Below are 72,089 nucleotides of genomic sequence, written 5' to 3'. Positions count from 1 at the left end.
AACGTCAGCGCGGCGCACGTGCGCGCCGTGCAGGAGAAGGCGCGTTTGGCAGTGATGTTTTTGGAGCAAGGCTTCGAAGCGCGGGAGCCGCGCCTCCTAGCGCTCACCAGTAGAGGGAACCAGCTAGAGTCCATCGCCTTTCGCAGTGAAGACACGTCGGGCCAGCAGGTGAGACCAACCAAACTTTTTCTACCATACTGAAAAATCAAAGCATGTGGCGGCCATTTTTATATTTTTCATACTCAATACCAAAACAATATAGTAGGGCTGGGAATCTTTGGGCACCACACGATTCGATTCAGAATTGTTCTCAATTCAAAACGATTCTCGACATCATGCTGAAAAATCAAAGCATGTGGGGGCCATTTTGATATTTTTCATATTCAATACCAAAACAATATAGTAGGGCTGTGAATCTTTGGGCACCACACGATTCAATTCAAAACTATTCTCGACCGCATACTGACAAGTCAAAGCATGCTTGGGGCCATTTTGATATTTTTCATATTCAATTCCAAAACAATATAGTAGGGCTGTGAATCTTTGAGCACCACACGATTCAATTCGATTCGATTCAAAACGATTCTCGACCGCATACTGACAAGTCAAAGCATGCTTGGGGCCATTTTGATATTTTTCATATTCAATTTCAAAACAATATAGTAGGGCTGTGAATCTTTCGGCACCAGACGATTCGATTAGATTCGATTCAAAACGATTCTCGACTGCATACTGAAAAATCAAAGCATGCTTGGGGCCATTTTGATATTTTTCATATTCAATTCCAAAACAATATAGTAGGGCTGTGAATCTTTGGGCACCACACGATTCGATTCGATTCAAAACGATTCTCGACCGCATACTGACAAGTCAAAGCATGCTTGGGGCCATTTTGATATTTTTCATATTCAATTCCAAAACAATATAGTAGGGCTGTGAATCTTTGGGCACCACGCGATTAAATTCGATTCGATTCAAAATGATTCTCGACCGTATACTGACAAGTCAAAGCATGCTTGGGGCCATTTTTATATTTTTCATATTCAATTCCAAAACAATATAGTAGGGCTGTGAATCTTTGAGCACCACACGATTCAATTCGATTCGATTCAAAACGATTCTCGACCGCATACTGACAAGTCAAAGCATGCTTGGGGCCATTTTGATATTTTTCATATTCAATTCCAAAACAATATAGTAGGGCTGTGAATCTTTGGGCACCACACGATTAAATTCGATTCGATTCAAAATTATTCTCGACCGCATACTGACAAGTCAAAGCATGCTTGGGGCCATTTTGATATTTTTCATATTCAATTCCAAAACAATATAGTAATGTTGTGAATATTTGGGCACCACACGATTCGATTCAATTCAAAACGATTCTCGACCGCATACTGACAAGTCAAAGCATGCTTGGGGCCATTTTGATATTTTTCATATTCAATTCCAAAACAATATAGTAGGGCTGTGAATCTTTGGGCACCACACGATTCGATTAGATTAAGAATCGTTCTCAATTCAAAACGATTATCGACCGCATACTGACAAGTCAAAGCATGCTTAGGGCCATTTTGATATTTTTCATATTCAATTCCAAAACAATATAGTAGGGCTGTGAATCTTTGAGCACCACACGATTCGATTAAATTCAAAACGATTCTCGACCGCATACTGACAAGTCAAAGCATGCTTGGGGCCATTTTGATATTTTTCATATTCAATTTCAAAACAATATAGTAGGGCTGTGAATCTTTCGGCACCAGACGATTCGATTAGATTCGATTCAAAACGATTCTCGACTGCATACTGAAAAATCAAAGCATGCTTGGGGCCATTTTGATATTTTTCATATTCAATTCCAAAACAATATAGTAGGGCTGTGAATCTTTGGGCACCACACGATTCGATTCGATTCAAAACGATTCTCGACCGCATACTGACAAGTCAAAGCATGCTTGGGGCCATTTTGATATTTTTCATATTCAATTCCAAAACAATATAGTAGGGCTGTGAATCTTTGGGCACCACGCGATTAAATTCGATTCGATTCAAAATGATTCTCGACCGTATACTGACAAGTCAAAGCATGCTTGGGGCCATTTTAATATTTTTCATATTCAATTCCAAAACAATATAGTAGGGCTGTGAATCTTTGAGCACCACACGATTCAATTCGATTAGATTCAAAACGATTCTCGACCGCATACTGACAAGTCAAGGCATGCTTGGGGCCATTTTGATATTTTTCATATTCAATTCCAAAACAATATAGTAGTGTTGTGAATATTTGGGCACCACACGATTCGATTAAATTCAAAACGATTCTCGACCGCATACTGACAAGTCAAAGCATGCTTGGGGCCGTTTTTATATTTTTCATATTCAATTCCAAAACAATATAGTAGGGCTGTGAATCTTTGGGCACCACACGATTCGATTAGATTAAGAATCGTTCTCAATTCAAAACGATTCTCGACCGCATACTGAAAAATCAAAGCATGCCAGGGCCATTTTGATATTTTTCATATTCAATTCCAAAACAATATAGTAGGGCTGTGAATCTTTGGGCACCACACGATTCGATTCGATTAAGAATCGTTCTCAATTCAAAACGATTCTCGACCGCATACTGAAAAATCAAAGCATGCTTGGGGCCATTTTGATATTTTTCATATTCAATTCAATTCAACCTACTCAGTGGCCTAGTGGTTAGAGTGTCCGCCCTGAGATGGGTAGGTTGTGAGTTCAAACCCCGGCCGGGTCATACCAAAGACTATAAAAATGGGACCCATTACCTCCCTGCTTGGCACTCAGCATCAAGGGTTGGAATTGTTGGTTAAATCACCAAAAAAGATTCCCGGGCGCGGCTACGCTGCTGCCTACTGCTCCCCTCACCTCCCAGGGGGTGATCAAGGGGATGGGTCAAATGCAGAGGACAAATTTCACCACACCTAGTGTGTGTGTGACAATCATTGGTACTTTAACTTTATTCCAAAACAATATAGTAGGGTTGTGAATCTTTGGGCACCACACGATTCGATTAGATTCGATTCAAAATGATTCTCGACCGCGTACTGACAAGTCAAAGCATGCTTGGGGCCATTTTGATATTTTTCATATTCAATTCCAAAACAATATAGTAGGGCTGTGAATGTTTGGGCACCACACGATTTGATTCGATTCAGAATCGCTTCTAGATCCAAAACGATTCTCGATTCAGAATCAATACTTTTTTAATAACATTAGTAGGGATGATGTTTGATAAGAAATTATCGAGTTCGAGTCTATTATCGAATCCTCTTATCGAACCGATTCCTTATCGATTCTCTTATGGAGTCCAGATAGGTTGTTGTATATGGAAAAAAACACACAATATTTGGTTTAACAAAAGCTCACTTTTATTATATAAGAAAACAATTTAATCTAAAAAATAAATAAATATTGACTGTTACCCCCCTAAAAAAAAAAAAAAAAAAAAAAAAAATATTGACTGTTGTTACCCAAAGTATATTAAGTGGGATTTTTCAGAAAAACAAATATATAAGGTAACACAAAAACAAGCTGTCTCTGTGATCACTATAGGTGTATAAATAATAATATAGTGTTAAATAAAATCAGTCCCTTGGGCACAAAACTGAAAATAATACAGCTCTCCAAAAAGTGCAATTCTGCTGCTATTTGACATAACAGTTTTTTATGATGCTTTGACATTTTTGCACTTTATTTCTTTATTGAAAGAACATTCTATGAAGAGAAAAGTTGTTTGCAAATGTGGTTACAATGCTAAAAAATGAAAAGTTAAAGCTAAAAAAGAAATACGCTTTATTGAGTTAACATTATTTCTTTATAGGGGGAAAGATGTTATGAGCTAGGGAATATAACAACTACACTACCCATCATGCAACGGGAGTGACGAGCATGCGCGGTAGCCCCGAAAAGTGTTGCTGCATGTCGTCACCCGTGAAAGTAAACGTCAAGAACTCAGCCAACACGCCTCGTCTGCATTATTTATAATTAGACAGACAACACATCTACAGTGTGATTTTGTTTTGTTTACAAGGAAAGAAAAACAAAAGTTAAAAAAGGGAGATATATGTTGTATATATATGTATGTGCTGCGGTTGCTTTAAGAACTTTGCGTCAGCTGCCGTAAAGGAGGTGCGTTGCTAGCGTGGTTGCTATGTTTCCGGTGGGTCGTAAAAGTGTTCTTCATGTGTTTGTACCCTGCTCAAATCTCTCAGTAAAGTTATACATTGGATTATACCTTTTGTTTTGAACTTTATTACACCTTGGAGCGCTTTTTCCGGTCCATTGTTTTTCCTGCTTTCCCTATCTGCGCCTAATGACTGAGCTACATGACTGATTTCTTGTGATGTCACACGGAGCATTTCTGGTCGGGACGGGATTCGTTCCGAGGGATTCGAATAAAGAACCAACTCTTTTCTTTACTATAGTGGTCTCGATAACGGGTACCGGTTCTCAAAAAGGGATTCGAGTCCGAGGACTCGGTTCTTTTCTTATCGAACAACCGGGAAAACCGGTTTCGAGTATCATCCCTAAACATTAGCTGCCAGTCCTACAATGAATTACATTTCCCCATAAAATAGATAAACAGCTCTGATACATTTCTGTATTACTTCTTTTGTTAAATACAATTCTACCCAAACATTTCATAAAGTCAAACACTATTTATTTATTTATTAATTTACAGACAGACATCATTTGGTTTTACATTTATTGTTTTGTTAATATCACGCCGGTTGGGAAGTTATTTACCTTGCATTTACAGTACAATGACAAACAATTGTAAATGATGATTATATATTTATTATGATTCCATTCTAATTACTGTCACTTTAAGATCATGATGTAGTCTGTCTGCATAAAGACAAATATGATTGCATATTGTTTGAATGTGTGGCACCTTGAAACAAGAAAATGTTGACAGTCACCACGTCTTCTTTCACTCTGTATTTGCGCAGTTTTTATGCGTTTTTCTTTTCTGTATAAAATGTAAAAATCGCAAATCGAATCGCAATTTTGGAGAGAAAAATTGCAATGAGGTTTTTCCCTTAAAATAGCGCAGCCCTATTTCTAAGTGGAATATTTGATTGGAGCTTTGAACTTGTCAATAATCCAATCAAATCATCCAATAACTTGGATTTTGATTTAAAAAAATATATTTTTATTTTTAATCGCACCAAAATTACTGGGGAACCAAAAGGGCCCCACTCATAAAAGTATTAAAAATATATATATTTTTTTTAACTTTCACTTTGGATAAACTTTATCCGTTGATTATAAGTTTTTTAAGTTTTTTAAATTTGTTTGTTTTAAGCCCTTTTTGTCCAAAAAAAACCCCTTACTTTTTTTATATTTCAAACACACTAAATATGCAACATTTTCCCTAAAAATACTTGAAAGATGAATATTTGATGTGAGCTAGGTCAACAATTCATAACATTGATTTTGATTCATTTTTTGAGCAATGACAGCTTTAACAACTTTTGTTTTTTAATAGACTAAATATGCAAAATTTGCCCCAAATTACTTCAAAGATGAGTATTTGATGGAGGCTTTGATAGGTCAATAAATCATAACACCTTGGATTTTAATTCATTATTATTATTGTTTTAATAGCACCAAAATTATTGGGGATACAAAAGGGCCCCACTCATAAAAGTATTAAAAGTATATAAAAAAAAATGTAACTTTCACTTTGGATAAACTTTATCCGTTGATTATAAGTTTTTATTATTTTTTTATTTGTTTGTTTTAAGCCCTTTTTGTCCAAAAAAACCCTTACTTTTTTTATATTGCAAACACACTAAATATGCAACATTTTCCTTAAAAATACTTGAAAGATGAATATTTGATGTGAGCTAGGTCAACAATTCATAACATTGATTTTGATTCATTATTATTATTTTTTGAGCAATGACAGTTTATTAAAAAAAAAAAAAACAGCCTGCATTTTTGTTCTATTAGTCAACATTGCAACTTTTTCTCCTTACATTTCTGTTTTTAATCGACTTTTTTAGGTTTGTTTTTTAAATAGTATTTTTAGAATGTGCCGTAAAAAAAAAGTATTTTTATAATAAACAATATTTTTTGAGCAATGACAGCTTTAACAACTTAGTTTTTATATGTATATAAATACACTAAATATGCAACATTTTCCCTAAAAAACTTCAAAGATGAATAATGGAGCTTTGAATACGTCGTTGGATTTTAATTCATTATTATTGTTATTATTATTATTTTTCATCGCACCAAAAATAATTGGGGATCCAAAAGGGCCCCGCTCATAAAAGTATTAAAGATAACTTTTTTTTTTTTTTTTAACTTTCACTATGGATAAACTTTTCACTGTTGATTATAAGCTTCTATCATTGTTTTGTTTGTTTGTTTTAAGCACTTTTTGTCCAAAAAAACCCTTAGTTTTTTTTATATTGCAAACACACTAAATATGCAACATTTTCCCTAAAAATGCTTGAAAGATGAATATTTGATGTGAGCTACGTCAACAAGTCATAACATTGATTTTGATTCATTATTATTTTTTGAGCAATGACAGTTTATTAAAAAAAAATAAAAAACAGCCTGCATTTTTGTTCTATTAGTCAACATTGCAACTTTTTCTCCTTACATTTCGGTTTTTAATCGACTTTTTTAGGTTTGTTTTTTAAATAGTATTTTTAGAATGTGCCGTAAAAAAATAAAGTATTTTTATAATAAACAATATTTTTTGAGCAATGACAGCTTTAACAACTTTGTTTTTATACGTATATAAATACACTAAATATGCAACATTTTCCCTAAAAAACTTCAAAGATGAATAATGGAGCTTTGAATACGTCGTTGGATTTTAATTCATTATTATTGTTATTATTATTATTTTTCATCGCACCAAAAATAATTGGGGATCCAAAAGGGCCCCACTCATAAAAGTATTAAAGATAACTTTTTTTTTTTTTTTTAACTTTCACTATGGATAAACTTTTCACTGTTGATTATAAGCTTCTATCATTGTTTTGTTTGTTTGTTTTAAGCACTTTTTGTCCAAAAAAACCCTTAGTTTTTTTTATATTGCAAACACACTAAATATGCAACATTTTCCCTAAAAATGCTTGAAAGATGAATATTTGATGTGAGCTACGTCAACAAGTCATAACATTGATTTTGATTCATTATTATTTTTTGAGCAATGACAGTTTATTAAAAAAAATAAAAAACAGCCTGCATTTTTGTTCTATTAGTCAACATTGCAACTTTTTCTCCTTACATTTCTGTTTTTAATCGACTTTCTTAGGTTAGTTTTTTAAATAGTATTTTTAGAATGTGCCGTAAAAAAAAAGATTTTTATAATATGCAATGTTTTTTGAGCAATGACAGCTTTAACAACTTAGTTTTTTATATGTATATAAATACACTAAATATGTAACATTTTCCCAAAAATATTTCAAAGATGAATATTTGATGGAGCCTTTAATAGGTCAATAAATCATAACAACCTGGATTTTAATTAATTATTTGTATTATTATTATTATTATTATTTTTAATCGCACCAAAATAATTGGGGATCCAAAAGGGCCCCACTTATAAAAGTATACAAATTTCCTTTTTTTTTTTAACTTTCACTTTGGATAAACTTTATCCGTTGATTATAAGTTTTTATTATTTTTTTATTTGTTTGTTTTAAGCCCATTTTGTCCAAAAAAAACATTACTTTTTTTATATGGCAAACACACTAAATATGCAACATTTTCCCTAAAAATACTTGAAAGATGAATATTTGATGTGAGCTACGTCAACAATTCATAACATTGATTTTGATTCATTATTATTATTTTTTGAGTATTGACAGTTTATTAAAAAAAATAAAAAACAGCCTGCATTTTTGTTCTATTAGTCAATATTGCAACTTTTTCTCCTTACATTTCTGTTATAAATCGACTTTCTTAGGTTAGTTTTTTAGATAGTATTTTTAGAATGTGCCGTAAAAAAAAGTATTTTTATAATAAACGATATTTTTTGAGCAATGACAGCTTTAACAACTTTGTTTTTATATGTATATAAATACACTAAATATGTAACATTTTCCCTAAAAAACTTCAAAGATGAATAATGGAGCTTTGAATACGTCGTTGGATTTTAATTCATTATTGTTATTATTATTATTTTTCATCGCACCAAAATAATTGGGGATCCAAAAGGGCCCCACTCATAAAAAAAAGTATTAAAAATAACTTCTTTTTTTTTTTTTTAACTTTCACTATGGATAAACTTTTCACTGTTGATTATAAGTTTCTATCATTGTTTTGTTTGTTTGTTTTAAGCACTTTTTGTCCTAAAAACCTTAGTTTTTTATATGGCAAACACACTAAATATGCAACATTTTCCCTAAAAATACTTGAAAGATGAATATTTGATGTGAGCTACGTCCACAATTCATAACATTGATTTTGATTCATTATTATTTTTTGAGCAATGACAGTTTAAAAAAAAAAAACAGCCCGCATTTTTGTGTTATTAGTCAACATTGCAACTTTTTCTCCTTACATTTCACCCAATTTAATTGACTTTCTTAGGTTTGTTTTTGTTCTTTTATTAGTATATTTAGAATGGGCTGTTAAAAAGAATGCTTTAATACTAGCCGGCCTGTGAGGTACTTTCCATGTGTGTCCATCGTTGTCAAGTCTCTCTCGTTGCCAGGGCAACAACGATGACGTCATCCTGTCCTGCTGCCTCCACTACTGCAAAGACAAGGCCAAGGACTTCACGCCGGACCAGAGAAGTACGTAACACGCCTCGGCTCGCTCTGTGCCCCACTCACACTCCACACCCTCCACCCAGATGGCACGGTGAGGCTGCAGAGGGAGGTGGTGCTCCTCACCGACGACCGCAACCTGCGCGTCAAGGCTTTGACCCGCAACGTCCCCGTCAGAGACATCCCCGCCTTCCTCAGCTGGGCCAAAGTGGGCTGAACGGCGCCGGGAAGGTCCGATCCGCGACTGCCGAAGCCCGCTTGCCACTCGACCAGGAAGGACGGAAACTGCAGGAAATGATGGGAAGTAGTGAGAGATGCTGGTTCCTCCTCCTCGTTATAGTGTGTGTGCGTGAGTGTGTGTGTGTGTGTGTGTGTGTGTGTGTGTGTGTGTGTGTGCTTTGCCCACAAGGGGCCGTGAGACTTGACAGTGAAAGGCCAGGAAGGAAGCGAAGGTGTTGATTTGACGTGTGACTGTCCTCTGCTCATGAGCGCCACCACCACCACCACCACCGCCGCCACACTTCTCACAGAGAGCCACACCACAAGGGGGCGCTGCCCGCGGTCTAGGTGTGGCCCAGGGCCAGCAGGTGTTTTCCCCGCCAACAGGAAGTGTGAAGAACCGGCTCGGCGACTTCGCCCTCAGGTTTGGTCGTCGGAACGCTTTTAGGAAGAAAAAAAAAACCCTTTGTTTTCACGCCTTTCAAGCGACTCCACCTCTTTTCCGCTAAAGCTCACGTTACATTCCAGACGTCTGCTCGTTACAGTGAAGCACCGCAGTGACTTTGTCGGTGAGGACATTTCCCCCGTTCTGCAAGTCTTTCACACAAATATTTCCTCACTCGCTTCTACTTCTTGATCCTTTTGTGTTGCTTCTGCTTCATGGCATGGAGACCATTAAACAGGAATGAGCTCCACCTGACTTGATGATGTCATTACAATGGGGAAAAAGTCACCTTTTACACAAATACGCGAAAAACCACAAAAGCAGTGAAGTTGTCACGTTGTGTAAACGGTAAATATAAAGAGAATACAACAAATAATGTTCACCTTATATTCAATTGAATAGACGGCAAAGACAAGATATTTCATGTTCACACTGAGAAACGTTGGTATTTTTTTTCAAATATTAGCTCATTTGGAATGTTTAAAAAAAAAGCTGGCACAAGTGGCAAAAAAAGAGTGAGAAAGTTGAGGAGTGCTCGTCAAAGACTTATTTGGAACATCCCACAGGTGAACGGGCTAATCGGGAACAGGTGGGTGCCATGATTGCAGCTTCCTTAAATGCACATTCACAAACAAGGACGGGGCGAGGGTCACCACTTTGTCAACAAATGCCTGAGCAAATTGTTTAAGAACAACATTTCTCAACCAGCTATTGCAAGGAATTTAGGCATTTCACCATCTACACTCCGTAATATCATCAAAAGGTTCAGAGAATCTGGAGAAATCACTGCAGGTAGGCCATGATATTACACACCTTGGATCCCTCAGGCGCTCCTGCATCAAAAAGCCACATCAGTGTGTGAAGGATATCACCACATGGGCTCAGGAACACTTCAGAAACGCACTGTCAGTAACTACAGTTGCTCGCTACATCTGTAAGTGCAAGTTAAAAGTCTACTATGCAAAGCCAAAGGCATTTATCAACAACACCCGAGCTCATCTAAGAGGGACTGATGCAAAGTGGAAAAGTGTTCTCCGGTCTGACAAGTCCACATTTCAAATAGATTTTGGAAACTGTGGACCAAAGAGGAAAAGAACCATCCGGATTGTTCTAGGGTGAAAGTGTAAAAGGCAGCATGCGTGATGGTATGGGGGTGTATTAGTGCCCAAGACATGGGTAACTTACACATCTGTGAAGGCACCATTAATGCTGAAAGGTACATACAGCTTTTGGAGCAACATATGTTGCCATCCAAGCAACGTTATCACGGACGCCCCTGCTTATTTCAACAAGACGATGCCGAGCCACGTGTTACAACAGCGTGGCTTCATAGTAAAAGAGTGCGGGTACTAGACTGGCCTGCCTGTAGTCCAGACCTGTCTCCCTTTGAAAACGTGTGAAGGCTAAAATATCAAAAGGGAGACTGTTGAACAACTTAAGCTGTACATCAGGCAAGAATGGGAAATAATTCCACTTCCAAAATGTGTCTCCTCAGTTCCCAAACCTTTACTGAGTGTTGTTAAAAGGAAAGGCCATGTAACACAGTGGTGAACATGCCCCATTTACACATGATATATATATATATATATATATATATATATATATATATATATATATATATATATATATATATATATATATATATATATATATATATATATACATATATATATATATATATATATATATATATCCATCCATCCATCCATCTTCTTCCACTTATCCGAGGTCGGGTCGCGGGGGCAGCAGCCTAAGCAGGGAAGCCCAGACTTCCCTCTCCCCAGCCACTCTCCCCAGCCACTTCGTCTAGCTCTTCCCGGGGGATCCCGAGGCGTTCCCAGGCCAGCCGGGAGACATAGTCTTCCCAACGTGTCCTGGGTCTTCCCCGTGGCCTCCTACCGGTCGGACGTGCCCTAAACACCTCCCTAGGGAGGTGTTCGGGTGGCATCCTGACCAGATGCCCGAACCACCTCATCTGGCTCCTCTCCATGTGGAGGAGCAGTGGCTTTACTTTGAGCTCCTCCCGGATGACAGAGCTTCTCACCCTATCTCTAAGGGAGAGACCCGCCACCCGGCGGAGGAAACTCATTTCGGCCGCTTGTACCCGTGATCTTGTCCTTTCGGTCATAACCCAAAGCTCATGACCATAGGTGAGGATGGGAACGTAGATCGACCGGTAAATTGAGGAGTATATATATATATATATATATATATATATATATATATATATATATATATATATATATATATATATATATATATATATATATATATACATACACTACCGTTCAAAAGTTTGGGGTCACCCAAACAATTTAGTGGAATAGCCTTCATTTCTAAGAACAAGAATAGACTGTGGAGTTTCAGATGAAAGTTCTCTTTTTCTGGCCATTTTGAGCGTTTAATTGACCCCACAAATGTGATGCTCCAGAAACTCAATCCTCTCAAAGGAAGGTCAGTTTTGTAGCTTCTGTAACGAGCTTAGATGTGTGAACATGATTGCACAAGGGTTTTCTAATCATCAATTAGCCTTCTGAGCCAATGAGCAAACACATTGTACCATTAGAACACTGGAGTGATAGTTGCTGGAAATGGGCCTCTATACACCTATGTAGATATTGCACCAAAAAGCAGACATTTGCAGCTAGAATAGTCATTTACCACATTAGCAATGTATAGAGTGTATTTCTTTCAAGTTAAGACTAGTTTAAAGTTATCTTCATTGAAAAGTACAGTGCTTTTCCTTCAAAAATAAGGACATTTTAATGTGACCCCAAACTTTTGAACGGTTTTTTTTATTTGTAGTTGTGTGTATTGTCAAAGTAGCTGTTGTAAATAATGGACATATTTAATGACGTCAACCATACAACGCAGTATGAGGAACCGTGCGCACGCGCATCCGGGAGCCGACTGCCGCGGCGCGGTGACAACAGGGCGAGCCGCTCAGCCAATGGGAGCGCGGCGGGCGCGGCGCCCAGCGCTGATTGGTCGGCGGCTGTGGCGGAATGTGTGGCGCTTGAAGCTTCCTCGTTCATGCAGATCAGGACGAAAACATCTGGAACATTCCATCATGACAACTCACCTTCGTGACGTAACAACGTGTTGACCACATTTAGCTTCCTTCCCATTGTGGTGACGTCACACCTCCTTATTGCTTAGTCACGAAAGCCCATTATATATATATATATATGTATATATATATATATATATGTATATATATATATATATATATATATATATATATATATATATATATATATATATATATATATATATATATATATATATGCCTTCTTCCTCCAATAGGCGCGGACATAAATGTTGAAATGTATGATTAAAGAGAGCAAGTTATTTATAGCAGAGGTCACGTTAATCAGGTGACGAGGAGGAGGGCGGGGGTGAATAATGTTGTCTCACACCTTCTCACTTTTAGCGAAAAGACAACAAGTTACCTTCGTCCATCATCTCTCTCCCTCTCTCTCCCCCACTTTGAGTCACATCTCGCCGCCTCGACTTGCGCGATACAGTCGCTCTCCGCCGGTCCAAGCGGAAGCGAGGCCGCCATTTTTATTTTTTTCCCCCAACCAGTCAAACTTTTTGCTGGCTAGCCGTCGGAAGCTAGCAAGGGGCGAGCGGGGACGGAAGCCCCCCGCAATGAGCGCCCTCGACCCCGCTCCACGTCCACCTCGCGTCGGCTTAAGGAGGACGTAGAGAGACGGCGGGAAGAAGGTTGCCGTGTTAGCATCGGCTAACGTGTTAGCATCGGCTAACGCGCTAGCCGAGCCGAATCCGACGCTTTGATTTCTCTGAACGGAGCCCCGCTTCTCCGGGAAACACCCCACCGGCACCACTTCTCAACCCTGCGTGGACTCGTCGCCCTCCCCCCCAGGTGAGTCGGTGGATAAAAGTGTTTGGTAAGCTAGTTAGCCGGGCATGCTAACACCGCTAAGCTAGTTAGCAGGGCATGCTAACTAGCGAAAGTTGCCGTGACAGCTTAAAATGTCCCCCCCGCCGGGCTGCTTTAATTATGGGAGTTTTGTACGTCCAAGTGTCTGTTTGTGCGTTACTTCAACAAAATACGTTAATAGTGTGAGGCTTAGCAGGCATGCTAACACCGCTAAGCTAGTTAGCAGGGCATGCTAACTAGCGAAAGTTGCCGTGACAGCTTAAAATGTCCCCTCTCTCCCCCCGCCGGGCTGCTTTAATTGTGGGGGTTTTGTACGTCCAAGTGTCTGTTTGTGCGTTACTTCAACAAAATACGTTAAAAGTGTTGAGGCGAGTCGTGGAAAAACGACGCGATTCCGGATTGTTGTGCTAACAGGCTAGGTTAGCCGGCTAATCCGCTTTAGAGAGCCACTCCCTCGGCTGTGCCCTGCAGGACAACATCGCTCGGCTTCCACGGGCTGCCGTGTTTTTCTTGTGGGTTTTTTTTTTTGCCAGCCGGTCGTGTCACGGTAGGTGTCATCGGTGAGGAGAGTCTCGTCATCATCATCATCATCATCATCATCCGTGCTTTGTTGTCTATCTGTGTGTGCGTGCTGTTGTTGCGTAATCGCGGCTGTCAGTCAGATAAATGCGTTCCTGGCTTTAATATAAATGTCATTTTTTTAAATGGAATTCACGCGTGTCGACGCACCCACGCGCGTCGAGACGACACTGCAGGCGGGCTCCCTTTGTCTGCAGCCCACCTGTCCGTGTTGTTGTTGTCGTGTACGCCAGTGTTTTTCAACCACTGTGCCGAGGCACACTGTGTGCCGTGGGAGATTATCTAATTTCTCCTATTTGGGTTGAATATATTTTTAATTATAGTGAGCAAATGATTTGTTGTTGTTGAGTGTCGGTGCTGTCTAGAGCTCGGCAGAGTAACCGTGTAATACTCTTCCATATCAGTAGGTGGCAGCCGGTAGATAATTGTTTTGTAGATGTCATAAACAGCGGGAGGCAGTGTGCAGGTAAAAAGGTGTCTGATGCTTGAACCAAAAATAAACAAAAGGTGAGTGCCCCTAAGAAAAGGCATTGAAGCTTAGGGAAGGCTATGCAGAACGAACCTAAAACTGAACAGGCTACAGAGTAAACAAAAACAGAATGCTGGACGACAGCAAAGACTTACTGTGGTGCAAAGACGGCGTCCACAATGTACATCCGAACATGACATGACAATCAACAATAGTAGATGCGGGAAATATCGCTCAAAAGAAGACACGAAACTGCTACAGGAAAATGCCAAAAAAAGAGAAAAGGCCACAAAAATAAGAGCGCAAGACAAGAACTAAAACACCACACACAGGAAAACCGCAAAAAATCTAAATAAGTCATGGCGAGATGTGACAGGTGGTGACAGTACACCTACTTTGAGACAAGAGCTATATTGATGCATGCTTGGTTATGCTTTAAAGGCCTACTGAAACCCACTACTACCGACCACGCAGTCTGATAGTTTATATATTAATGATGCGGGTTAACTTATAAAGTGCAATTTTAAATTTCCCGGGAAATATCCGGCTGGAAACGTCTCGGTACGATGACGTTTGCGCGTGACGTCACGGATTGTGCGGAAGTATCGGGACACCATTGTGTACCGATACAAACAGCTCTGTTTTCATCGCACAATTCCACAGTATTCTGGACATCTGTGTTGGTGAGTCTTTTGCAATTTGTTTGATGGACAATGAAGACCGCAAAGAAGTGTGTTGCTGGCTGCAGCCACACAACCAGGAGGACTTTGAGTTGTATGGACGGGAGGGGGGAGGTGTTTGTTATGCGGGATTAATTTGTGGCATACTAAATATAAGCCTACTTGTGTTGTGGCTAATAGAGTATATATATGTCTAGTGTTTATTTACTGTTGTAGTCATTCCCAGCTGAATATCAGGTCCCACCCGCCTCTCACAGCATCTTCCCTATCTGAATCGCTTCCACTGCCCTCTAATCCTTCACTTTCACTTTCCTCATCCACAAATCTTTCATCATCGCTGAAATTAATGGGGTAATCGTCATTTTCTCGGTCCGAATCGCTCACGCTGCTGGCGTCCATGATTGAAAACAATGTGCAGATGTGAGGAGCTCTTCAACCTGTGACGTCACGCTACTTCCGGTACAGGCAAGGCTTTTTTTTATCAGCGAGCAAAAGTTGCGAACTTTATCGTCGATGTTCTCTACTAAATCCTTTCAGCAAAAATATGGCAATATCGCGAAATGATCAAGTGTGACACATAGAATGGATCTGCTATCCCCGTTTAAATAATAACATCTCATTTCAGTAGGCAACAATTGCGACAACAACTTTTAACTGTCAACTGAGTTACGTTTTGTAATGATGTCTGCTGGTGGTGTGCCTCCGCATTTTTTAAACGCAAAAGATGTGCCTTGGCTCAAAAAAGGTTGAAAAACACGTCACTAGTGTGCTGTGACCTCTTCTTCTGCTTCGTCTCCTTCTTCTTCTGTTCCGATTGCCCCGCTTGACTTCGAGGTGCGACCGTTATTATTGTCCGGCCGGAAACGGCGCCCAGTGAAGGATGGTGTAGCAATATTGTTGTCCAGCCGGAAATGGCGCCCAGTGAAGGGATAGGGATGATGTTCGTTGAGAAATGATCGTTGTCGATGCCATTAACGAGTCCTCTTATCGAACCGTTTCCTTATCGAATCTCTTATGGAATCCAGAAAGGTGTGCACTGAGTTCCAAAAGCCATATAGATGTTATGTGACTGGGCCGGCACGCTGTTTATATGGAGGAAAAGCGGACGTGACTGAGGACGACATGCGGCCGTTAAAGGGTGAAGGTTTCAGGTGAGAGAGGGCACTAAAGGCACGCCCCCCAATATTGTTGTCCGGGTGGAAATCGGGAGAAATTTGTGAGAATGGTTGCCCCGGGAGATTTTCGGGAGGGGCACTGAAATTCGTGACTCTCCCGGTTGGCAAGTATGCTTTAGATACAGTTTGGTGTGCCGTGGGAGATGATCTAGTTTCACCCTATTTGGGTTAAAAATATATTTTTTGCAAACCAGTAATTATAGTCTGCAAATGATGTGTTGTTGTTGAGTTTCTGTGCTGTCTGGAGATCGCCAGACTTACCACGTTATACTCTTCCATATCAGTAGGTGGCAGCAGGTAGCTAATTGCTTTGTAGATGTCGGAAACAGGTGCAGGTAAAAAAGTAACTAATGCTTAAACCAAAAGTAAACAAAAGGTGAGTGCCCCTAAGAAAAGGCATTGAAGCCTAGGGAAGGCGATGCAGAACGAAACTAAAACTGAACTGGCTTACAAAGCAAACAAAAACAGAACGCTGGACGACAGCAAAGACTTACTGTGGAGCAAAGACAATGTACATCCAAACATGACGTGACAATCAACAATTCCCCCACAACGAAGGATTAAAAACAACTGAAATATTCTTGATGGCTAAAACAAAGGGGAATATCGCTCAAAGGAAGACATGAAAGTGCTACAGGAAAATACCAGAAAAAGAGAAAAAGCCCCCAAAATAAGAGCGCAAGACAAGAAGTAAAACACTACACACAGGAAAACAGCAATAAACTCCGAATAAGTCAGGGTGTGATGTGACAGGTGGTGACAGTACACCTACTTTGAGACAAGAGCTATAGTGATGCATGCTTGGTTATGCTTTAAAGTCATATCCAACAACTTTTTACTGTCAACTGAGTTTTGTTTTTTAATGATGTCTGCTGGTGGTGTGCCTCCGCATTTTTTCAACGCAAAAAATGTGCCTTGCCTCAAAAAAGGTTGAAAAACACTGGTCAAAGCAGTGTTTCCCATAAACTGCCAAGATACCTGTGGCGGTGGGGGCGTGGCTATGGGCGTGGTCACCATGGCATCATCGAGTAATTTGCATAATTTACTACAATGATTTGATTTTCTCTAAAAAGGCTCAAAAAGTGTATACTTACTAATTAACAATAACAGTTTTGTTTTAAACGTCCATCCATCCATTTTACAATATAATTACAACACTTTATGTACATATTTATATACAGATTTGAACAATAAGTTATTCACTGAAATATATTTATTAATTGTGGTTCTTCCAAAAAATATATATTATAAAATATAAAAGCTAAAATGTCTCAAAGCTCTGCCCCTTTAATTAGTGCATACTAAATAATGTAACTTTAGCCTACTACTACAACCATATTATTTACCAGCAACATAAAGTGAAACAGAGGCAGAGGTGTCCTGCCACAGTCAGTAACAAATAAACAGAAAACAGTAGTGGTGGTAGATAGACACAGAGCTTCATCAAACATCTGATCCACTGAACAAAGAGCTCCAAAAATCTTGAACTTTAGACTGCCATCAGTTTTTTCCCCTACACTTAACCATGTGTTTCCTACTGCCTGCAGACTTTGCACCCTTTGTTATATACACATGTTGTGTTTCTAATATAAATACATTTAATAAAGTCAAATACAAATAAGGCAACAAGAGAAGTATCCTACACTTCTCTTTTGTAAAGTAAATCTGAACAGCCTATATGGCAGGGGTGGGAAATTAATTTTTACTGGGGGCCGCATAAGCAACCCGAGCACTGCTGGAGGGCCACACCGACAATATTTCAATTAAATTTTGCTTAAATTATTTTTGATATACCGTAAGATAAAAAATAATAATATTGTCATTTAACCTAACTTATCTTTATTCAAAAGCAGATGGCTTTATTTTTAACACTTTCTTACACAACGCTTCCTGATGTGTAATACCATGCAAAAATTTAAATTTCTGTCACTTTATCCTGCATCCTCTTTGTTGTGAACGTAGCACGCCTGCAAGGTGATTGGCGAAGAAGGAGGAAGCGTTGCTGTTGCGGAAATGAGGAGTGAGGATAGCTGTGCGTGTGGAAAGAATGAAATAAGTTGAGCTGTGTTAGTATAGGTTGCTCAATAAAAGTTTAAAAAGAGCTTCAGACTTGGTGTGCACTTCTTCTGGATGCTACAATTGATGTCAGAAGTGGGATGAAATGCCTCCCAGTTCGCCTTGCCATCAAACCTGGGAGTCTTCATTGAGGGCGGAATTCCCCCATGGCACCTGTAGACACTGCCCCTCTCTCTGTCTCTCTGTCTCTCTCTCTCTCTCTCTGCTGCGAGCTCCTCACGTGGCACGTACCTCTCGATGACGTAGCAGGCTGCGCACACAATTAAGCAGCGCAGTATGCGCAAAGTTTTACTTCTGACACCAATTGTAGCGTCCAGAAGAAGTGCACAGCAAGTCTGAAGCTCTTTTTAAACTTTTATTGAGCAAGCTATACTAACACAGCTCAACTTATCTCGTTCCTTCAACACGCACATATCCTCACTCCTCATTTACGCAACTCAAGACAACATCAACTTCAGCAGGTCGTTACACTATATTCTTCAAACACAGCAACATGTGTACTACAAATTAAGCACATGGCTTTACCTTTACTTGGCAGTCCATAACCGGGCATCACTTGTCGCTGTGCGCCTTCCCTCACAGGACATACACGCCCATAAATGACACTTTTCAAAATAAAAGCAGCACAGTTGTATTTCACGCACGACATAGATGTTTTTTTAAATTTATTTTTTAATTTGTGATTGCCGCTGCGCGCACGAGCATACGTCCACACGGAAGTCATACAAATAACGCTTTTCAAAACAAAAGCAGCACCGTTGTATTGCACACTCGAGATAGATACTTTTTAAAATTTATTTTGTAATTTATGATTGGCCTCACGCGGGCCGGACAGGGACGTATAAAGGGCCGGATGCGGCCCGCGGGCCGCAGAATGCCCAGGTCTGCTATATGGGCATCTACATCAACTATATGATTTGCCTGAGAAGCTGGAGAGGACGAAAAAAAAAAAAAAAAATTATTTTTTATTTTATTTTTTTTTAATTTAAAATTTTTTTTTTTAAATTATTTTTTTTTGTGGCGGACGTAATTCTTTCGTGGCGGGCCGCCACAAATAAATGAATGTGTGGGAAACACTGCAAAGTATTTGGCTGGCCATCCATCCAAATGATGAGAACCAGGTGTCCTAATCAATAAATGTAAATAAATCAATCACAGGTGTATACAATCAAGCACTTAGGCATGGAGACTGTTTCTACAAACATTTGTGAAAGGATGGGCCGCTCTGTGATTTCCAGCGCGGAACTGTCACAGGATGCCACCTGTGCCACGAATCCAGCCGTGAAATTTCTGATGGACGAGTCTGGGTTTGGAGGTTGCCAGGAGAAACAGTACGTTTCGGACGGCATTTTGGTGGAGGAGGAATTATGGTGTGGGGTTGTTGTCACTGCCGGACTCTAGAAAGAGGTTCCGCAGCTTCTTCCCTCAGGCCATAAGACTCTTGAATGCATCATAATAACCCTCTCAATTCCCCACCCCCAAAACGGATTAAGTGGCTGGAATATAAAGACAATATAACATACATCCATAAACGTGGATGCATATGCAAAAGTGCAATATATTACTTATATCTGCTCTTTTATCCTGCACTACAACCAGATAATGCAACAACATTTCGTTCTTATCTGTACTGAAAAGGAAGTCTAAGTCTTTTCCAGGAGTTGGGCTTGGCCCCTTAGTTCCAGTGAAAGGATACTTTGAATGCTCCAGGATACCAAAACACTTTGGACAATTCCATGCTCCCAACCATGTGGGAACAGTTTGGAGCGGCCCCCCTCCCTCTTCCAACATGACTGTGCACATAAAGACATGGGTGACATAGTCTGCTGTGGATGAACTTGACTGGCCTGCACAGAGTCCTGACCTGAACCCGATAGAACACCTTTTTGGATGAATTAGAACGGAGACCGAGAGCCAGGCCTTCTCGTGTGTGACCTCACCAATGCGCTTTTGGAAGAATGGTGGGAAATTCCTACCTTGTGGACAGCCTTCCCAGAAGAGTTGAGGCTGTAATAGGTCATTTTGAACTCCTATGGGTTAGGAATGGGATGGCACTTCCAAGTTCATATGTGAGTCAAGGCAGGTGGCCAAATACTTTTGGCAATATAGTGTTGCATGAGGCAGTGGGGTAGTTACGTTATGAATAGTTGGATATGTGCACGGCTGGTGGGGGGGGTCTTTTGTGGATTACTGAGGCGCTTTGTGTCGGAATGTTTGTGTTACTCAACGACTGTTGAAAATCCTCTCCACGCACATTCAACCACCACGTCTGAGCTCAGACATTTTCCTCACCTAGGAAGTCATTTGAGGTGGAAAAAGCCTGTTTCCGGGTCATCAAAATGTACAAATAAGGGTATAAGTCTAAATTTTAACGCCCTTGAGTGGACGGGTATTGAAACCGAGCCAAATCTACCGAGCACCGAATCCCTGCATGCCATGTTACTGTACCTCAGGGGTAGTGTTGTCCCGGTACCAATATTTTCGACGGCTTTTTGATACTTTTCTAAATAAAGGGGACCACAAAAAATGTCATTATTGGCTTTATTGTAACAACAAATGTTAGGGTACATGAAACATATGTTTATTATTGTAATTTAGTCCTTAAATAAACTAGTGAACATACTAGACAACTTGTCTTTTAGTAGTAAGTAAACAAACAAAGACTCCTAATTAGTCTGTAACATATTGTGTCATTTATACACCTATTATTTTGTCTACATTATGAGGGACAAACTGTAAAAATTGATTATTAATCCACTTGTTCATTTACCACCAGGTGTGAATGAATGATGGGTTCTACATGTAAAGCGACTTTGGGTACTTAGAAATGTGCTATATAAATCCCAGGTATTATTATTATTATTATTATTACTGTTAATATCTGCTTATTTTCTGTTTTAACTAGAGATGTCCGATAATATCGGTCTGCCGATATTATCGGCCGATAAATGCGTTAAAATGTAATATCGGAAATTATCGTATCGGTTTTTTTATTATCAGTATCGTTTTGTTTTTTTTGTTTTGTTTTGTTTTTATTAAATCCACATAAAAAACACAAGATACACTTACAATTAGTGCACCAACCCAAAAAACCTCCCTCCCTCATTCACACAAAAGGGTTGTTTCTTTCTGTTATTAATATTCTGGTTCCTACATTATATATCAATATATATCAATACAGTCTGCAAGGGATACAGTCCGTAAGCACACATGATTGTGCGTGCTGCTGCTCCACTAATAGTACTAACCTTTAACAGTTAATTGTACAAATTTTCATTAATTACTAGTTTCTATGTAACTGTTTTTATATTGTTTTACTTTCTTTTTTAATTCAAGAAAATGTTTTTAATGTATTTATCTTATTTTATTTTATTCATTTTTTTAAAAAGTACCTTATCTTCACCATACCTGGTTGTCCAAATTAGGCATAATAATGTGTTAATTCCACGACTGTATATATCGGTTGATATCGGTATCGGTTGATATCGGTATCGGTAATTAAAGAGTTGGACAATATCGGCATATCGGATATCGGCAAAAAGCCATTATCGGACATCCCTAGTTTTAACATGTTCTATCTACACTTCTGTTCAAATGTAATAATCACGTATTCTTCTCTTCTTTGATACTTTACATTAGTTTTGGATGATACCACACATTTAGGTGTCGATCCGATACCAAGTAGTTCCAGGATCATACATTGGTCATAATTTGAATTTCCCGAGTTTATAAACATGATACGAAAAAAAGATTTTGATGTAATCATAGTAGTATCGACTAGATACGCTCCTGTACTTGGTATCATTAAAGTGGATGTTAGGTGTAGATCCACCCATTGTGATGCCGGTGAGCTACGGTGTGTAGTGAAGCATGTTTAGCTATTCCTCGTCCTCCAGTGGTACTTGTAAGAAACTTACTTTAATTGTCACCATGGAGGCGAGGATTAGTGATACATACGCATACAGAAAAATCGAAAACTAGGCAACGTTTTGTATTTTTTAATTTTTTTTACATTTAAATGTAAATCTAAAACGAGCTGTCATGATCCCACATGACAGTTTCTATTAGTTTCTTGTATTTTGTGCTTTTGGGCTTCTTCCCTGCACTTTCCTGCCGTCCCTGCATCCCGGGGTCCATACATAAACATACAATGTCATTTAATAAATTCTTCTAATCGTTATTCTTTATCAATATTGTTACCATTGGCTCGGCTCGATTTTTTTCTCAGTTTTTGTTTTCTAATAAAAAATGTATTTATATTTTTGTAGAAGGAGTGACAAACGAGCGTGCCACACTTTGGACACCCTTACTCTAGGTAATGTTGCCCTTTTCAATGCCAATAAAGAAATCGACTCTAAAAAAACGCTTAAACGTCAGTTAATTAAGGCTCCACTTTTTCAAAAATGCGCTCGCCAGATACTAATTTACATTGGCTTTGCTTTGGACATGCTACGGATTAGCATTAGCGATTTTACATGGCGATTTCCACATGTCCAACGTTGTAAACGGCAGCTAAGTTGCACGTTAAAAGCAATAACCTGGTGCGTAATACGTACTATACTTACAGTATTAAGACTTTTTAGGGCGCAGCAAAAGGCTAGAATCAACACAACATAATAAATATGCAATTAAAAATGAGATTCTATCATCAAAACCTTTTTTTTTTGTCAAAACACACAAAAGTACTGGATTGGTACTGTTCACTACCAGTATCGATTCCCAGGTATTGGGAATTGGTACCGCGGCGGTTCAAGTTTTCTAATAAAAAATGTGTTTATTTTTTTGTAGAAGGAATGACAAAGGAGCGTGCCACACTTTGGACACCCTTACTCTAGGTAATGTTGCCCTTTTCAATGCCAACAAAGAAATCGACTTTAAAAAAACGCTTAAATGTGAGTTAATTAAGGCTCCACTTTTTCAAAAATGCGCTCGCCAGATGCTAATTTACATCGGCTTTGCTTTGGACATTCTACGGATTAGCATTAGCGATTTTACATGGCGATTTCCACATGTCCAACGTTGTAAACGGCAGCTAAGTTGGACGTTAAAAGCAATAACCTGGTGCGTAATACGTACTATACTTACAGTATTAAGACTTTTTAGGGCGCAGCAAAAGGCTAGAATCAACACAACATAATAAATATGCAATTAAAAATGAGATTCTATCATCAAAACCTTTTTTTTTGTCAAAACACACAAAAGTACTGGATTGGTACTGTTCACTACCAGTATCGATTCCCAGGTATTGGGAATTGGTACCGCGGCGGTTCAAGTTTTCTAATAAAAAATGTGTTTATTTTTTTGTAGAAGGAATGACAAAGGAGCGTGCCACACTTTGGACACCCTTACTCTAGGTAATGTTGCCCTTTTCAATGCCAACAAAGAAATCGACTTTAAAAAAACGCTTAAATGTGAGTTAATTAAGGCTCCACTTTTTCAAAAATGCGCTCGCCAGATGCTAATTTACATCGGCTTTGCTTTGGACATTCTACGGATTAGCATTAGCGATTTTACATGGCGATTTCCACATGTCCAACGTTGTAAACGGCAGCTAAGTTGGACGTTAAAAGCAATAACCTGGTGCGTAATACGTACTATACTTAGAGTATTAAGACTTTTTAGGGCGCAGCAAAAGGCTAGAATCAACACAACATAATAAATATGCAATAAAAAATGAGATTTTATCATCAAAACATTTTTTTGTCAGTACACACTAAAGTACCGGATTGGTACTGTTGACTACCAGTATCAATTCCCAGGTACCAGGAATTGGTACCGCGGCGGTTCAAGTTTTCTAATAAAAAATGTGTTTATTTTTTTGTAGAAGGAATGACAAACGAGCGTGCCACACTTTGGACACCCTTACTCTAGGTAATGTTGCCCTTTTCAATGCCAACAAAGAAATTGACTCTAAAAAACGCTTAATTGTGAGTTCATTAAGGCTTCACTTTTTCAAAAATGCGCTCGCTCGACGCTAATTTACATTGGCTTTGCTTTGGATGTGCTACGGATTAGCATTAGCGATTTTACATGGCGATTTCAACAGGTCAAAAATTGTAACCGACAACTACGATCAGTGTTTCCCATAAACTGCCAAGATACCTGTGGCGGTGGGGGCGTGGCTATGGGCGTGGTCACCATGACATCATCAAGTAATTTGCATAATTTACTTCAATGATATGATTTTCTCTAAAAAGGCTCAAAAAATGTATACTTACTAATTAATAATAACAGTTTTGTTTTGAACGTCCATCCATCCATCCATTTTACAATATAATTACAACACTATGTACATATTTATACACAGATTTGAACAATAAGTTATTCACTGAAATATATTTATTAATTGTGGTTCTTACAAAAAATATATCTTATAAAATATAAAAGCTAAAATGTCTCTTAAAGCTCTGCCCCTTTAATTAGTGCATACTAAATAGTTTATCTTTAGCCTATTACTACAACCATATTATTTACCAGCAACATAAAGTGAAACAGAGGCAGAGGTGTCCTGCCACAGTCAGTAACAAATAAACAGAAAACAGTAGTGGTCAAATACAAATAAGGCAACAAGAGAAGTATCCTACACTTCTCTTTTGTAAAGTAAATCTGAACAGCCTATATGGGCATCTACATCAACTATATGATTTGGCTGAGAAGCTGGACAGGACAAAAAAAAAATATATATATATATTTTTATTTGTGGCGGACGTAATTCTTTCGTGGCGGGCCGCCACAAATAAATGAATGTGTGGGAAACACTGACGATGCACGTTACAAGCGATAACCTGGTGTCGTAATACGTACTATACTTACAGTATTAAGACTTTTTAGGGCGCAGCAAAAGGCTAGAATCAACACAACATAATAAATATGCACAGAAAAATTTGATTTTATCATCAAAACATTTTTTCTTTGTCAATACACACTAAAGTACCGGATTGGTACTGTCGACTACCGGTATCGATTCCCAGGTATTGGGAATTGGTACCGCGGCGGTTGAAAAGTGAGCGGTACCCATCGCTACAAGCAAGTGTAAAAAGAAGTGTTGATGGTGTCAAATGCTAACTTTGCTCACAAAGGAGTTAGCGTGTTGTGACGCTGGTGTTTGGCAGAAAAAATGTGCTGATTCAATTTGTTTGGACTCCGAAATTATTTTTCCCATTTATTGAGAAAATGAAGGATAATAATTGTTCCTTTTTTAAATGCTATGTACTTTACAATAATTAGTTTCTCAGCTCTTATTTTGTGCTTTTCTTAGACAGCAAACTCACGAGTGACTCGACAGCACCTCTGCTGGTCGCGGCCAAGAAGTGCACGCCCTTTAACCTCGTTGCCGTGGTTACACGTGTTGTCATCGCCCAGAAGACGAGCGCTTCAAATCCTCTTAGTCTTCATCCTTACAGCCTCCGTGATGTCACCAGGTGACTCCTCCTCCTCTTCTCGGAGGCGGTGGACCACGTGTGAATTTGTTGTCATGACAACATCATTCTTGTACTAATGCTGATCTCGAAAAATGTGCCAAAATACCTAAGTGAGCGTCTAACCAAAGTCAACCCGTACAGATATTTATTTTTTTCAAAAAATACTACTTAAAAATAAAATAAAAATAAAAAACAGAAACGGGTGAAATGTACAGATAAAAAGTTGCAATGTTGACTTTGATAACTATATTTTGTTTAAAGTTGTCAAACAAATTATATACATTATTTTTTCACGGCACATTCTAAAAATACTATTTAAAAAAAACAACAAAAAAACATATTAATCTTTGAAGTATTTTTGGTGAAAATGTGTTTGCAATATAAAAAAACAATTTATTTTTTTTGAACAAAAAGGGCTTAAAACAAACAAATTATAAAAACTTATAATCAACAGATAAAAGTTTATCCAAAGTGAAAGTAAAAAAAAAGTTATTTTTAATACTTTTATGAGTAAGGCCCTTTTGGATCCCCAATAATTTTGGTGCGATTAAAACATTTAAAAAAATAAAAAAATAATGAATTAAAATCCAATGACCTTATTAAAGGCTCCTTCAAATATTACTCTTTGAAGTATTTTGGGGAAAATGTTGCATATTTAGTGTATTTATATACATATAAAAACAAAGTTGTTAAAGCTGTCATTGCTCAAAAAATATTGTTTATTATAAAAATGACAAATTATTTATTCTAAAAATACTATTTAAAAAACAAAGCTAAGAAAGTCAATTAAAAACAGAAACAGGTGACATGTAAGGAGAAAAAGTTGCAATATTGACTTTGATAACAAATAATAATGAATCAAAATCAATGTAATGAATTGTTGACCTAGCTCACATCAAATATTCATCTTTCACGTATTTTTAGAGGAAAATGTTGCATATTTAGTGTGTTTGCAATATAAAAAAACCAAATGTTTTTTTGGACGAAAAGGGCTTAAAACAAACAAACAAAACAATTATAAAAACTTATAATCAACGGATAAAGTTTATCCAAAGTGAAAGTTAAAAAAAATAAGTTATTTTTAATACTTTCATGAGCAAGGCCCTTGTGGATCCCCAATAATTTTGGTGCGATTAAAACGTTTAAAAAATAATAATAATAATAATGAATTAAAATCCAATGACCTATTAAAGGCTACATCAAATATTCATCTTTCAAGTATTTTTGGGAAAATGTAGCATATTTAGTGTATTTATATACATATAAAAACAAAGTCGTTAAAGCTGTCATTGCTCAAAAAATATTGTTTATTATAAAAATTATATAAATTATTTATTCTAAAAATACTATTTAAAAAACAAAGGTAAGAAAATCGATTAAAAACAGAAACAGGTGACATGTAAGGAGAAAAAGTTGCAATATTGACTTTGATAACAAATAATGAATTAAAATCAATGTTATGAATTGTTGACGTAGCTCACATCAAATATTCATCTTTCAAGTATTTTTAGAGGAAAATGTTGCATATTTAGTGTGTTTGCAATATAAAAAAAACAAATGTTTTTTTGGACAAAAAGGGCTTAAAACAAACAAACAAAAAAATTATAAAAACTTATAATCAACGGATAAAGTTTATCCAAATTGAAAGTTAAAAAAAAGAAGTTATTTTTAATACTTTTATGAGTAAGGCCCTTTTGCATCCCAAGTAATTTTGGTGCAATTAAAAATATATTTTTTTTAACTACCGGTAATAATGAATAAAAATCCAATGACCTATTAAAGGCTACATCAAATATTCATCTTTCAAGTATTTTTGGGAAAATGTTGCATATTTAGTGTATTTATATACATATAAAAACAAAGTTGTTAAAGCTGTCATTGCTCAAAAAATATTGTTTATTATAAAAATGATAAAAACAATTTTTTTTACGGCACATTCTAAAAATCCTATTCAAAAAACAAAGCTAAGAAAGTCGATTGAAAACAGAAACGGGTGAAATGTAAGGAGAAAAAGTTGCAATATTGACTTTGATAACACAAAAGTGCCATGAAGGATGTTTTTTCTTCTAAACTGTCATTGATCAAAAAATAATAATGAATCAAAATCAATGTTATGAATTGTTGACCTAGCTCACATCAAATATTCATCTTTCAAGTATTTTTAGGGAAAATGTTGCATATTTAGTGTGTTTGCAATATAAAAAAAATTAAGGGTTTTTTTGGACAAAAAGGGCTTAAAACAAACAAAAAATAATAAAAACTTATAATCAACAGATAAAGTTTATCCAAAGACTTAAGAGTTGAAATAAATTAAAAAAAAAGGTATTTTTAATACCTTTGAGTAAGGCCCTTTTGGTGTGATTAAAAAAAGAACAATAATGAATTAAAATCCAAGTTGTTATGATTTATTGACCTATTAAAGGCACCATCAAAAAATATGCATCTTTGAAGTTTTTTGGGGAAAATGTTGCATATTTAGTGTATTTAAAAACATATAAAAACAAAGTTGTTAAAGCTGTCATTGCTCAAAAAATATTGTTTATTATAAAAAATGATATAAATTATTTTTTTTACGGCGCTTTCTAAAAATGCTATTTTAAAAAACAAACCTAAGAAAGTCGATTAAAAACAGAAACGGATGAAATGTAAAGATAAATAGTTGCAATGTTGACTTTGATAACTGTTTGTTTTTTAAAGCTGTCATAAAAATTATGTATTGTTTTTTTATGGCACATTCTAAAAATGCTATTTAAAAAAAAAAAATTAATCTTTGAAATATTTTGGGGGAAAATGTTGCATATTTGGTGTGTTTGCAATATAAAAAGAAACATGTTTTTTGGACAAAAAGGGCTTAAAACAAACAAACAAACAAACAAAAATATAAAAACTTATAATCAACAGATAAAGTTGATCCAAAGTGAAAGTAAACATTTTTTCAAATTTTTAATACTTTTATGAGTAAGGCCCTTTCAGATCCCCAATAATTTTGGTGCGATTAAAACTTTTTTTTTTTTTTAAATAATAATAAGGAATTAAAATCCAATGACCTATTAAAGGCTCCATCAAATATTCATTTTAGAAGTATTTTGGGGAAAATGTTGCATATTTAGTGTATTTATATACATATAAAAACAAAGTTGTTAAAGCTGTCTTTGCTCAAAAAATATTGTTTATTATAAAAAAATGATATCAATTATTTTAAAAATTATTCTAAAAATACTATTTAAAAAAACAAAGCTAAGAAAGTCGATTAAAAACAGAAACGGGTGAAATGTAAGGAGAAAAAGTTGCAATATTGACTTAAAAAAATAATAATGAATCAAAATCGATGTTATGAATTGTTGACGTAGCTTACATCAAATATTCATCTTACAAATATTTTTTGGGGAAAATGTTGCATATTTATTGTGTTTGCAATATAAAAAAAATAAAGGGTTTTTTCGGACAAAAAGGGCTTAAAACAAACAAAATAGATATTTTGACATTGAATAGTTGAATGATTGTGAAACATAAACAACATGACTCCCGCCTGACTTGTTTTCACTCTTTTTCACAAACTTCAAATCACACGTTGAGCTACTTGACCAAATAGAAGAATATAATAAAATAGAATAGAATGGACTTTATTGTGATTATATTTGCATATAACGAGATTTAGGACTCCAATTTCAAGGTGCGGTAGTGGAAACAAAATATGGAATAGAAATAAATCACATAAGTAATAAAGTTAAAAAACAAGAATGGAAATAAACAGACGACTATCCAATAACAACAATACGAATTCCTGTACAATATACACAAAAACTGTACAATATACAGAACAAAACAAGAGTACTTGAGTAATAAAGTAATGACAATCAGTGTGGGACGTATTGCACAGTGGGGTATTGGTATTGTATAGGGGTGAATTCTTTATTAGGGGTGAATATGTGCTAGCTGACACTGTTAGCATGATGCTGAGTATCGATGCCGCTTCATCACACGCGGTCGCCTCGCTGCAGTCGACAGAAAATCAATGCTGTAACCATCAGGGCGACGCATGTAGCATGACGTGGACTGAACTGTCACTATTATGTTAGATCCACTATGGACTGGACTCTCACACTATTATGTTAGATCCACTATGGACTGGACTCTCACAATATTATGTTAGATCCACTATGGACTGGACTCTCACACTATTATGTTAGATCCACTATGGACTGGACTCTCACTATTATGTTAGATCCACTATGGACTGGACTCTCACAATATTATGTTAGATCCACTGGGGACTGGACTCTCACAGTATTATGTTAGATCCACTGTGGACTGGACTCTCACAATATTATGTTAGATCCACTATGGACTGGACTCTCACACTATTATGTTAGATCCACTATAAACTGGACTCTCACACTATTATGTTAGATCCACTATGGACTGGACTCTCACACTATTATGTTAGATCCACTATAAACTGGACTCTCACACTATTATGTTAGATCCACTATGGACTGTAATCTCACACTATTATGTTAGATCCACTATGGACTGGACTCTCACTATTATGTTAGATCCACTATGGACTGGACTCTCACACTATTATGTTAGATCCACTATGGACTGGACTCTCACACTATTATGTTAGATCCACTATGGACTGGACTCTCACTATTATGTTAGATCCACTATGGACTGGACTCTCACACTATCATGTTAGATCCACTATGGACTGGACTCTCACACTATTATGTTAGATCCACTATAGACCGGGCTCTCACACTATTATGTTAGATCCACTATGGACTGGACTCTCACAGTATTATGTTAGATCCACTATGGACTGGACTCTCACACTATTATGTTAGATCCACTATGGACTGGACTCTCACAATATTATGTTAGATCCACTATGGACTGGACTCTCACACTATTATGTTAGATCCACTATGGACTGGACTCTCACACTATTATGTTAGATCCACTATGGACTGGACTCTCACTATTATGTTAGATCCACTATGGACTGGACTCTCACACTATCATGTTATATCCACTATGGACTGGACTCTCACACTATTATGTTAGATCCACTATAGACCGGGCTCTCACACTATTATGTTAGATCCACTATGGACTGGACTCTCACAGTATTATGTTAGATCCACTATGGACTGGACTCTCACTATTATGTTAGATCCACTATGGACTGGACTCTCACACTATCATGTTATATCCACTATGGACTGGACTCTCACACTATTATGTTAGATCCACTATGGACTGGACTCTCACAGTATTATGTTAGATCCACTATGGACTGGACTCTCACACTATTATGTTAGATCCACTATGGACTGGACTCTCACTATTATGTTAGATCCACTATGGACTGGACTCTCACACTATTATGTTAGATCCACTATGGACTGGACTCTCACAATATTATGTTAGATCCACTATGGACTGGACTCTCACACTATTATGTTAGATCCACTATGGACTGGACTCTCACACTATTATGTTAGATCCACTATGGACTGGACTCTCACTATTATGTTAGATCCACTATGGACTGGACTCTCACACTATCATGTTATATCCACTATGGACTGGACTCTCACACTATTATGTTAGATCCACTATAGACCGGGCTCTCACACTATTATGTTAGATCCACTATGGACTGGACTCCCACAGTATTATGTTAGATCCACTATGGACTGGACTCTCACACTATTATGTTAGATCCACTATGGACTGGACTCTCACTATTATGTTAGATCCACTATGGACTGGACTCTCACACTATTATGTTAGATCCACTATGGACTGGACTCTCACACTATTATGTTAGATCCACTATGGACTGGACTCTCACAATATTATGTTAGATCCACTATGGACTGGACTCTCACAATATTATGTTAGATCCACTATGGACTGGACTCTCACACTATTATGTTAGATCCACTATGGACTGGACTCTCACTATTATGTTAGATCCACTATGGACTGGACTCTCACACTATTATGTTAGATCCACTATGGACTGGACTCTCACTATTATGTTAGATCCACTATAGACCGGACTCTCACACTATTATGTTAGATCCACTATGGACTGGACTCTCACACTATTATGTTAGATCCACTATGGACTGGACTCTCACACTATTATGTTAGATCCACTATGGACTGGACTCTCACACTATTATGTTAGATCCACTATGGACTGGACTCTCACACTATTATGTTAGATCCACTATGGACTGGACTCTCACTATTATGTTAGATCCACTATGGACTGGACTCTCACTATTATGTTAGATCCACTATGGACTGGACTCTCACTATTATGTTAGATCCACTATGGACTGGACTCTCACAGGGGTCCCCACATCTGTGGGTCCCCTCCAAGGTTTCTCATTGTCATCCCATTGGGTTGAGTTTTTCCTTGCCCTGATGTGGAATCTGAGCCGAGGATGTTGTTGTGGCTTGTGCAGCCCTTTGAGACACTGGTGATTTAGGGCTATATAAGTAAACATTGATTGACGTGACTGGGTAGATCTATCACGACATTACCCTTCCGTGCTTTTCATTTATTCACTTCCTGTCCCGTGTCCCCGCCCCCAGAGCCCGCCAACTCCCGCAGATGACTCTCCGGCTGCCCCGGCATAGCTCAGCACCCGCACCGTCCCGTCCCGTCTGCGCGGGCGACACGGCGCCCCTCTAAGCAGGATGCCGTCCTCCGTGCGGGCGGGGAGCCTGAGGGATCCGGAGGTGGCCGATCTTTTCTTCAAGGAGGACCCGGAGAAGCTCTTCTCCGACCTGCGGGAGATCGGCCATGGCAGCTTTGGCGCCGTCTACTTTGTACGTACCACTTTTTGGACGGCTCGCGCCCCGCCACCACTGAAGTCTCTCTTCTCGCCCCTCCTGCAGGCGCACGACGTGCGCACCAACGAGGTGGTGGCCATCAAGAAGATGTCGTACAACGGGAAGCAGTCCATCGAGGTCCGGTGACAATGTGGACCGCGCCTGAAAACTCTGCTGGGGTTCCAAGTGTGTGTTTGTGTTCTCTGCTCACCAGAAATGGCAGGACATCATCAAGGAGGTGAAGTTCCTGCAGAGTATCCGCCATCCCAACAGCATCGAGTACAAAGGGTGTTACCTGCGGGAGCACACGGCTTGGGTACGTCAACAACACTGCTAGCATCTTTAATGCATGTCGTTTCTAGCCTTTTTCCTCATTAGGAATGGGCGATATGTCATTAAAACCTCTAAAGCAGGGGTGTCCAAACTTTTTCCACTGAGGGCCGCACACGGAAAAATTAAAGCATGTGGGGGCCATTTTGATATTTTTCATTTTCAAACCATAACAAAATATATGGATTTTTTAAATTTATTTTACCTTTAGGGGTCCCGGGGACCATAAAGGGTCTCAGTCATTAAAATGTTAAAAATAAGTGAAATTATTATTTTTTTTAAAATTATTTACCACTTACAGTAATTCTCTATAATAACTTCAAGTTGATATAAATCAGGGGTCACCAACCTTTTTGAAACCAAGAGCTACTTCTTGGGTACGGATTAATGCGAAGGGCTACCAGTTTGATACACACTTAAATAAATTGCCAGGATTAGCCAATTTGCTCAATTTACCTTTAACTCTATTTTATTATTAATAATTAATGATATTTACACATAATTGAACGGTTTAAAAGAGGAGAAAACACGAAAAAAATGACAATTAAATTTTGAAACATAGTTTATCTTCAATTTCGACTCTTTAAAATTCAAAATTCAACCGAAAAAAAGAAGAGAAAAACTAGCTAATTCGAATCTTTTTGAAAAAATTAAAAAAATAATTTATGGAACATCATTAGTAATTTTTCCTGATTAAGATTAATTTTAGAATTTTGATGACATGTTTTAAATAGGTTAAAATCCAATCTACACTCTGTTAGAATATATAACAAATTAGACCAAGCTATATTTCTAACAAAGACAAATCATTATTTCTTCTAGATTTTACAGAACAAAAATTTTAAAAGAAATTCAAAAGACTTTGGAATAAGATTTAAATTTGATTCTAAAGATTTTCTAGATTTGCCAGAATATTTTTTTTGAATTTTAATCATAATAAGTTTGAAGAAATATTTTACAAATATTCTTCGTCGAAAAAAATAGAAGCTAAAATAAAGAATTAAATTAAAATGTATTTATTATTCTTTACAATAAAAAAAATAAATTTACTTGAACATTGATTTAAATTGTCAGGAAAGAAGAGGAAGGAATTTAAAAGGTAAAAAGGTATATGTCTTTAAAAATCCTAAAATCATTTTTAAGGTTGTATTTTTTCTCTAAAATTGTCTTTCTGAAAGTTATAAGAAGCAAAGTAAAAAAATTAATGAATTTATTTAAACAAGTGAAGACCAAGTCTTTAGAATATTTTCTTGGATTTTCAAATTCTATTTGAGTTTTGTCTCTCTAGGAATTAAATATGTCAGGCAAAGCGAGACCAGCTTGCTAGTAAATAAATACAATTTAAAAAATAGAGGCAGCTCACTGGTAAGTGCTGCTATTTGAGCTATTTTTAAAACAGGCCGGCGGGCTACTCATCTGGTCCTTACGGGCTACCTGGTGCCCGCGGGCACCGCGTTGGTGACCCCTGATATAAAGTAATAAAAAATTTAAAAAATAAGGTTTTATGGCTTTTCTGTCAAAAAAAACCTTTGTTTTTTTTATAGTAAAACTGAAATATGCAGTATTTAGTAATTAGAGCCCTAAAATATCAATAATGCAAAACACCATTGATTTTAATTCTTTAATATTTTTGCGTAATCACAGTGAAAAGATAAATAAAAAATCACTAAATATATTTGGGATCCAAAAGGTGCCCCACTCATAAAGTGATACATTTTTATTAGGTTTTTCTTTTACTTTCAACACTTAAGTTACGAGATCAACGTCAGATATATCCGTCCATTTTACGTTTGAACTATTATTTTGTTTGTTTTATGCGCTTTTGTCAAAGAAAACTTTGATGTTTTTATATGGCAACTACACAATATATGCAATATTTACCACATAAAACATTTTAAAGTTAAATATTTGAAGTAATTGGAGCCTTGAAAATAATTCATAATAACATGGATTTTTTGTAATTTTTTTTTTTTTGAGCAATGGCATAAAAAGAAAGACACAATTTAAAAAAAACAGCCTGTATGGCAGCTTTGTGTCAACGTTGCAACTTTTTCTCGTTAGATTTCACCTCATTCCACTTTTTTTAATGTTCTTTTTTATTTTTGCATTAGCATTTCCAGAATGTGTGGCGGGCCGGTAAACAATTAGCTGCGGTCCACAAATGGCCCCCGGGCCGCACTTTGGGCACCCCTGCTCTAAAGGCTTAGTGGCCACATGCGTGGACAGAGCCTTTTAGCTCTTATTTACAAAATTGTGTACACTACTGAATTGGGGTCTTATGGCCACTTATGTGGACACCTATACTGCCATCTGGTGGTGTCAGAAGAGTATAACATACAATGGAATTTGGGGGGAAAAAAGTGTAAAAATAAGAATTAGCATGTCACTAAACATGAAGTACACGTTTGTGTACTTATGGACTAAGTACGTCATATCAAAAGATGATTCTTAGTTTTTATTCTAATTAGGGTTCAATAAGCCCAAATAGCAAAGAGAAATAAAAAAGCAGTGAAGTTGTCACGTTGTGTAAATGGTAAATAAAAAGAATACAACAAATCCTTTTCAACTTATATTCAATTGAATAGACTGCAAAGACAAGATACTTAAAGTTCGAACTGGAAAACGTTATTTTTTGCAAATATTAGCTCATTTGGAATTTGATGCCTGCGACATGTTTCAAAAAAGCTGGCACAAGTGGCAAAGAAGACAGAGACAGTTGAGGAATGCTCATCAAAGACTTATTTGGAACATCCCACAGGTGAACAGGCTAATTGGGAACAGGTGGGCGCCATGATTGGGTATCAAAGCAGCTTCCATGAAATGCTCAGTCGTTCACAAACTAGGACGGGGCGAGGGTCACCACTTTGTCAACAAATGCCTGAGCAAATTGTTTAAGAACAACATTTCTCAACCAGCTATTGCAAGGAATTTAGGGATTTCACCATCTACGCTCCGTAATATCATCAAAAGGTTCAGAGAATCTAGAGAAATCACTGCACGTAAGCCATGATATTACAGACCTTGGATCCCTCAGGCGGTACTGCATCAAAAAGCCACATCAGTGTGTAAAGGATATCACCACATGGGCTCAGGAACACTTCAGAAACGCACTGTCAGTAACTACAGTTGGTCGCTACATCTGTAAGTGCAACAAACTCTACTATGCAAAGCCAAAGCCATTTATCAACAACACCCAGAGACGTCGCCGGCTTCGCTGGGCCCGAGCTCCTCCAAGATGGACTGGTGCATAGTGGAAAAGTGTTCTGTGGTCTGACGAGTCCACATTTCAAATTGCTTTTGGAAACTGTGGACGTTGTGTCCTCCGGAACAAAGAGGAAAATAACCATCCGGATTGTTCTAGGGTGAAAGTGTAAAAGGCAGCATGTGTGGTATGGGGGTGTATTAGTGCCCAAGACATGGGTAACTTACACATCTGTGAAGGCACCATTAATGCTGAAAGGTACATACATCTTCTGGAGCAACATATGTTGCCATCCGAGCAACGTTATCACGGACGCCCCTGCTTATTTCAGCAAGACAATGCCAAGCCACGTGTTACAACAGCGTGGCTTTATAGTAAAAGAGTGCGGGTACTAGACTGGCCTGCCTGTAGTCCAGACATTGAAAATAATGAAGGCTAAAATATGAGAAGGGAGACTGTTGAACAACTTAAGCTGTACATCTAGCAAGAATGGGAAAGAATTCCACTTCAAAAATGTGTTTCCTCAGTTCCCAAACCTTTACTGAGTGTTGTTAAAAGGAAAGGCCATGTAACACACTGGTAAAAATGCCTTTTTTGCAATGTGTTGCAGCCATTAAATTCTAAGTTCATGATTAATTGCAAAAAAGAACAAAGTTTCTCAGTGTGAACATGAAATATCTTGTCTTTGCAGTCTATTCAATTGAATATAAGTTGAAAAGGATTTGCAAATCTTTTTTTGGTGGTCAAGTTTTCGGTACATCACTTGTCAATAGTGTGCAAATAATAAGCTGTATATATCAATTCATACTGTAACGACCAGCTAATGTTAATGTTTAATGTCCGTGTGGTTTGGATTTGATGTCAGATTTTCCCATGGTAGCAAACGCACCGTCCGTGCCTGAAATGTGATAGGCGGAGAATGAGGAAGTGTTGTTGTGTGTCCGGGGAAACGCGGACTCGTGAGACGAAAGTGTGTGCACGGGAGGTGAAACCTGTTGGAATTGTTCTTTGTTATCATGAGATTGGTAATAAAAGTTAAAAATAGCATCAGACTTTGTTGTTTCTTCTAGGGCAGGGATGTCAAACATGCGAAGATGAGTTTGCTCAGTGTAAAATTGAGCTGTATTTTTAAATGAAGGAAGCTGCTTTTCTACATGTGCCCACCGGACGTCGCAATAGCCATTCTGTGAGGCAAGCAAATAGTTTGAATGTGTGTGTATATATATGTATATGTTTGAGTTTGACACCCCTGTTCTAGGGGCTAAACTATATTATATTACCTTTTCATTTGTTTTCAAGTAAAAAAAAATCTAAAATTATATTCAAGGTGTGGCGGTAATAAAACATGGTTTATTTGCTGCAATGCGAGGATTAGTGTGTGTGTGTGTGTGTGTGTATATATGTACTGTGTATATATATATATATGGTTATCTGTAGGGATGTCCGATAATGGCTTTTTGCCGATATCCGATATTGTCCAACTCTTTAATTACCGATACAGATATCAACCGATACCGATATATGCAGTCGGGGAATTAACACATTATTATGCCTAATTTGGACAACCATGTATGGTGAAGATAAGGTACTTTTTAAAAAAAATAATAAAATAAGATAACTAAATGAAAAACATTTTCTTGAATAAAAAAGAAAGTACAACAATATAAAAACAGTTACATAGAAACTAGTAATGAATGAAAATGAGTAAAATTAACTGTTAAAGGTTAGTACTATTAGTGGACCAGCAGCACGCACAATCATGTGTGCTTACGGACTGTATCCCTTGCAGACTGTATTGATATATAATGTAGGAACCAGAATATTGATAACAGAAAGAAATGGGGGGAGGGAGGTTTTTTGGGTTGGTGCACTAATTGTAAGTGTATCCTGTGTTTTTTATGTTGATTTAATAAAAATAAAAAAACCAACAAAAAAAAAAACCGATACAGATAATAAAAAAAACGATACCGATAATTTTTGCAAGTTCTCCCACTTAGAAGTGAGGGAGAGGTGTGAAATGTTCATCATAGATGTATTTCCACTGTTAGAGATATCATTTAAAAAGAAAAATCCGGAAATCACATTGTATGATTTTTTGAAATGGTTTATTTGTATGTCACTGGGGTTCATAAGTATTTGCACACATGAGAACGTCAGTGTTAATATGCTAAACCATATCATAGTACTTTTAATTTGTGTTCAAGTAAAGAAAATCAAAGTTATATTGAAGGTGTGGCGGTAAAAAAAAATGCGTTCAATTACATTAAAGGGAAACCTTAATGTAATGTTCCTTGCCCTCCAGTGCTAATGGTACTTGTGATAAAACACGTTTGTTGCGTTCGCTGTAAAAAGAACATATAACTTAAACGTTTTAGCCGCGATGGTTTCTTTCCAGTCCTATAGGTGGCGGTATTGCAATAAATTTAAAAAAAATCCCCCCACTCGTTCCTCAAGCCTGTGTGTTTGATTGACAGCTGGTGATGGAGTACTGCTTGGGCTCCGCCTCCGACCTGCTGGAAGGTGAGCATGAGTGGTAATGTGTGTGTGTTGCCCTCTTCAACCAACGTGCGTGTGTGTCCTCCAGTCCATAAGAAACCTCTGCAGGAAGTGGAGATCGCCGCTATTACCCACGGTGCACTGCAGGGCCTGGCCTACCTGCACTCACACAACATGATCCACAGGTCCCTCCCTCGCACGTCTCCCCCTTCCCACCACCGTCACGTGACCTCGCCATGTCGCTCCGCAGGGACGTGAAGGCGGGGAACATCCTGCTGACGGAGCCCGGGCAGGTCAAGCTGGCAGACTTTGGCTCCGCCTCCATCGCCTCGCCCGCCAACTCCTTCGTGGGGACGCCGTACTGGTGAGTGGAAGTCTGAGGTGTGGGCGCGTGTTGTCGGCGGGAGTAACGCCTGCGCTGCTCAGGATGGCGCCCGAGGTGATCCTGGCCATGGACGAGGGCCAGTATGACGGGAAGGTGGACGTCTGGTCCTTGGGCATCACCTGTATCGAGCTAGGTAACCTCTTCCTCTTTTTATTCCACCTGTTCATCTTGGCCATCACCTCTTCTACTGTCCCTGCAGCCGAGAGGAAGCCTCCTTTATTCAACATGAACGCCATGAGTGCCTTATACCACATAGCGCAGAATGAGAGCCCCACACTGCAGTCCAGTGAATGGTGAGCACACACACACACACACACACACACACACACACACACACACACACACACACACACACACACACACACACACACACACACACACACACACACACGGTCTTGTATTTGTTACCTTCTTGAGACCTGAGAAAAATGCCTCCCTCTTTAGGACAACACTTTCTAGATATATATAGAATTGTATTTACAACATTAATAATATATACATACTATGCAAATATAAAAAAGCTTGTTGTGAAAAATGAGTTAGAATTTCACAAGAAAAAGGTCACAATTTCATTAAGAAAAACTTAGAATTTTGGCAGTGTTACAATAAAAGTCGTCATTTTACTCAACGCAAGTCAAAATGTCACAAGAAAAACTGAACATTTGTGCAATATTATGATAAAAGTTGGAATTTTACTCAATAACAGTCGCAATTTGACAAGAAAAGCTTAACATTTGGGCAATGTTATGAAAAGTGTCGTAATTTTACTCGACAAAAGTCACAATTTGATAAGAAAACTGTAAAATGTTGGCAATATTATAATAATTATCGGAATTTTTCCGGCAGAATTAGGACAGAAGTCATAATTTTACTCCAAAAATGTCCCTATTTTACAACAACAAAAAAATTGGCAATATTGTGATAAAAGTCATAATTATACATGATAAATGTCACCATTTTGCATTAAAAAGTAATCATTTTACAAAAAAAGTAAATCATTTTACGAGAAAATATTGCAATATTACAGAAACAGAAAGAATATGAGAAATTGTTGCCAATTTTATAAGAAAAAAGTCGACACATTCATTATTTACTTCAAGTTATTACAGTATGTCTCTCTTTTTTTAATTAATTTTGGCCAAAGGGGGCGCATTTCCATTTCTTACAAACACTTGTTATTTCATATGTTGACCAGAAAGGGAGCACTTATAAAACCGACACACAGTCAATTTTAAAAATCCCTCCTTTTCGGGGATAAATAGGGAAGTCCTTTAGCTTCCGTCTTGTTTTTATCATACATTGCTGCCTTTGCACTTTGTCAATGTTTACTTTTGTATGCACATTAAATCAACAAAAACAATCCTGACTTTGGAGCAATGTTCACAGACTCTAGTATTTCTCTGTTAGATGCAATGTTATTGGGACCATGATTTATGTCATCACTTGTTCACACTTCCTCATATGGAAGATACTTTTCCTTGTTGGTGTCTCAAGAAGGGCAGAAATACAAGAACACACACACACCCACACACACACACACATTCTTGTATTTGTTACCTTCTTGAGACCTGAGAAAAATGCCTCCCTCTTTAGGACCAGCCTTTCTAGATGTATAAAGAAGTGTATTTACAACATTAATAATATATACATACTATGCTAATATAAAAAAAAAGCTTGTTGTGAAAAATAAGTTAGAATTTCACAAGAAAAAGGTCACAATTTCATTAAGAAAAACTTAGAATTTTGGCAGTATTACAATAAAAGTCGTCATTTTACTCAACGCAAGTCAAAATGTTACAAGAAAAACTGAACATTTGTGCAATATTATGATAAAAGTTGGAATTTTACTCAATAACAGTCGCAATTTGACAAGAAAAGCTTAACATTTGGGCAATGTTATGAAAAGTGTCGTAATTTTACTCGACAAAAGTCACAATTTGATAAGAAAACTGTAAAATGTTGGCAATATTATAATAATTATCGGAATTTTACCGGCAGAATTAGGACAAAAGTCATAATTTTACTCCAAAAATGTCACTATTTTACAACAACAAAAAAATTGGCAATATTGTGATAAAAGTCATAATTATACATGACAAATGTCACCATTTTGCATTAAAAAGTAATAATTTTACAAAAAAAGTAAATCATTTTACGAGAAAATATTGCAATATTACAGAAACAGAAAGAATATGAGAAATTGTTGCCAATTTTATAAGAAAAAAGTCGACACATTCATTATTTACTTCAAGTTATTACAGTATGTCTCTCTCTTTTTTTAATTAATTTTGGCCAAAGGGGGCACATTTCCATTTCTTACAAACACTTATTTCATATGTTGACCAGAGGGGGAGCACTTATAAAACCGACACACAGTCAATTTTAAAAATCCCTCCTTTTCGGGGATGAATAGGGAAGTCCTTTAGCTTCCGTCTTGTTTTTATCATACATTGCTGCCTTTGCACTTTGTCAATGTTTACTTTTGTATGCACATTAAATAAACAAAAACAATCCTGACTTTGGAGCAATGTTCACAGACTCTAGTATTTCTCTGTTAGATGCAATGTTATTGGGACCATGATTTATGTCATCACTTGTTCACACCTCCTCATATGGAAGATACTTTTCCTTCTTGGTGTCTCAAGAAGGGCAGAAATACAAGAACACACTCACACACACACATACACACATTCTTGTATTTGTTACCTTCTTGAGACCTGAGAAAAATGCCTCCGTCTTTAGGACCAGCCTTTCTAGATATATAAAGAAGTGTATTTACAACATTAATAATATATACATACTATGCAAATATAAAAAAAAGCTTGTTGTGAAAAATAACTTGGAATTTCACAAGAAAAAGGTCACAATTTCATTAGGAAAACTTTGAATTTTGGCAGTGTTACAATAAAAGTCGTCATTTTACTCAACGCAAGTCAAAATGTTACAAGAAAAACTGAACATTTGTGCAATATTATGATAAAAGTTGGAATTTTACTCAATAACAGTCGCAATTTGACAAGAAAAGCTTAACATTTGGGCAATGTTATGAAAAGTGTCGTAATTTTACTCGACAAAAGTCACAATTTGATAAGAAAACTGTAAAATGTTGGCAATATTATAATAATTATCGGAATTTTTCCGGCAGAATTAGGACAGAAGTCATAATTTTACTCCAAAAATGTCACTATTTTACAACAAAAAAAAAATTGGCAATATTGTGATAAAAGTCATAATTTTACATGACAAATGTCACCATTTTGCATTAAAAAGTAATCATTTTACAAAAAAAGTAATCATTTTACGAGAAAATATTGCAATATTACAGAAACAGAAAGAATATGAGAAATTGTTGTCAATTTTATAAGAAAAAAGTCGACACATTCATTATTTACTTCGTTATTACAGTATGTCTCTATATACATATTTATTTTATTTTTTTAATTAATTTTGGACAAATGGGGCGCATTTCCATTTCTTACAAACACTTGTTATTTCATATGTTGACCAGAAAGGGAGCACTTATAAAACCGACACACAGTCAATTTGAAAAATCCCTCCTTTTCGGGGATGAATAGGGAAGTCCTTTAGCTTCCGTCTTGTTTTTATCATACATTGCTGCCTTTGCACTTTGTCAATGTTTACTTTTGTATGCACATTAAATAAACAAAAACAATCCTGACTTTGGAGCAATGTTCACAGACTCTAGTATTTCTCTGTTAGATGCAATGTTATTGGGACCATGATTTATGTCATCACTTGTTCACACTTCCTCATATGGAAGATACTTTTCCTTGTTGGTGTCTCAAGAAGGGCAGAAATACAAGAACACACACACACACACACATTCTTGTATTTGTTACCTTCTTGAGACCTGAGAAAAATGCCTCCGTCTTTAGGACCAGCCTTTCTAGATATATAAAGAAGTGTATTTACAACATTAATAATATATACATACTATGCAAATATAAAAAAGCTTGTTTTGAAAAATGAGTTGGAATTTCACAAGAAAAAGGTCACAATTTCACAAGAAAAACTTAGAATATTGGCAGTATTACAATAAAAGTCGTCATTTTTCTCAACGCAAGTCAAAATGTTACAAGAAAAACTGAACATTTGTGCAATATTATGAAAAGAGTCGTAATTTTACTCGACAATAGTCACAATTTGATAAGAAAACTGTAAAATGTTGGCAATATTATAATAATTATCGGAATTTTACCGGCAGAATTAGTTAAAGTTAAGTTAAAGTTAAAGTACCAATGATTGTCACACACACACTAGGTGTGGTGAAATTCGTCCTCTGCATTTGACCCATCCCCTTGTTCACCCCCTGGGAGGTGAGGGGAGCAGTGGGCAGCAGCGGTGCCGCGCCCGGGAATCATTTTGGTGATTTAACCCCCAATTCCAACCCTTGATGCTGAGTGCCAAGCAGGGAGGTAATGGGTCCCATTTTTTTATAGTCTTTGGTATGACTCGGCCGGGGTTTGAACTCACAACCTACCGATCTCAGGGCGGACACTCTAACCACTAGGACAGAAGTCATAATTTTACTCCAAAAATGTCACTATTTTACAACTACAACCAAATTGGCAATATTGTGATAAAAGTCAGAATTTTACATGACAAATGTCACCATTTTGCATTAAAAAGTAATCATTTTACAAAAAAAGTAAATCATTTTACGAGAAAATATTGCAATATTACAGAAACAGAAAGAATATGAGAAATTGTTGCCAATTTTATAAGAAAAAAGTCGACACATTCATTATTTACTTCAAGTTATTACAGTATGTCTCTCTCTTTTTTTAATTAATTTTGGCCAAAGGGGGCACATTTCCATTTCTTACAAACACTTGTTATTTCATATGTTGACCAGAAAGGGAGCACTTATAAAACCGACTCACAGTCAATTTTAAAAATCCCTCCTTTTCGGGGATGAATAGGGAAGTCCTTTAGCTTCCGTCTTGTTTTTATCATACATTGCTGCCTTTGCACTTTGTCAATGTTTACTTTTGTATGCACATTAAATAAACAAAAACAATCCTGACTTTGGAGCAATGTTCACAGACTCTAGTATTTCTCTGTTAGATGCAATGTTATTGGGACCATGATTTATGTCATCACTTGTTCACACTTCCTCATATGGAAGATACTTTTCCTTGTTGGTGTCTCAAGAAGGGCAGAAATACAAGAACACACACACACACACATATTCTTGTATTTGTTACCTTCTTGAGACCTGAGAAAAATGCCTCCGTCTTTAGGACCAGCCTTTCTAGATATATAAAGAAGTGTATTTACAACATTAATAATATATACATACTATGCAAATATAAAAAAAAGCTTGTTGTGAAAAATAAGTTGGAATTTCACAAGAAAAAGGTCACAATTTCATTGAGAAAAACTTAGAATTTTGGCAGTGTTACAATAAAAGTCGTCATTTTACTCAACGCAAGTCAAAATGTTACAAGAAAAACTGAACATTTGTGCAATATTATGATAAAAGTTGGAATTTTACTCAATAACAGTCGCAATTTGACAAGAAAAGCTTAACATTTGGGCAATGTTATGAAAAGTGTTGTAATTTTACTCGACAAAAGTCACAATTTGATAAGAAAACTGTAAAATGTTGGCAATATTATAATAATTATCGGAATTTTTCCGGCAGAATTAGGACAGAAGTCATAATTTTACTCCAAAAATGTCACTATTTTACAACAACAAAAAAATTGGCAATATTGTGATAAAAGTCATAATTATACATGACAAATGTCACCATTTTGCATTAAAAAGTAATCATTTTACAAAAAAAGTAAATAATTTTACGAGAAAATATTGCAATATTACAGAAACAGAAAGAATATGAGAAATTGTTGCCAATTTTATAAGAAAAAAGTCGACACATTCATTATTTACTTCAAGTTATTACAGTATGTCTCTCTCTTTTTTCAATTAATTTTGGCCAAAGGGGGCACATTTCCATTTCTTACAAACACTTGTTATTTCATATGTTGACCAGAAAGGGAGCACTTATAAAACCGACACAGTCAATTTTAAAAATCCCTCCTTTTCGGGGATGAATAGGGAAGTCCTTTAGCTGCCGTCTTGTTTTTATCATACATTGCTGCCTTTGCACTTTGTCAATGTTTACTTCTGTATGCACATTAAATCAACAAAAACAGTCCTGACATTGGAGCAATGTTCACAGACTCTAGTATTTCTCTGTTAGATGCAATGTTATTGGGACCATGATTTATGTCATCACTTGTTCACACCTCCTCATATGGAAAATACTTTTCCTTCTTGGTGTCTCAAGAAGGCCAGAAATACAAGAACACACTCACACACACACATACACACATTCTTGTATTTGTTACCTTCTTGAGACCTGAGAAAAATGCCTCCCTCTTTAGGACCAGCCTTTCTGGATGTATAAAGAAGTGTATTTACAACATTAATAACATATACATACTATGCAAATATTAAAAAAAGCTTGTTGTGAAAAATGAGTTGGAATTTCACAAGAAAAAGGTCACAATTTCATTAAGAAAAACTTAGAATTTTGGCAGTATTATAATAAAAGTCGTCATTTTATTTAACGCAAGTCAACATTTGACAAGAAAAACTGAACATTTGTGCAATATTATGATAAAAGTTGGAATTTTACTCAATAACAGTTGCAATTTTACAAGAGAAGCTTAAAATTTGGGCAATTTTATGAAAGGAGTCGTAATTTTACTCGACAAAAATCACAATTTGATAAGAAAACTGTAAAATGTTGGCAATATTGTAATACCGTAATTATCGGAATTTTACCGACTAAATTATGACAAAAGTCATCATTTTACTCCAAAAATGTCACTATTTTACAAGAACAACAAAAAAACTGGCAATATAGTGATAAAAGTCAGAATTTTATGACAAATGTCACCATTTTGCATTAAAAAGTAATCATTTTACCAAAAAAAGTAATAAATTAACGAGAAAATATTTCAATATTAAAGAAACAGAAACAATATGAGAATATGTTCCCAATTTTATAAGAAAAAAAGTCGACACATTCATTATTTACTTCAAGTTATTACAGTATGTCCCTATATACATATTTATTTATTTAAATAAATTTTGGCCAGAGGGGGCGCATTTCAATTTCTTACACACACTTGTTATTTCATATGTTGACCAGAGGGGGAGCACTTTTAAAAGCGACACACAGTCAATTATAAAAATCCCTCCTTTTTGGGACCACCCTCATTTTGACCAGCAGGGGTGCAAATGAGACATTGTCTATTAGATGCAATGTTATTGGGACCATGATTTATGTCATCACTTGTTCACACCTCCTCATATGGAAGATACTTTTCCTTCTTCATGTCTCAAGAAGGCCAGAAATACAAGAACACACACACACACTACACTGTACACCAAAATATCCCCTGCGTACATAATTTTAACATTTTGGGTCATTTTCTCATCACATTACGTCATTACATTGCTCTTTTTTCTTACATTTTTGCCCTTTTTTTTTTTGGGGCGACTGGAGCTGCGGGCCACAAATTGCCCCCAGGCCGCACTTTGGACAACCCAGTTTTAGGGCATTAGTCAGATTGTACCTAATTGCGCTCATTTTTCCACAGGACTGATTACTTCCGGAACTTTATCGACTCTTGCCTTCAGAAAATCCCGCAGGACAGACCGCACTCTGACGACATGCTGGGTGTAAGATCACATTCTTGTATTTCTTACCTTCTTGAGACCTCCTCCCTCTTTGGGACCAGCCTTTCTAGATACATAAAGAAGTGTATTTACAACATTAATAATATATACATACTATGCAAATATAAAAAAAGCTTGTTGTGAAAAATGAGTTGGAATTTCACAAGAAAAAGATCACAATTTCACAAAAAAAACTTGGAATTTTGGCAGTATTATAATAAAAGTCGTCATTTTACTCAACACAAGTCAAATTTTTACAAGAAAAACTGAACATTTGTGCAATATTATAAAAGTTGGAATTTTACTCAATAACAGTCGCAGTTTTGCAAGAAAAACTTAACATTTTGACAATTTTATAAAAAAGAGTCGTCATTTTACTCGACAAGTCACAACTTTATAAGAAAACTTTAAAATGTTGGCAATATTATAATAATAGTCACAATTTTATAGGACAAACGTCACCATTTTGCATTAAAAAGTAATTATTTTACATAAAAAAGTCATAATTTTACAAGAAAATATTGCAATATTACAGAAACTGATAGAATATGAGAAATTGTTCCCAATTTTATAAGAAAAAAGTCGACACATTGTGAGAAAGACTGCGTTTAATAAAAAAAAAATTTTTAATTGGTTTTTAATCTTCATTATTTACTTCAAGTTATTACAGTATGTCTCTATATACATATGTATTTTATTTATTTTAATACATTTTGGCCAAAGGGAGCACATTTCAATTTCTTACACACACTTGTTATTTCATATGTTGACCAGAGGGGGGGCACTTAAATTGTTTTACACACACTTGTTATTTCATATGTTGACCAGAGGGGGAGCACTTCAAAAAAAATGTACACACACTTGTTATTTCATATGTTGACCAAAGGGGCAGCACTTCAAATTTTTTACACACACTTGTTATTTCATATGTTGGCCAGAGGGGGAGCACTTCAAAAACCATTTTACACACACTTGTTATTTCATATGTTGACCAGAGGGGGAGCACTTCACATTTTTTTACACACACTTGTTATTTCATATGTTGACCAGAGGGGGAGCACTTCAAAAAAATTTTTACACACACTTGTTATTTCATATGTTGACCACAGGGGCAGCACTTAAAATTTTTTACACACACTTTTTATTTAATATGTTGGCCAGAGGGGGAGCACTTCAAATTTTTTACACACACTTGTTATTTCATATGTTGGCCAGAGGGGGAGCACTTCAAATTTTTTACACACACTTGTTATTTCATATGTTGGCCAGAGGGGGAGCACTTCAAATTTTTTACACACACTTATTTCATATGTTGGCCAGAGGGGGAGCACTTCAAATTTTTTTACACACACTTGTTATTTCATATGTTGACCAGAGGGGGAGCACTTCAAATATTTTACACACACTTGTTATTTCATACGTTGACCAGAGGGGGAGCACTTGATTTTTTGTAAAAACACTTATTTAATATGTTGACCAGAGGGGGAGCACTTTTAAAAGTGACACACATTCAATTTGAAAAATCCCTCCTTTTTGGGACCACCCTCATTTTGCTAGATGTCACCAGCAGGGGTGCAAATGAGACATTGTCTATTAGATGCAATGTTATTGGGACCATGATTTATGTCATCACTTGTTCACACCTCCTCATATAATAATAAAATAATATATTTCATTTGTAAAAGCACTTTACATTGAGCAAACAACCTCAAAGTGCTACAGTGCATTAAATAAATAAAAACTAGAACTAGCACACATACAGTGTATATATAAAAAAAAAAGGCTTTTTTAAAAAGAAGGGTTTTTAAGCCTTTTTTAAAAGCATCCACAGTCTGTGGTGCCCTCAGGTGGTCAGGGAGAGCGTTCCACAGACTGGGAGTGGCTGAGCATTGTTGGGAGCTTTGTCCTCTGAGGTTGGAGCTATATGGCTATATGGAGGCTACTTTTCCTTCTTCATGTCTCAAGAAGGCTACAAATACAAGAACATACACACACTTTATTGTTCAGTACAATGAAAGGTCACGCCAGGTTCAGACTTCATGTTGTGTGTGTGTGTGTGTGTGTGTTTGTGTGTGTGTGTGTGTGTGTGTGTGTGTGTGTGCGTATGTGTGTGTGTGCGTGTGTGCCGCCCCCCAGCATGCATTTCTGCAGAGGGAGCGTCCGGATTCAGTTCTGATGGACCTCATTCAGAGGACCAAGGACGCCGTGCGTGAGTTGGACAACCTGCAGTACCGCAAGATGAAGAAGATCCTCCTCCAGGAGACCCACAACGGACCAGCACCGGAAGCCCCCGATCCGGACGAGGTGTGTTTGTGGTGATATGACGTTACCTTTTGGCCCCGCCTCCTCATTCAGTCCCTCCGCCTCCAGGAGCTGGAGCCGGGCGGCGGGCGCACCGGCACGGTGAACAGCGTGGGGAGCAACCAGTCCATCCCCAGCATGTCCATCAGCGCCAGCTCTCAGAGCAGCTCCGTCAACAGCCTCAACGAAGCCGCGCAGGACAGCCGCAGCGAGCTGGACCTGATGGAGGGAGACCACACCGTCATGTCCAACAACTCCGTCATACACATCAAGCCGGTGGGGCGCGCTTACTCAAACGTGCACTTCAAAGCCGGTCGGCGTCCGCGTATTTGTACGAGCATACCTTGATGTTGCAGGAGGGCGAGGAGGTTCTCCCCGGGGATCAGGCGGCCGGCGCTCAGCCGTCTGAGCCTCAGGCCACCGCAGTTCAGCCCACCCGTAGGCGGGAGCGCGACAAGCACTTTGCTACCATCCGCACAGCTTCACTGGTGAGAACATCTACACACACCATATACTGTATGTGCAGTACATATACATACATCTACACACACCATATACTGTATGTGCAGTACATATACATACATCTACACACACCATATACTGTATGTGCAGTACATATACATACATCTACACACACCATATACTGTATGTACACACCATATACTGTATGTGCAGTACATATACATACATCTACACACACCATATACTGTATGTACAGTACATATACATACATCTACACACACCATATACTGTATGTGCAGTACATATACATACATCTACACACACCATATACTGTATGTACAGTACATATACATACATCTACACACCATATACTGTATGTACAGTACATATACATACATCTACACACACCATATACTGTATGTACAGTACATATACATACATCTACACACACCATATACTGTATGTGCAGTACATATACATACATCTACACACACCATATACTGTATGTGCAGTACATATACATACATCTACACACACCATATACTGTATGTGCAGTACATATACATACATCTACACACACCATGTACTGTATGTACAGTACACACACACACATACATACATCTACACACCATATACTGTATGTACAGTACACACACATACATCTACACACACCATATACTGTATGTACACACCATATACTGTATGTACAGTACATATACATACATCTACACACACCATATACTGTATGTACAGTACATATACATACATCTACACACACCATATACTGTATGTACAGTACATATACATACATCTACACACACCATATACTGTATGTACACACCATATACTGTATGTACAGTACATATACATACATCTACACACACCATATACTGTATGTACAGTACATATACATACATCTACACACACCATATACTGTATGTGCAGTACATATACATACATCTACACACACCATATACTGTATGTACAGTACATATACATACATCTACACACCATATACTGTATGTACAGTACATATACATACATCTACACACACCATATACTGTATGTACAGTACATATACATACATCTACACACACCATATACTGTATGTGCAGTACATATACATACATCTACACACCATATACTGTATGTACAGTACATATACATACATCTACACACACCATATACTGTATGTACAGTACATATACATACATCTACACACACCATATACTGTATGTGCAGTACATATACATACATCTACACACCATATACTGTATGTACAGTACATATACATACATCTACACACACCATATACTGTATGTACAGTACATATATATACATCTACACACACCATATACTGTATGTGCAGTACATATACATACATCTACACACACCATATACTGTATGTACAGTACATATACATACATCTACACACCATATACTGTATGTACAGTACATATACATACATCTACACACACCATATACTGTATGTACAGTACATATACATACATCTACACACACCATATACTGTATGTGCAGTACATATACATACATCTACACACACCATATACTGTATGTACAGTACATATACATACATCTACACACACCATATACTGTATGTACAGTACATATACATACATCTACACACACCATATACTGTATGTGCAGTACATATACATACATCTACACACACCATATACTGTATGTACAGTACATATACATACATCTACACACACCATATACTGTATGTACAGTACATATACATACATCTACACACACCATATACTGTATGTACAGTACATATACATACATCTACACACACCATATACTGTATGTACACACCATATACTGTATGTACAGTACATATACATACATCTACACACACCACATACTGTATGTGCAGTACATATACATACATCTACACACACCATATACTGTATGTACAGTACATATACATACATCTACACACACCATATACTGTATGTACACACCATATACTGTATGTACAGTACATATACATACATCTACACACACCATATACTGTATGTACAGTATATATACATACATCTACACACACCATATACTGTATGTACACACCATATACTGTATGTACAGTACATATACATACATCTACACACACCATATACTGTATGTACAGTATATATACATACATCTACACACACCATATACTGTATGTACATTACACACACACACACATATGTATACATACATACATCTACATGCACCATATACTGTATGTACAGTACACACACACACACACACATGTATACATACATACATCTACATGCACCATATACTGTATGTACAGTACACACACACACACATATGTATACATACATACATCTACATGCACCATATACTGTATGTACAGTACACACACACACATATGTATACATACATACATCTACATGCACCATATACTGTATGTACAGTACACACACATATACATACATCTACACACACCATATACTGTATGTACAGTACATATACATACATCTACACACACAATATACTGTATGTACAGTACACACATATATATATATATATATATATATATATATATATATATATATATATATATATATATATATATATATATATATATATATATATATACACACATCTACATGCACCATATACTGTATGTACAGTACAGACACACACATATACATACATCTACACACACCATATACTGTATGTACAGTACACACACATATACATACATCTACATACACCATATACTGTATGTACAGTACACACATATATATATACATACATCTACATGCACCATATACTGTATGTACAGTACGCACATATACATCTACATACACCATATACTGTATGTACAGTACACACACATATATACTGTATATATACATATACATACATCTACATGCACCATATACTGTATGTACAGTACACACACACACATATATATATATATATACTGTACATATACATACATCTACATACACCATATACTGTATGTACAGTACACACAAACATATACATACAGTCATATACATATATACATACATCTACACACACCATATACTGTATGTACAGTACACACACACTTATATATACAGTCATGGTCAAAAGTGTACATACACTTGTAAAGAACATCATGTCATGGCTGTCTTGAGTTTCCAATCATTTCTACAACTCTTAGTTTTTGGTGATGTAGTGATTGGAGCACATACTTGTTGCTCACAAAAAACATTCATGAAGTTTGCTTCTTTTATGAATTTATTATGGGTCTACTGAAAATGTGACTTGGTCAAAAGTATACATACAGCAATGTTAATATTTGCTTACATGTCCCTTGGCAAGTTTACCTGCAATAAGGCGCTTTTGGTAGCCATCCACAAGCTTCTGCTGGAATTGTTGACCACTAAATTGCTGCAGTTCAGCTAAATGTGTTGCTTTTCTGACATGGACTTGTTTCTTCAGCATTGTCCAGTCAGGACTTTGGGAAGGCCATTCTAAAACCTTCATTCTAGCCGGATTTAGTCATTCCTTTACCACTTTTGACGTGTGTTTGGGGTAGGGGTGTAACGGTACACAAAAATTTCGGTTGGGTACGTACCTCGGTTTAGAGGTCACGGTTCGGTTCATTTTCGGTACAGTAAGAAAACAACAAAATATACATTTTTGGGTTATTTATTCACCAAATTTGCAAAATCTTTCACCAAAAATATTTTTCTTAGTGTAATATTTGATGTGAAGTAATGGGAACCCTGGATAGGTCAATAATTCATAATAACATTGATTTTGATTCAATATTATGTTTTGAGCAATGACAGTTTGAAAGAAAAAAAACAGCTTTGTTTTATTAGTCGACATTGCAACTTTTTCTAAATTACATTTAAGCTTTAAGCTTTTTTATTTCACTTTTGTTATGTTTCTGTTTATTTTAATAGTATTTTTAGAATGATGCCGAGGGCCTTTAAAACATTAGCTGTGGGCCGCAAATGGCCTCCGGGCACACTTTTGACACCCCTGCTATAGATAATAAAACATTAAATGTGATAAATCTATGGATAAAAAGCAGCGTCGGCGTTGATCATAACTCTCTCTCTCTCTGTCTCTGCCCCTCCCTCACCAATGCTGCTGTTTGTTTTGTTTTTAACCCCTTCTTAACCCTGAACGTACATTGAAAATACACGCAACCCTAACTCAAAATGCCGGACATTTGAGGCATTTAAGAAACTCCGCAAAAGAGGACATGTCCGGTGAAAAGAGGACGTATGGTCCGTCTATCCTAGCCCGTTAGCTGCTAGCATGCCGTGTGTTGTGCCTCGGTGTGCATTGTTTACACAACGTGCGTTACGCTACTTAATATGTCCGTGTGGAAACTCGTTCGGTACACCTCCGAACCGAACCGGAACCCCCGTACCGAAATGGTTCAATACAAATACACGTACCGTTACACCCTTTGATACTACATTTTAAAGCATTTATCGGCCGATAATATCGGCAGTCTGATATTATCGGACATCTTTAGCGAATAGTACCGTTTTTGATTGATTATTACCGCGATACTTTACTAGTACCGGTGTACCGTACAACCCTAATCATAACTAAGACGAAATGACAACGATTGCAGTGTTTCCCATAAACTGCCAAGATACCTGTGGCGGTGGGGGCGTGGCTATGGGCGTGGTCACCATGACATCATGGAGTAATTTGCATAATTGACTACAATGATATGATTTTCTCTAAAAAGGCTCAAAAAATGTATACTTACTAATTAACAATAACAGTTTTGTTTTAAACGTCCATCCATCCATCCATTTTACAATATAATTACAACTAGAGATGTCCGATAATATCGGCCTGCCGATATTATCGGCCGATATATGCGTTAAAATGTAATATCGGAAATTATCGGTATCGGTTTTTTATCATCGGTATCGGTTTTTTTTTGGTTTTTTTTTTGTTTGTTTTTGATTAAATCAACATAAAAAACACAAGATACACTTACAATTAGTGCACCAACCCAAAAAACCTCCCTCCCCCATTTACACTCATTCACACAAAAGGGTTGTTTCTTTCTGTTATTAATATTCTGGTTCCTACATTATATATCAATATATATCAATACAGTCTGCAAGGGATACAGTCCGTAAGCACACATGATTGTGCGTGCTGCTGCTCCACTAATAGTACTAACCTTTAACAGTTAATTTTACAAATTTTCATTCATTACTAGTTTCTATGTAACTGTTTTTATATTGTTGTACTTTCTTTTTTATTCAAGAAAATGTTTTTAATTTATTTATCTTATTTTACTAATTTTTTTTTAAAAGTACCTTATCTTCACCATACCTGGTTGTCCAAATTAGGCATAAAAATGTGTTAATTCCACGACTGCATATATCGGTTGATATCGGTATCGGTTGATATCGGTATCGGTAATTAAAGAGTTGGACAATATCGGATATCGGCAAAAAGTCATTATCGGACATCCCTAATTACAACACTTTATGTACATATTTATATACAGATTTGAACAATAAGTTATTCACTGAAATATATTTATTAATTGTGGTTCTTACAAAAAATATATCTTATAAAAATATAAAAGCTAAAATGTCTCTTAAAGCTCTGCCCCTTTAATTAGTGCATACTAAATAATTTAACTTTAGCCTACTACTACAACCATATTATTTACCAGCAACATAAAGTGAAACAGAGGCAGAGGTGTCCTGCCACAGTCAGTAACAAATAAACAGCAAACAGTAGTGGTGGTAGATAGACACAGAGCTTCATCAAACATCTGATCCACTGAACAAAGAGCTCCAAAAATCTTGATCCTACACTTCTCTGCCGATATGGGCATCTACATCAACTATATGATTTGCCTGAGAAGCTGGACAGGACAAAAAAAAATATATTATATTTGTGGCGGCCTTAATTCTTTCGTGGCGGGCCGCCACAAATAAATGAATGTGTGGGAAACACTGGATTGATAACAATTGATTAAAATGAGACATGAATAAGATGTCGGTGCGTGATCACAGTATCGCCGTGGTCCATGTTGAGTTGTGTGGTCCCGCAGGTGACGCGTGAGATGCAGGAGCACGAGCAGGACTCTGAGCTCCGGGAGCAGATGTCGGGGTACAAGCGCATGCGGCGGCAGCACCAGAAGCACCTGATGGCCATGGAGAACAAGCTGAAGGGCGAGAACGACGAGCACAGGCTGAGGCTGGACAAGGAGCTGGAGAGCCAGAGGAGCAACTTCACCCAGGAGATGGACAAGCTGCTCAAGAAGCACCAGGCCTCGCTGGACAAAGACGTGAGCGTTTACACACACACACACACACACACACACACACACACACACACACACACACACACACACACACACACGCGCAGTGCTGACGCTAACGAAGCGCGCGTGTCACCATCAGCTGAAGACGTTTGCCAACGACGAGAAGAAGTTCCAGCAGCACATTCAAGTGCAGCAGAAGAAGGAGCTCAGCAACTTCCTGGAGTCTCAGAAACGAGAGTACAAACTACGCAAGGAGCAGCTCAAAGAGGTAACCGTGGCAACGTGTCTCACTCTTGCTTCCCGTGGTATCGTAGCTAATCTTTTATTAACCTACTCATGTATGTGCACATTTGTGTTGGCTCCCTTTAGAGATAATTACACTTACCATATGTTAGATAGGCCAATAGAGGGCGCACTCGTTGTCAGGTTGGCTCCTGTCTACCTCACTTGGTATTAGAAGAAGACTGTACCAAGCTTTCTGTGTGTGTGTGTGTGTGTGTGTGTGTGTGTGTGTGTGTGTGTGTGTGTGTGTGTGTGTGTGTGTGTGTGTGTGTGTGTGTGTGTGTGTGTGTGTGTGTGTGTGTGTGTGTGTGTGTGTGTGTGTGTGTGTGTGTGTGTGTGTGTGTTAGGGCTGGGCGATACGGCTTTTTGTTAATATCTGGATATGTCTAGGCCATGTAGCGATACACCATATATATGTGGATATTTTGCCTTAAAATGAACAGTTGATGCATATAATCACAGCAGTATGATGATTCTATGTGTTTACATTAAAACATTCTTCTTCATACTGCATTAATGTATGCTCCTTTTAAACTTTCATGCCGAGAGGGAAACCACAACTAAAAGTGTATTTATGAAACAGTTATTAAGCAGTGGCACAAACATTCATGTCATTTCCAAAACAGAAAGTGCAAGATTGTCAGAGACATTTTAAAACAAGCGCTTTTGTGCATGATGTCACAAAGATGACATATCAAAACAACACTAAATGAAAGTGCACTTTTTGTACAGAAGGCCACTACAATAGTTTAAAACAAATAAAGTGCACTTTTGTGCATGATGTCACACAAGATATTTCAATAAGTGTCAAATAAAAATGAGCTGCATAATAGGAAATCAAATAGTGTATGTCCTTCACTATGTGGTAGGTTCCTACGGACGTTATCGCCTTCTGTTGTTGACTAGTTTTTTCATACAATGTTGATCTGGAAATGGTTGCTTGGGAATTTTGCGGGTGTGGCACCGGGCCGGAGATGTTGACATGCGGAGTTCCAAGCACTCTTCATTGTCTAGCGGGTGACTTTTCAAATGATGCTACAAATTAGCAGTGCTGCTACTTTTTGTAGCAACGCCTTTGCCGCATACTTGACATATTACGGTTGTCTGTTCAACATCTTCCCGCTTGAAGCCAAACCACCGCCAGACGATGCACCCCCTGCTGTTTTTCTTGGGAATTAATTATCCTTCCTTCATTTGTTATCAGATTCGCACCTTCTTTCTCTCGTATTACCACTCGCACCTCTCCGCTAGCATCGCAGCTAATAACTTTACCTATGCTGCTACCTCTCTGCTCTGCAAGGGCGTATGACGTTGCACGCGCGACAGTATGTGACGTATGTAAGAAGGTGCGCTTGTTTTATGTCTCTGTGAGAAGGAGAGACAAGAAAGAGTGATAAAAGCCTGTAGTGTAATGCCCGCAGCTAAAAACGTATACTCGAATATCACGATATAGTCATTTTCCATATCGCACAGAGACAAACCCGCGATATATCCAGTATATTCCATATATCGCCCAACCCTAGTGTGAGCTACAAGACGTTGAGTAAACAACAAATAAGAACAATTCCTGTGCAGTGCATTCCTTCTGGAGATATAACAGTTACCTTCCTGACCGCCTTGCTAGAACGTGTGAACAAGCTCTAAAAATGCATTTGTATTACTCTCCAAACACTATCATACATGCACATCCCGTCTTGCTGGTCAGACGTGTGAGACAGCACCCTCTGCTGGATTCTTTGGTGCACTACTCACTTTGTCCTTAAGTTACCATGACAAGGAAATGCATACCATTAAAAGCAGAAAGGAATCTAGGCGAGCGTCAAGTGTTGCAATCTGTCATGACATGACTCAGACAGCAGAGGACGCTTTAAACCGCGGTCAGCATCGATGACATCATCACCTCTGTGTTGCACCAGGAGCTGAGTGAGAACCAGTCCACTCCCAAGAAGGAGAAGCAGGAGTGGCTGTCCAAGCAGAAGGAGAACATCCAGCACTTCCAGGTCAGAGGTCGTTGGTGTACTTCATCAGTGTTGGTTAGCTTCTGGCGCTAAAGTTGTTAGCTCTTTGTGCTAAAGATGTTAGCTGCCAATGCTAAAGGTTTTAATGAAATATGCAAAAAGTATTAGAAGGTACTGACGCTACGGGTGTAAGCGAAGCGACTGACGCTACAGGTGTAAGCGACTGACCCTACGGGTGTAAGCGACTGACCCTACGGGTGTAAGCGACTGACCCTACGGGTGTAAGCGAATGACGCTACGGGAGTAAGCGACTGAACCTACGGGTGTAAGCGACTGACCCTACGGGTGTAAGCGAAGCGACTGACCCTACGGGTGTAAGCGAAGCGACTGACCCTACGGGTGTAAGCGACTGACCCTACGGATGTAAGTGACTGACGCTACGGGTGTAAGTGACTGACCCTACGGGTGTAAGCGACTGACCTACGGGTGTAAGCGACTGACCCTACGGGTGTAAGCGACTGACCCTACGGGTGTAAGCGACTGACCCTACGGGTGTAAGCGAAGCGACTGACCCTACGGGTGTAAGCCAAGCGACTGACCCTACGGTGTAAGCGACTGACGCTACGGGTGTAAGCGACTGACCCTACGGGTGTAAGCGACTGACCCTACGGGTGTAAGCGACTGACGCTACGGGTGTAAGCGACTGACCCTACGGGTGTAAGCGACTGACGCTACGGGTGTAAGTGACTGACCCTACGGGTGTAAGCAACTGACGCTACGGGTTTAAGCGACTGACCCTACGGGTGTAAGCGACTGACGCTACGGGTGTAAGCGACTGACCCTACGGGTGTAAGCGACTGACGCTACGGGTGTAAGCGACTGACCCTACGGGTGTAAGCGACTGACGCTACGGGTGTAAGCGACTGACCCTACGGGTGTAAGCGACTGACCCTACGGGTGTAAGCGACTGACCCTACGGGTGTAAGCGACTGACGCTACGGGTGTAAGCGACTGACCCTACGGGTGTAAGCGACTGACGCTACGGGTGTAAGCGACTGACCCTACGGGTGTAAGCAACTGACGCTACGGGTTTAAGCGACTGACCCTACGGGTGTAAGCGACTGACGCTACGGGTGTAAGCGACTGACCCTACGGGTGTAAGCGACTGACGCTACGGGTGTAAGCGACTGACGCTACGGGTGTAAGCGACTGACCCTACGGGTGTAAGCGACTGACGCTACGGGTGTAAGCGACTGACCCTACGGGTGTAAGCGACTGACGCTACGGGTGTAAGCGACTGACGCTACGGGTGTAAGCGACTGACCCTACGGGTGTAAGCGACTGACGCTACGGGTGTAAGCGACTGACCCTACGGGTGTAAGCGACTGACCCTACGGGTGTAAGCGACTGACGCTACGGGTGTAAGCGACTGACCCTACGGGTGTAAGCGACTGACGCTACGGGTGTAAGCGACTGACCCTACGGGTGTAAGCGACTGATCCTACGGGTGTAAGCGACTGACCCTACGGGTGTAAGCGACTGACGCTACGGGTGTAAGCGACTGACGCTACGGGTGTAAGCGACTGACCCTACGGGTGTAAGCGACTGACGCTACAGGTGTGTGCTCGCAGGCGGAGGAGGAGGCCAACCTGCTGAGGAGACAGAGACAGTACTTGGACCTGGAATGTCGACGCTTTAAGCGCAGGATCCTCATCACCAGACACAACGTGGAGCAGGACCTGGCCCGGGAGGTACTCACACAATATTGGACACCAGATAATTAAGCATGCACATATTTCATGGCTCTAATTTATTTTAGGCATGTGCTTACAAACAAAGATGACTAATTCCTTCATAACTATTTATTTATACTGTAACTGTGCTGCTGTTACACAAATTAAAATGACTCCTAAAATGTTGTCCATTTTAAAGAAAGGGAAGGCAAAGTGCTAAAAAAGACAATGAACAAAAAAAAGACTGTGACGATAAAAAATATTAATGTAATCATAGTACTATCGACTAGATACGCTCTTGTACTTGGTATCATTACAGTGGATGTCAGGTGTAGATCCACCCATGGCGTTTGTTTACATTCAGTAACCGCGTCACCGCTAATGACGCCGGTGAGCTACGGTGTGTAGTGAAGCATGTTTAGCTATTCCTCGTCCTCCAGTCAATCAATCAATCAATCAAAGTTTATTTATATAGCCCTCAATCACGAGTGTCTCAAAGGGCTGCACAAGCCACAACGACACCCTCTGCTCAGATCCCACATCAGGGCAAGGAAAAACTCAACCCAATGGGACAATGAGAAACCTTGGAGGGGACCACAGATGTGGGGACATAGCGGTGCTATACTATCAATGGTTTTGCGCAGGGCGTCATTAAAGTTGTTAGTGAGGTTATTGATAGAGCCCACATAATTTGGGAATGGTACCATTACCGAAGGCAGTAGGCCAGCAAGAATCATCGTTGTGACAGCATTAATGTTGCGGCTGCTAAAGTAGTGGTTATTATTAGCTTGTTGACAATGAGTCAAAACTTTGAATTTCACAAGATAATGATCGGACATTACTTTAGTTTACGGGAGTATCATAACTTTGGAGGTGGTGACACCCCTGACAAGCACTACATCTATCGTATTACTGTTACGATGCGTGGGTTCTTTTATTATTTGTGTAAGACCACAGCTATCAATTATAGTCTGGAGCGCCACGCACGGAGGGTCCGATGGGGTATTAATATGGATATTAAAGTCCCCCATTATAATTATATTGTCGGCGTGTGTCACTAAATCAGCGACAAACTCAGAGAATTCACTGATAAAGTCCGAATAAGGCCCAGGGGGGCGGTAGATAACAGCCAGGTAGAGAGGCAGCAGTGTGACAGACCTCATAGTAAGTACCTCAAACGATTTATATTTATTACTTAGGTTAGGGGTAAGGTTGAGGTTTTCATTGTATATTAGTGCGACCCCTCCCACCCCTTTTAAGGGGACGGGCAATATGTGCATTTGTATAGTTAGGAGGAGATGCCTCTTTAAGCGAGAAAAATGTGTCTGGTTTGAGCCAGGTTTCACTGAGACCAATGACGTTAAGATTGTTGTCTTTAATGACCTTATTAACTAATAACGTTTTGGGAGACAATGATTTTATGTTTAAAAGCCCATATTATAGGTAGTGGGCTGTTTTGAGGAATTTTGGTTAAAGTTATTCGTAGTAGCAATATTAATAATGTTGCGTTTATTATGCGTAGTGCGCTTTAAATAATTTCGACCATATCTAGGAATTGATATGACGGGAATCTTCAGATTGTTTGCTTGGTGCCGCGATACACTGAACGTGTCATAATTTGCCACCTCAGTAGAATGCATGTCCACCTCTAGCACAGTCACTGCAGAAAAAAACATTATGCGAGTTGTGTATTATTCTAAGAGAAATGCTATGTGTGCAGGGATTTTCCAGGCTGGCGCTGGCTAGTTCTAGCTTAACTCACTCCTCACCCGGACTAACAGACTCTGTAATTGCCTGTGACCGGGCTTGCTCTTGTGTAGTTAGTCAAGTGTGACTCAAACAATAATCTATGTTCCTAGTCAGAATGATGGCGCCTTCCTGGTTAGGGTGAAGGCCGTCCCTCATCAGCAGGCCTGGCTTGCCCCAGAAAGAGGGCCAGTTATCAATAAACGTTAGTCCCTGTTGTCTACAAAAACTAGCCAGCCACTTGTTAAGCGAGACTAATCTGCTATATCTCTCATCATTGCCTCTGGCAGGCAGGGGGCCAGTGACTAGTACTCCATGCCTGGACATCTTTCTAGTCCTAGCTATGTTCCTCTTTGTAATCTTTGACTGTCTCATCCGAGTGTCATTGGAGCCGACGTGTGCAACTATGTTCGCATAGCTAGTGGTGCGATTAGCCTGTCGTACGTGTTTACTAGGCCTGTTGCGAGTTAGCTCCCTAAGATTAGCTTCAATGTCAGGTGCTCTGGCCCCCGGGAATACACTTATTTGCTAAGCTTTATATTTCGGTTGATGGAGTCTCCTATGATTAAGGTGTGGTGCCCGGTAGACTGGAGTGTAGGACTAGTTAAAGGGCTAAATCTATTATGCGTCTCAACCGGTTCACCGTTGCTTGTAGGCCGCTTAGGGCTGCTATAAGCTGGGCTAGTTAGCTCGCTACAGCTAACGATAGCAGATGTGTCCGCAACGTGTAAAGTCACGAGATTACTCTGCTAGCTGATGGTACTGGTACTTTTCACACAGAGTATAGTACCCTTTTTGATTCATTAGTACTGCGATACTATACTAGTACTGGTATACTGTACAACCTTATCGTAGACATGTGACGTCACCATTGTTGAACATCAGGAGCTGAACAAGCGTCAGACCCAGAAGGACCTGGAGCACGCCATGCTGCTCAGACATCACGAGTCCATGCAGGAGCTGGAGTTTCGCCACCTGGCCACCATCCAGAAGGCTCGGGCCGAGCTGATCCGCACCCAGCACCAGACAGAACTCACCAACCAGCTGGAGTACAACAAGAGGAGGGAGCGCGAACTCCGCCGCAAACACTTCATGGAGGTCCGGCAGCAGCCCAAGAGCCTCAAGGTGGGCACACACACGTTCCTGTATTACTTACCTTCTTCAATCAATCAATCAATCAATGTTTATTTATATAGCCCTAAATCACAAGTGTCTCAAAGGGCTGTACAAGCCACAACCTCCTGCCTCTTTCTAGATGTATAAAGAAGTGTATTTACAACAATAATAATATATACATACTATGCAAATATAAAAAAGCTTGTTGTGAAAAATAAGTTGGAATTTCACAAGAAAAACTTAGAATGTTGGCAGTATTATAATAAAAGTAGTCATTTTACTCAACGCACGTCAAAATGTTACAAAAAAAACTGAACATTTGTGCAATATTATGATAAAAGTTGGAAATGTACTCAACAGTTGCAGTTTTACAAGAAAAGCTTAACATTTTGACAATTTTATGAAAAGAGTTGTAATTTTACTTGACAAAAGTCACAATTTTATAAGAAAACTTAAACATTTGGGCAATTTTATAATAATAATCGTAATTTTATTTGGCAAAATTATGACAAAAGTCATAATTTTACTCCAAAAATGTCACTATTTTACAAGAACAACAAAAAATGGCAATATTGTGATAAAAGTCAGAAATTTATATGACAGATGTCACCATTTTGCATTAAAAAGTAAGAATTGGATGGGAAAATATTGCAATATGACAGAAGCAGAAAGAATGTGAGAAATTGTTCCCAATTGTATAAGAAAAACGACACATTGTGAGAAAGACTGCTTTTAGTAAAAAAAAATTACAAGAAAAACTGATCATGTGTGCAATATTATAATAAAAGTTGGAATTTGACTCAATGACAGTCGCAGTTTTACAAGTAAAGCTTAACATTTTGGCAATTTTATGAAAAGAGTCGTCATTTTACTCGACAAAAGTCACAATTTGATAAGAAAACTTAAAAATTTAAAAATTTTGGCAATATAATAATAATCTGAATTTTTTTTGGCAAAAAAGTCACTATTATACAACAACAACAAAAGAATCTGCAATATTGTGATAACAGTCAGAATTTTATATGACATATGTCACCATTTTGCATTAAAAAGTAAGAATTGGATGGGAAAATATTGCAATATGACAGAAACAGAAAGAATATGAGGAATTGTTCCCAATTATATAAGAAAAAAGTCGACACATTGTGAGAGACTGCTTTTAGTAAAAAAAAAATTACAAGAAAAACTGATCATGTGTGCAATATTATAATAAAAGTTGGACTTTGACTCAATGACAGTCGCAGTTATACAAGTAAAGCTTAACATTTTGGCAATTTTATGAAAAGAGTCGTCATTTTACTCGACAAAAGTCACAATTTGATAAGAAAACTTAAAAATTTTGGCAATATTATAATAATAATCTGAATTTTTTTGGCAAAAAAGTCACTATTATACAACAACAACAAAATAATCTGCAATATTGTGATAACAGTCAGAATTTTATATGACAGATGTCACCATTTTGCATTAAAAAGTAAGAATTGGATGGGAAAATATTGCAATATGACAGAAACAGAAAGAATGTGAGAAATTGTCCCCAATTGTATAAGAAAAAAGTCGACACATTGTGAGAAAGACTGCTTTTAGTAAAAAAAATTTACAAGAAAAACTGAACATGTGTGCAATATTATAATAAAAGTTGGAATTTGACTCAATGACAGTCGCAGTTATACAAGTAAAGCTTAACATTTTGACAATTTTATGAAAAGAGTTGTAATTTTACTTGACAAAAGTCACAATTTTATAAGAAAACTTAAACATTTTGGCAATATTACAATAATAATCGGAATTTTACTTGGCAAAATTATGACAAAAGTCATAATTTTACTCCAAAAATGTCACTATTTTACAAGAACAACAAAAAATGGCAATATTGTGATAAAAGTCAGAAATTTATATGACAGATGTCACCATTTTGCATTAAAAAGTAAGAATTGGATGGGAAAATATTGCAATATGACAGAAGCAGAAAGAATGTGAGAAATTGTTCCCAATTGTATAAGAAAAAAGTCGACACATTGTGAGAAAGACTGCTTTTAGTAAAAAAAAAATTACAAGAAAAACTGATCATGTGTGCAATATTATAATAAAAGTTGGACTTTGACTCAATGACAGCCGCAGTTTTACAAGTAAAGCTTAACATTTTGGCAACTTTATGAAAAGAGTCGTCATTTTACTCGAAAAAAGTCACAATTTGATAAGAAAACTTAAAAATTTAAAAATTTTGGCAATATAATAATAATCTGAATTTTTTTTGGCAAAAAAGTCACTATTATACAACAACAACAAAAGAATCTGCAATATTGTGATAACAGTCAGAATTTTATATGACATATGTCACCATTTTGCATTAAAAAGTAAGAATTGGATGGGAAAATATTGCAATATGACAGAAACAGAAAGAATATGAGGAATTGTTCCCAATTATATAAGAAAAAAGTCGACACATTGTGAGAGACTGCTTTTAGTAAAAAAAAAATTACAAGAAAAACTGATCATGTGTGCAATATTATAATAAAAGTTGGACTTTGACTCAATGACAGTCGCAGTTATACAAGTAAAGCTTAACATTTTGACAATTTTATGAAAAGAGTCGTCATTTTACTCGACAAAAGTCACAATTTGATAAGAAAACTTAAAAATTTTGGCAATATTATAATAATAATCTGAATTTTTTTGGCAAAAAAGTCACTATTATACAACAACAACAAAAGAATCTGCAATATTGTGATAACAGTCAGAATTTTATATGACAGATGTCACCATTTTGCATTAAAAAGTAAGAATTGGATGGGAAAATATTGCAATATGACAGAAACAGAAAGAATGTGAGAAATTGTTCCCAATTGTATAAGAAAAAAGTCGACACATTGTGAGAAAGACTGCTTTTAGTAAAAAAAATTTACAAGAAAAACTGAACATGTGTGCAATATTATAATAAAAGTTGGAATTTGACTCAATGACAGTCGCAGTTATACAAGTAAAGCTTAACATTTTGACAATTTTATGAAAAGAGTTGTAATTTTACTTGACAAAAGTCACAATTTTATAAGAAAACTTAAACATTTTGGCAATATTACAATAATAATCGGAATTTTACTTGGCAAAATTATGACAAAAGTCATAATTTTACTCCAAAAATGTCACTATTTTACAAGAACAACAAAAAATGGCAATATTGTGATAAAAGTCAGAAATTTATATGACAGATGTCACCATTTTGCATTAAAAAGTAAGAATTGGATGGGAAAATATTGCAATATGACAGAAACAGAAAGAATGTGAGAAATTGTTCCCAATTGTATAAGAAAAACGACACATTGTGAGAAAGACTGCTTTTAGTAAAAAAAAATTACTAGAAAAACTGATCATGTGTGCAATATTATAATAAAAGTTGGAATTTGACTCAATGACAGTCGCAGTTTTACAAGTAAAGCTTAACATTTTGGCAATTTTATGAAAAGAGTCGTCATTTTACTCGACAAAAGTCACAATTTGATAAGAAAACTTAAACATTTTGGCAATATTATAATAATAAACTGCATTTTTTTGGCAAAAAAGTCACTATTATACAACAACAACAAAATAATCTGCAATATTGTGATAACAGTCAGAATTTTATATGACAGATGTCACCATTTTGCATTAAAAAGTAAGAATTGGATGGGAAAATATTGCAATATGACAGAAGCAGAAAGAATGTGAGAAATTGTTCCCAATTGTATAAGAAAAAAGTCGACACATTGTGAGAAAGACTGCTTTTAGTAAAAAAAAATTACAAGAAAAACTGATCATGTGTGCAATATTATAATAAAAGTTGGACTTTGACTCAATGACAGTCGCAGTTATACAAGTAAAGCTTAACATTTTGGCAATTTTATGAAAAGAGTCGTCATTTTACTCGACAAAAGTCACAATTTGATAAGAAAACTTAAAAATTTTGGCAATATTATAATAATAATCTGAATTTTTTTGGCAAAAAAGTCACTATTATACAACAACAACAAAAGAATCTGCAATATTGTGATAACAGTCAGAATTTTATATGACAGATGTCACCATTTTGCATTAAAAAGTAAGAATTGGATGGGAAAATATTGCAATATGACAGAAACAGAAAGAATGTGAGAAATTGTTCCCAATTGTATAAGAAAAAAGTCGACACATTGTGAGAAAGACTGCTTTTAGTAAAAAAAATTTACAAGAAAAACTGAACATGTGTGCAATATTATAATAAAAGTTGGAATTTGACTCAATGACAGTCGCAGTTATACAAGTAAAGCTTAACATTTTGACAATTTTATGAAAAGAGTTGTAATTTTACTTGACAAAAGTCACAATTTTATAAGAAAACTTAAACATTTTGGCAATATTACAATAATAATCGGAATTTTACTTGGCAAAATTATGACAAAAGTCATAATTTTACTCCAAAAATGTCACTATTTTACAAGAACAACAAAAAATGGCAATATTGTGATAAAAGTCAGAAATTTATATGACAGATGTCACCATTTTGCATTAAAAAGTAAGAATTGGATGGGAAAATATTGCAATATGACAGAAACAGAAAGAATGTGAGAAATTGTTCCCAATTGTATAAGAAAAACGACACATTGTGAGAGACTGCTTTTAGTAAAAAAAAATTACTAGAAAAACTGATCATGTGTGCAATATTATAATAAAAGTTGGAATTTGACTCAATGACAGTCGCAGTTTTACAAGTAAAGCTTAACATTTTGGCAATTTTATGAAAAGAGTCGTCATTTTACTCGACAAAAGTCACAATTTGATAAGAAAACTTAAACATTTTGGCAATATTATAATAATAAACTGCATTTTTTTGGCAAAAAAGTCACTATTATACAACAACAACAAAATAATCTGCAATATTGTGATAACAGTCAGAATTTTATATGACAGATGTCACCATTTTGCATTAAAAAGTAAGAATTGGATGGGAAAATATTGCAATATGACAGAAGCAGAAAGAATGTGAGAAATTGTTCCCAATTGTATAAGAAAAAAGTCGACACATTGTGAGAAAGACTGCTTTTAGTAAAAAAAAATTACAAGAAAAACTGATCATGTGTGCAATATTATAATAAAAGTTGGACTTTGACTCAATGACAGTCGCAGTTATACAAGTAAAGCTTAACATTTTGGCAATTTTATGAAAAGAGTCGTCATTTTACTCGACAAAAGTCACAATTTGATAAGAAAACTTAAAAATTTGGGCTATATTATAATAATAATCGTAATTTTACTTGGCAAAATTATGACAAAAGTCATAATTTTACTCCAAAAATGTCACTATTTTACAAGAACAACAAAAAATGGCAATATTGTGATAAAAGTCAGAAATTTATATGACAGATGTCACCATTTTGCATTAAAAAGTAATAATTTTACTCGACAAAGTCACAATTTTATAAGAAAACTTTCAAATTTTGGCAATATTATAATAGTCTGAATTTTACTTGGCAAAATTATGACAAAAGTCATCATTTCACTCAAAAAAGTCACTATTTTACAAGAACAACAACAAAAATTGGCAATATTGTGATAACAGAAGTCAAGAAGGGCAGAATTACAAGAACACACACCCCCTCATATGGACAGTACCACACACACCACACACACACACACACACACACACACACACACACACACACACACACGTGTCTTCTCACACATGTCCCATCAGTCCAAGGAGCTGCAGATCAAGAAGCAGTTCCAGGAGACGTGTAAGACCCAGACCCGGCAGTACAAGGCCCTCCGCAACCACCTGCTGGAGACCACTCCCAAGTGTGACCACAAGGCGGTGCTGAAGAGGCTGAAGGAGGAGCAGACCAGGAAGTTGGCCATCTTGGCCGAGCAGTACGACCACTCCATCAACGACATGCTCTCCACGCAGGCGGTGAGTGCCACGCACGCGCCCACCACTTCCTGTTTGGCCGGCGTGCTAACGGTGCTGACGTGCAGCTGCGTCTGGACGAGGCTCAGGAGGGCGAGTGTCAGGTCCTGAGGATGCAGCTTCAGCAGGAGCTGGAGCTGCTCAACGCCTACCAGAGCAAGATCAAGATGCAGACGGACGCGCAGCACGACAAGGAGCGCCGAGACCTGGAGCAGAGGGTCAGCCTTCGCCGGGCCTTGCTGGAGCAGAAGGTAAGACGCTCCAAAACGTGTGCCTGGGCCACCACCCTTAACGAGGGACGACGTGGCGCGGTTGGGAGAGTGGATGTGCCAGCAAACTGAGGGTTCCTGGTTTGATCCCCACCTTCTACCAACCTCATGTCCGTTGTGTCCTTGAGCAAGACACTTCACCCTTGCTCCTGATGGGTCGTGGTTAGGGCCTTGCATGGCCATCAGTGTGTGAATGTTGAACTAGTGTCAAAGCGCTTTGAGTACCTTGAAGGTAGAAAAGTGCTATACAAGTATAACGAGGGGTGTAACGGTACGTGTATTTGTATTGAACCGTTTCGGTACGGGGGGTTCCGGTTCGGTTCGGAGGTGTACCGAACGAGTTTCCACACGGACATGTTAAGTAGCGTAACGCACGTTGTGTAAACAATGCACACCGAGGCACAACACACGGCATGCTAGCAGCTAACAGGCTAGGATAGACTGACCATACGTCCTCTTTTGCGGAACTGTCAGGGCGGAGTTTCTTAAATGCCTCAAATGTCCGGCATTTTGAGTTAGGGTTGCGTGTATTTTCAATGTACGTCTAGGGTTAGGAAGGGGTTAAAAACAAAACAAATTGTGCGCGCAGCAGCATTGGTGAGGGAGGGGCAGAGAGAGAGAGAGAGTTATGATAAACACGCATGCGTCGCCAGGCTCTGCTTTTTATCCATAGATTTATCACATTTAATGTTTTATTATCTATAGCAGGGGTGTCAAAAGTGTGCCCCGGAGGCCATTTTTGGCCCACAGCTAATGTTTTAAAGGCCCACGGCACATTTCAAAAATGCTATTAAAATAAACAGAAACATAACAAAAATGAAATAAAAAAGCTTAAAGGTTAAATGTAATTTAGAAAAAGTTGCAATGTTGACTAATAGAACAAAGCTGGGTTTTTTTTCTTTCAAACCGTCATTGCTCAAAACATAATATTGAATCAAAATCAATGTTGTTATGAATTATTGACCTATCCAAGGCTCCCATTACTTCACATCAAATATTACACTAAGAAAGATATTTTTGGTTGAAGATTTTGCAAATTTAGTAAATAAATAACTAGAGATGTCCGATAATATCGGTCTGCCGATATTATCGGCCGATAAATGCGTTAAAATGTAATATTGGAAATTATCGCTATCGGGTTTTTTATTATCAGTATCAGGTTTTTTTTTTAATTTTTTTATTAAATCCACATAAAAAACACAAGATACACTTACAATTAGTGCACCAACCCAAAAAACCTCCCTCCCCCCATTTACACTCATTCACACAAAAGGGTTGTTTCTTTCTGTTATTAATATTCTGCTTCCTACATTATATATCAATATATATCAATACAGTCTGCAAGGAATACAGTCCGTAAGCACACATGATTGTGCGTGCTGCTGGTCCACTAATAATATTAACCTTTAACAGTTAATTTTACAAATTTTCATTAATTACTAGTTTCTATGTAACTGTTTTTATATTGTTGTACTTTCTTTTTTGTTCAAGAAAATGTTTTTAATTGATTTATCTTATTTTATTTGATTCATTTTTTTCAAAAGTACCTTATCTTCACCATACCTGGTTGTCCAAATTAGGCATAATAATGTGTTAATTCCACGACTGTATATATCGGTTGATATCGGTATCGGTTGATATCGGTATCTGTAATTAAAGAGTTGGACAATATCGGCATATCGGATATCGGCAAAAAGCCATTATCGGACATCCCTATAAATAACCCATAAATGTATATTTTATTGTTTTCTTACTGTACCGAAAATTAACCGAACCGTGACCTCTAAACCGAGGTACAGTTACACCCCTAAGTATAATCCATTTACCATTTAACCTGCCCCCCCCCCCAGATCGAGGAGGAGATTCTGACGCTCCAGAACGAGCGCTTGGAGAGGATCCGCTCCCTGCTGGAGCGCCAGGCCCGGGAGAGCGAGGCCTTCGACTCGGAGTCCATGAGGCTGGGCTTCAGCAACATGGTCCTCACCAACCTGGCCCCCGACTCGCAGGGCGGCTGGGGGGGAGGGGCCGGCGGAGGCCACAGCGGGGCAGGACACTGGCCCGGGGGCGGCGGAGGCGGCGGCCATCACAGTCATCATCAGCAGCAGCAGGGCGGGTCCGGCTCCCAGCAGCCTTGGGGTCCGCCCATGATGGCCGGGGGCCCGCCCCCTTGGAGCCACCACCATCTCCCCGCAGCGGGGGGCCAGAGGGCGGCTGGCGCGGGAGCGGCGAGGAGCAGCCCGCAGGCTCTGAGGAGGACGTCCGCTGGGGCGAGGAGTGACCAGGGCATGAGCAGGAGCGCCAGCATCACCTCCCAGATCTCCAGCTCCTCACACCTGTCCTTCACCTAGCATCATGCTAGTGTCAAATAGCATTCTTTTACCGCCATGTTAGCATCAACATGCACACTGTAGGCAGCAAGTGAAGAAGCCCCACATAGAAAAACAACAAAGCCACGTGCTAATTTGCTAGTTAGCCAAGAATGAGTTGGTGCCAAGCATTGTGTGGACAGGAAGTGACGTCACATTAGGTTGGATTTAAAAAAAGCTGCGCGCTAATTTTATACGCTGGACAGGAAGTGACGTCATGTTGGGGCAGATTTTTTTTTTTTTTTTAAAAGCCACGCGTTAATTCTTCTAAGTAGCTGAAAATGAGCTGTTGCCGAGCATTGCGTGGACAGGAAGTGACGTCACGGTGGGATGGATTTAAAAAATAAATTAAAAAAAGCCGCGTCCTAATTTGCTATGAGCTGGTGCCAAGTATAGCGCACGCTAGTTAAAGAGGAAGTGACGTCACGTTGGGATGGAAAAAAAAAAAAAAAGCAGAGTCCTAATTTTTATCTAATTTTTTTTTCTTCATTTTTTTATTTGTATAATTTGTTTTTTTGTTAATTTTTTTCTTTATTTTTTGTATTTTATTTTATTTATTTAAAAAAATAATTTTTTTTTAAAATTTGTTTTATGATTTTATTTTGTAATTTTTTTGTTTTGTTATTTTTTTAGTATTTATTTTTATTTATTTAATTTTTTTTTTTTTTTTTTTTTAAGCATCGTGCACGCTCGTCAAGGAGGAAGTGACGTCACGTTGGGATGGATTAAAAAAAAGCTGAGTCCTAATTTTTCCTTAATTTTTTTATTTTCTTTTTTTTCCTATAATTATTTTTATGTATTTAAATTTTTTATTTTTCATAATTTTTTTGATTTTAATTTTTTAATGATTTTTTTAGTATTTATTTAATTGGAAACGTTTTTATTTTATTTTTTTAAACCGCGTCCTAA

At 37.6% G+C, this 72,089-nt stretch overlaps 2 protein-coding genes across 4 annotated transcripts in view; both read left to right on the top strand.

The window, feature by feature from the left end:
- smg6 (SMG6 nonsense mediated mRNA decay factor) overlaps positions 1-9,769 on the top strand; it is a 37,563-nt gene extending 27,794 nt beyond the window's left edge. Inside the window, exons 16-18 of the mRNA XM_062046932.1 lie at positions 1-168; positions 8,720-8,801; positions 8,861-9,769. The exon at positions 1-168 is cut by the window's left edge and continues 86 nt beyond it. Coding sequence (XP_061902916.1) covers positions 1-168; positions 8,720-8,801; positions 8,861-8,991 — 381 coding nt within the window. The 3' untranslated portion in view covers positions 8,992-9,769. The remainder of the gene's footprint in view (positions 169-8,719; positions 8,802-8,860) is intronic.
- Positions 9,770-12,827: 3,058 nt separating this feature from the next.
- Positions 12,828-71,761, top strand: LOC133650102 (serine/threonine-protein kinase TAO1-like). Of its 3 annotated transcripts, none has more exons than XM_062046929.1 (21): positions 12,828-13,327; positions 32,364-32,600; positions 32,670-32,741; positions 32,818-32,919; positions 38,610-38,655; positions 38,720-38,816; positions 38,882-38,995; positions 39,058-39,149; positions 39,216-39,309; positions 46,654-46,735; positions 48,869-49,036; positions 49,103-49,309; positions 49,390-49,521; positions 55,581-55,817; positions 55,933-56,061; positions 57,992-58,075; positions 59,665-59,784; positions 62,398-62,637; positions 68,336-68,548; positions 68,614-68,796; positions 70,665-71,761. In XM_062046929.1, exons 2-21 carry the CDS (start codon positions 32,469-32,471, stop codon positions 71,160-71,162), a joined length of 3,042 nt encoding a protein of 1,013 aa, XP_061902913.1. In that variant the 5' UTR covers positions 12,828-13,327; positions 32,364-32,468; the 3' UTR covers positions 71,163-71,761. The 3 variants fall into 3 exon arrangements, with proteins under 3 accessions (XP_061902913.1, XP_061902915.1, XP_061902914.1); XM_062046931.1 differs by lacking the exon at positions 12,828-13,327 and adding an exon at positions 13,878-13,892; XM_062046930.1 differs by lacking the exon at positions 12,828-13,327 and adding an exon at positions 13,886-13,905.
- The last annotated feature ends 328 nt before the right edge of the window (positions 71,762-72,089 follow it).

The sequence above is a fragment of the Entelurus aequoreus genome, linkage group LG05 (genome assembly GCF_033978785.1).
Source record: "Entelurus aequoreus isolate RoL-2023_Sb linkage group LG05, RoL_Eaeq_v1.1, whole genome shotgun sequence".
NCBI lineage: Eukaryota > Metazoa > Chordata > Actinopteri > Syngnathiformes > Syngnathidae > Entelurus > Entelurus aequoreus.
Note: the sequence above shows the minus strand (reverse complement) of the source record. Positions and strands in the feature narration are given on the sequence as shown.

Bases quoted from the DNA above. Each gene is read 5' to 3' on its own strand.
- LOC133650102 (XM_062046929.1), top strand. From the start codon at position 32,469: ATGCCGTCCTCCGTGCGGGCGGGGAGCCTGAGGGATCCGGAGGTGGCC. The intron at 32,920-38,609 runs GTACGTCAACAA...TTTGATTGACAG, and splicing joins TGCGGGAGCACACGGCTTGG to CTGGTGATGGAGTACTGCTT. The intron at 49,522-55,580 runs GTGAGAACATCT...GTGGTCCCGCAG, and splicing joins CCATCCGCACAGCTTCACTG to GTGACGCGTGAGATGCAGGA.